The 72089-nt window shown below is 38.7% G+C and overlaps 4 protein-coding genes and 1 pseudogene across 5 annotated transcripts in view; 3 read left to right on the top strand and 2 right to left on the bottom strand.

Annotated features, from left to right (window-relative positions):
- Positions 1-12385: 12385 nt before the first annotated feature.
- On the bottom strand, positions 12386-13696 carry LOC144660630 (uncharacterized; annotated as a pseudogene).
- Positions 13697-14355: 659 nt separating this feature from the next.
- Positions 14356-34511, bottom strand: LOC144660606 (limb region 1 protein homolog). The gene is made up of 16 exons (XM_078521273.1): positions 34027-34511; positions 31191-31278; positions 29569-29599; positions 29324-29463; positions 28702-28805; positions 28433-28550; positions 27796-27864; positions 27531-27595; positions 26917-26989; positions 26445-26531; positions 25553-25629; positions 23620-23697; positions 23084-23157; positions 22197-22287; positions 18308-18374; positions 14356-16758 (listed from the first exon to the last, which is right to left on the bottom strand). The coding sequence occupies exons 1-16, from the start codon at positions 34090-34092 to the stop codon at positions 16538-16540; spliced, it is 1449 nt and encodes a 482-aa protein (XP_078377399.1). The 5' UTR covers positions 34093-34511; the 3' UTR covers positions 14356-16537.
- Positions 34512-37618: 3107 nt separating this feature from the next.
- LOC144661624 (all trans-polyprenyl-diphosphate synthase PDSS1-like) lies at positions 37619-47941 on the top strand. 2 transcript variants are annotated; one of them, XM_078522429.1, is made up of 9 exons: positions 37619-38131; positions 38870-38966; positions 39875-40005; positions 40535-40788; positions 41624-41733; positions 42924-43004; positions 43582-43695; positions 43910-43990; positions 47386-47941. In XM_078522429.1, the coding sequence occupies exons 1-9, from the start codon at positions 37854-37856 to the stop codon at positions 47524-47526; spliced, it is 1287 nt and encodes a 428-aa protein (XP_078378555.1). In that variant the 5' UTR covers positions 37619-37853; the 3' UTR covers positions 47527-47941. The 2 variants fall into 2 exon arrangements, with proteins under 2 accessions (XP_078378555.1, XP_078378554.1); XM_078522428.1 differs by having other exon boundaries at positions 38867-38966.
- A 3719-nt stretch (positions 47942-51660) lies between these two features.
- On the top strand, positions 51661-54789 carry LOC144659337 (uncharacterized). The gene is made up of 4 exons (XM_078519750.1): positions 51661-51732; positions 52484-52589; positions 53130-53366; positions 54647-54789. The coding sequence occupies exons 2-4, from the start codon at positions 52505-52507 to the stop codon at positions 54787-54789; spliced, it is 465 nt and encodes a 154-aa protein (XP_078375876.1). The 5' UTR covers positions 51661-51732; positions 52484-52504.
- Positions 54790-66887: 12098 nt separating this feature from the next.
- Positions 66888-72089, top strand: part of LOC144660438 (uncharacterized) — a 21441-nt gene continuing 16239 nt past the window's right edge. Inside the window, exons 1-6 of the mRNA XM_078521055.1 lie at positions 66888-66953; positions 67557-67628; positions 67743-67814; positions 71289-71360; positions 71542-71613; positions 71805-71900. Of these exons, the coding sequence (XP_078377181.1) occupies positions 67795-67814; positions 71289-71360; positions 71542-71613; positions 71805-71900 (260 nt within the window). The 5' untranslated portion in view covers positions 66888-66953; positions 67557-67628; positions 67743-67794. The remainder of the gene's footprint in view (positions 66954-67556; positions 67629-67742; positions 67815-71288; positions 71361-71541; positions 71614-71804; positions 71901-72089) is intronic.

Here is a 72089-nt window from a genome sequence, read left to right as displayed (position 1 = left end):
TTGCAGAATAATTTACATATATCAGAACATATAGCCATATAGACTGATTCAAGTACAAATGTATTAAATTGTGCTGTTTCTGCGGCTTTCAATATTGGCTTGCGTAAGCGTAAAAGCTCCTCTTAAATTGATGTGCAACCTGCACAGACTTCCAGCCAAACGAAATGTTGGCTAGTATGACTTCGCGAGCTGCTGTAATGACGAGCAACTACAAGAACAGCTCAGTGAAATCAAAGAAACCACACGAAACGTACAACACGCCAAAATCCAATATCTGCCTCGTCCCCAGGCGCCGATTGGCCGGACGTTGAGGCGGTAAGGCGGGAAAACAGGGAGCGCGGGGATTGATGGTTAGGGAGCGAGCCGCGGAGCGCCTGGCAGATCTTGCATTCAATATGGCGGACCAAAATGTCATCAACCCTGAAAAGTGTATTAAAAACAGCAAAAGAGCCGTCTATTTAGCATTTTTACAGCACAGAGCGCCTTGGACACATCTTTTATGAAAAATATTCTTATTAAGACGACGGACTTCACCACCATTTTCGCACGCTTCATGTCCCAGCTCAGCTTGAGAAGAGCCAGGAGGAGCATACGAGGCACTCTGTGAAGTTAAAAAAGCTTTAAATCCTTTACGGCAAAGAGACGTTGAAATGTCTAATGACATTTTCCGAACTCCAAGAGAGACAGGTACTCATTTCCGTTTATCGAAGTTGTCTTGTAAATCCGAGTGTAAATGACAAGAAAATTAGTTATCCTTTCCATTATTGTTTTGTGTAGAATTTTTTTCGTAGAGCCCGAGAGTTAGTTGCCTTTTAGTTATTCCATGGACGCTCATTTAAGCCAAACGCGACAAAGATAATGCAACAACAGCATGAATCCATCGATACAAATAACAATTCATCTGTCTTTGGGATGTCATTTCTACTATCTCTGGTTTACTTCAATAAAATGTTAATTATCTGCTTATCAGTAATCAAGCACAACCTTTGATAGTTGTTTTATTAATTGAAAATAAAAATTACATTAAAAATGTTTGATATCATAACTGTGATTTTTTTCAATGCAATTTTTTTTTATTGATTGCCAGTAGGTGACTTTTTTCCCATTAAACCACAATTTATTAAGGATAAATACACATTTTTTTTGTTAAGCATTGTGGCAGTGAGTCTGCCATTTATGCTGTGAATGCAACTGAGGCAACTAAATTGTTTGAAATGTACCCTATGCCATGCCATGCCATGCAGGCTTTTAATTTGGGGGCAGGTGCAGAGAGCATTTCTGATGAATGTGACACTGTTTTCATGAAGTTTTTAGAATGGTTCATGTGCGGTATATGATTTAAGATCATCTTGAAATCTTGCTTTGTAAAAATGGAAAGATAATTTTTCTCATAAATATTTATGTATTAATATGCAAGGCTAGCATCTTTGGACATCCAAGGCCCACCATCATTCTATTTTAAATAACTCTAGTAACAAACCCCTCTAATTTTTATCACTCTCCTGTAATTCTTTACAAATTTAAAATAGTACATGTATTTGTAAAATTCTTTACTTTTTTAGCCACTGAAAAGAAATGTTTACTTTGTGCTTGCAAATTTGGTGTCTAAAGGCCTTTGTTATGCTCCCACTGACTTGATATTAACTAATTACAAAAGGAGCTGGGGTGAACTGTACATGGAGGGTTGAAGAGGGTAGTAAATCACTTTAGAAAATCAATCAAGTTAATTTTCAGGAGAAAGCTAACTATTATGTCTAGATCATAATCAGATGAAGGGCACCACCAAGGAAATTGTCGTACAAACAGTAATCCTCAGATTATCTCATGCACAACTTATTTAAATTCACAGTAGGTTAAGGCCATGCAGGTAAAACCCTCCTGGCTAGATAACTTTTGCAAATTGAAGGGAAATGTCTGAATGGTTTTGCAAAATCAGTACTACTAAAAATATTTTTAAAAATGTAAAAAGGTATCTTTTTCTCTTACAACAGCTGTTGTCATGGGTATAAAGCAGCAGGGTAGGCAAAGCATACATTCAACATTTAAAGTGTTTTAATTGTTTTCCAAGACTGCTAGAGGCAGTGGGCTATTAGCAGACTGGGGAAAAAGTGGCAACTCCAGGTTTGCCGGTTTATTTATTTTAATCAAATTGAATATGGTTAGCCAGGAGTTGCCATGTTCACATGAAATGCATTTAAGAGTCAGTAACAAACCCTTTGATGTAAAATTGCCTGGCATCTCAATTTATTTTCCTACACTATCTCAGCCATAAACTCTTGGGCCGGCAAAAATGATTTAAGTTTTGCTGTCTGTCATAGTCCAGTGTTTTGTTACCCTTAGGAATAAAGTTTTGCCACACATTCTCTAAAAACACCTACTAAAAAACACTCCTTGTGACACTACAACTAGAAAAAACTATATTTTTTTTTTTGTTACAAGTTTGTCAAAGTCTTATCCTGCTTAAATCCTCCAAAAGAGTGACCAAAACCTTATTTCTCCTTACAGTATCAATGCATTATCAAGCAGTACAGTGACGAGAAACACACAAATTAATCAGCGGAGAGTAATTTCGATATTAACACTTGAATCAGTAAAAAGAAATTTTGAGTAGGGTCTGCCTCCTCTGGTCACTAACACATTAAGTGCTGAAATAAACAGAACTACGCAAAGTTGAAATTTCAATAATTGTACTTTCTGTCAAGAAAGGTAAATTATGAGGTTAACCTAGCTAGAATAAAATATCAGCACACATTATAATTGTTTATGTGTCATGTTCTCATAAGATCTCCTACGTTGGACAACATTAATTTGATAAAACACTTGTTAGCACTTGAACGGCTCTCTCTGGAGCGCTGCTTATAGACTTTATAGCTGAAGTTTAACGGCAAAGAGGTACAAATAAAAGTATACCGAAATGTAAGGAAGCTAAGCACTGCTCAGAAACGAAACAAACCAGCTCTGGCATCGATTGAAGCGAAACTTACCCTCAGTTCGAAGCTTATAAAGAAATTTAATATTCTAACGACGGCAGAGATTCTTTACCCTCCGCCATTGACGATCTTCTCGCAATCAAAGTGGGATTTTCTCTGTTTAATCTTCTGCTCAGATTTCATACCAGTTCTCCGGATAAATCGCTGATTTTGAGCTAGATTTCCCGCCAACATTAGATTAAAGCAAGGGGACCCCCGCTTTGCTGAAACCAGCCTCAGTGAACGCTGAAAAGAATCGGCTCGATAGAGCAACGAAAACGATCCGAAAGGCCGTCAAAATCCCCATGTTGACAGTACTAACTTCCACGTAGCTCCCAGTGTTGATTTCTTGTCCGTTAAACTTGTTAATTGTCATAGTCTATAAGATTCGAACTTTGGTCGGACACCGTACCTCACCGATTTCGCTGAAATTTGGCATGCAGTCTTGTTTTAGTGTCCTAACTACCAAATGTATATTAAAAAGTTTAAATTCTTTTTATTTTGGGAAATATCGAGAAGGCCGATTTGAAGCGTCCGTGACGGCTCGCCAACATGGCGGATCGAAGGTGTTCTTGTTACTTCGACACTGAACCTGCCGTCACAGTTTCTCGATCATACTTGGCATAGTTATAAAGAACTATCTTTCTTCTTTCTATATATTAAAATAGATTCGGCAAATGTTGAGTTTGGATGATCAACGGCCAAGAAGTTCGAAGGTATGTTAACGATGTTTTGAACAGTCTCAAATTTACTACAAAATGAAAGGCTAATAACTCCACTGTTATCTCGATTTAGAACAAGCCATTTACCATGAACAAAGCTTGTTCATTGGTGAATTGATTCCATTAATAAAAAAATTGGGGAAATGTAACCGTTAAGAATAAAAAATTATGGAACCTCTAGTAAATTGGCCATTTCAGCGCCATTTCAGCGGTTTAGCTCATTTAACAGCAAATAATCGGGAGAAACATGAAAGGGTTACAGTCGTTTATAATAAGCAGTTTCCATGTATTCTTTGCTTATCTTAAACAAATACATGATCTTTGCCAAAGATATGGCGATTTTTGAGCGTACGATCGTTTCTCCAAATTTTTATGTCGGCAACTTTATTTTATTTGTTGTCGAGATTATACGCTGTTGTTATTCAATATTCGTTTCACAAGAACTTCTGTTGCTCGCATTTCCCAAATCACTGTTTAAGAAATTGCCCATTCCGTTACAGGGTCATTCTTACTTTTTCTTTAAAAATTACTAGGAAAGCAAGAATGTCATAGAACGGTTTATACTAGTGAAAACACCTGTCAGACATAACTTAAACTGTTTGTGTTATCTGGCTGTTTTCCCAAATATGCAAATTAAGGAATTCTTAAAGTGCCTATCTTTAACTATTTCACGCTTAAAGATTCCTCTAAATCTTTTCGCTTACCTTTTTGCCAAACGAAGTTTTGTGTCTCCAGGCAGAATGCTCGTTATCAGCAATGAAAGTCGAAGAGATACAGAAGCTCGAGTAAAATTCTAACTGCTGTGAAATGAACATCGTTTGAGCTTGACGTGTATTTATAGATTGCGCTCGAGCTCCGTTAATTAAGTTTATTCATTTGGCGATCAGATAAAAATCAATGAATGATCAGAGTTATTTCTAAGTCCATTTCTAAGCACGAGAAACACGGAAGTTTGTTTCAGAAGCATTTATGCATAGAAATACCGGTTTATTTTTGAGCGGTAAATCTGCATTTATAATAGCTGGGAGTTTGGGGTGTTTTTTGGTGTTGTATTTTTTTTGAGGGGGCTCGGGGGGGGAGGGGGGGGGCTCGGGGGGTGTGGAAGTGGTGCCTTCGTATCCTCTTTTGTTGTTTTACACAGTGGCCTGAATTTGGAACAGTTCGGGAAATGGATTATCAATTACTCTTCGTTATGCCATGTCACCCCTTAATGTGGGAGCACCGCGCCTCAATTCACGATAAAAAATTTATGGCCGCCCGGTCCATTTATGTAGTTCTCCGCCAGGTCTCTCAATAGGCAGGTTACGAGCCTAGTTGCCCATCAGGCCGGAGCTCATACCGATTTCCGCAACGTGAAGCGACAACGAGTATTTTTACTCCACCCGGATGGGATGCTATTCCATCGCAGGGTTACCTCCCTTCCCGAAAAGCTAAAGATTGACTGGTAATCATTTTTACACCTGGGCTAGGAAAGGGACTCTGGGAGTTGAGAGGCTTTCCAAAGAACTTTTAAACGCATTGTCTCCCAAAAGCTCTATCCAGGACTGTTTGGTCCAGAGTCCAGCGCAGTGACCATTATTAGGCCATCACGCTCCCCAACCGTGTAAGAAAGTGCAAAAATCTGCTTGGGGTAAGCCCTGGGGTTGTACAGTTTGGTACGAAATGTGGGCTTTTAAATGTGGTAGGTCTTATATCCGTGGTTGGGGTGCGGTGGCTTAAAGCGACATTAAAAAACTTCTTGTTTTCTGAAAAACGTTTTCATAAACTGATTTGAATTACATTAATGAATTAAAGGGACAGTGTCACCAAGATTTAATAAAATTTAAAACTCTCAAGACGGTAACCTGGTAGGAAAAAAGTGGCCTTAAACTTTGACAGTTGACTTGGAAGAGATATATGGGCCTTGAATTGGGAGGGCTTATGAGAGAAAAGGATAAAAAGGGGAATTTCACAGAATCTGCTCAACAGCGTACTCTCGAATTTATCTGCCCACTGTCTTTCTCTCTCCAGGTTTTGGTAAGGCCAGACCGCTATGAGTGGATTTACAATTCATATTAACACTTTTTTGAGATTTTTAAATCCCGGTTCGGGCTTTGAATTGTGGGGATATTGCGTTGAGTTCTTCGGAAAGCCTCTGTAATATCATACCGTATTTACTCGAATAAGCGCCGCCCCCGAATATGCGCCGCCCTCGAATAAGCGCCGCATTTCGGACAAAAAAGTTAATAAGCGCCGCCCCCGGCGCCGCAGTCCCGATGCGGCGCTTATTCAAGGAAATCAGTTGAACTAGAAACAGAACTACAAAGCAACTCTTAAACAAACTTGGATATTTCTTTCCATCAAAAGCGACGTTCTGCAGTTCAAAGTGCTTGTTTTACCGCTCAGCTTTTCTATTGAACATTCTTCAGTACAATCTTCAGCAAGAGACGACTTTTGGCAATCAGGGGACCCTATTTTAATAAATGTAAAGGATTAGATTCTTTGTGGCGTCAAACTTTTTAATAAGCGCCGCCCTCAAATAAGCGCCGCCCTCGAATAAGCGCCGCACTGGAGGCGTAAAAAATTTAATAAGCGCCGCGGCGCTTATTCGAGTATTTACGGTAGTCCCTTTCTACACCTAGGTCGGCGATAAGGACATACGTGATGTAAGTCATGACGCATCACGAGAGATGTCCTTATGGAGAGGTTCGACTTTAATAAAAAAAAAAAAAGTCCGAGATAACAAAAACAGCTAAGTTCTCACCTGCTTTTTTTTTGTAAAAATCTGGACGAAAAACATTTGTATCTTTTAACTTGCCCTAAAAATAATTGATTCGAAATTCATTTCAAATCAATGAGGAAAATGTGTTAGCTTCACTGTTATTATGTTGTTCTTGCCGCGAGTAAGCCACGCCTTCTTCGAACACGATAATTACTGATGACACAAACGTAAAGTCATGTTCATTTCAAAATCAGCTCGCATTATGCTTATTAACAGATGAGCTCTTTTGTTCAACATTCAGACCACTGTGTCAGAGATCTAAAGAGGATTCGGAGGCACCACTTCGAATTCCGCCCCCCTCCCCCCGCCTTCCTACAACAACACCAAAAAAAAACCCCAAACTCCCAGCTATTATAAATGCAGTTTTACCGCTAGAAGCCGAGTATTTTTTAACCGCGTCAGTCAATAATAAACCGGTATTTCTATGCATAAATGCTTCTGAAACAAACTTCCGTGTCCCTCGTGCTTAGAAATGGACTTTAATAACTCTGATCATTCATTGATTTTTATCTGATCGCCAAATGAATAAACTTAATTAACACATTTAAAAGCCCACATTTCGTACCAAACTGTACAACCCCAGGGCTTACCCCAAGCAGATTTTTGCACTTTCTTACACGGTTGGAGAGCGTGATGGCCTAATAATGGTCACTGCGCTGGACTCTGGACCAAACAGTCCTGGATAGAGCTTTTGGGGGACAATGCGTTTAAAAGTTCTTTGGAAAGCCTCTCAACTCCCAGAGTCCCTTTCCTTACCCAGGTGTAAAAATGATTACCAGTCAATCTTTAGCTTTTCGGGAAGGGAGGTAACCCTGCGATGGAATAGCATCCCATCCGGCTGGAGTAAAAAATACTCGTTGTCGCTTCACGTTGCGGAAATCGGTATGAGCTCCGGCCTGATGGGCCACTAGGCTCGTAACCTGCCTATTGAGAGACCTGGCAGAGAACTACATAAATGGAAAGGGGCCATAAATTTTTTATCGTGAATTGAGGCGCGGCGCTCCCACATAAAGGGGTGACATGGCATAACGAAGAGTAATTGATAATCCATTCCCCGAACTGTTCCAAATTCAGGCCACTGTGTAAAAGAACAAAAGAGGATACGAAGGCACCACTTCCACACCCCCCGAGCCCCCCCCCCCCCCCCCGAGCCTCCTCAAAAAAAAAAAAAAAACACCAAAAAACACCCCAAACTCCCAGCTATTATAAATGCAGATTTACCGCTCAAAAATAAACCGGTATTTCTATGCATAAATGCTTCTGAAGCAAACTTCCGTGTCTCCCGTGCTTAGAAATGGACTTAGAAATAACTCTGATCATTCATTGATTTTTATCTGATCGCCAAATGAATAAACTTAATTAACGGAGCTCGAGCGCAATCTATAAATACACGTCAAGCTCAAACGATGTTCATTTCACAGCAGTTAGAATTTTACTCGAGCTTCTGTATCTCTTCGACTTTCATTGCTGATAACGAGCATTCTGCCTGGAGACACAAAACTTCGTTTGGCCAAAAGGTAGGCGAAAAGATTTAGAGGAATCTTTAAGCGTGAAATAGTTAAAGATAGGCACTTTAAGAATTCCTTAATTTGCATATTTGTGAAAACAGCCAGATAACACAAACAGTTTAAGTTATGTCTGACAGGTATTTTCACTAGTATAAAACCGTTCTATGACATTCTTGCTTTCCTAGTAATTTTTAAAGAAAAAGGAAGAATGACCCTGTTACGGAATGGGCAATTTCTTAAACAGTGATTTGGGAAATGCGAGCAACAGAAGTTCTTGTGAAACGAATATTGAATAACAACAGCGTATAATCTCGACAACAAATAAAATAAAGTTGCCGACATAAAAATTTGGAGAAACGATCGTACGCTCAAAAATCGCCATATCTTTGGCAAAGATTATGTATTTGTTTAAGATAAGCAAAGAATACCTGAAAACTGCTTATTATAAACGACTGTAACCCTTTCACGTTTCTCCCGATTATTTGCTGTTAAATGAGCTAAGCTGCTGAAATGGCGCTGAAATGGCCAATTTACTAGAGGTTCCATAATTTTTTATTCTTAACGGTTACATTTCCCCAATTTTTTTATTAATGGAATCAATTCACCAATGAACAAGCTTTGTTCATGGTAAATGGCTTGTTCTAAATCGAGATAACAGTGGAGTTATAAGCCTTTCATTTTGTAGTAAATTTGAGAGTGTTCAAAACATCGTTAACATACCTTCGAACTTCTTGGCCGTTGATCATCCAAACTCAACATTTGCCGAATCTATTTTGATATATAGAAAGAAGAAAGATAGTTCTTTATAACTATACCAAGTATGATCGAGAAACTGTGACGGCAGGTTCAGTGTCGAAGTAACAAGAACACCTTTGATCCGCCATGTTGGCGGGCCGTCACGGACGCTTCAAATCGGCCTTCTCGATATTTTCCAAAATAAAAAGAATTGAAACTTTTTAATATCCATTTGGTAGTTAGGACCCTAAAACAAGACTGCATGCCAAATTTCAGCGAAATCGGTGAGGTACGGTGTCCGCGAACTTTTAAAAAAGCTCGAAAATTATGGAGTATTACACTTAAAAGCGCTAAAACGCCTTTTGACGAGAAACCGAACATTTTTGCCAAGAAACTGAACAGGATCTGCCAGGCGTCCGCTTCCCCGTCCGCATCAGGCCCAGAACGCCAAGCGAACCGTGCACGTCAGTCCCACAACACCAAGCGAACCGTGCACGACCAAGGACGAGGACGCCTGGGGACGAGGCAGATCCAATATGGCCTACTCGACAACTCGACACGCACCGCCGACTCATCCCCAGGCTCTCTCGCAGAAGACCACGTGACACAAGCAAACCCACACACAAATAAATAAATAAATCCCGCAGTCGATAACAATGTGGAGGCTTTGCCCCCACAAAAACAAGGACTACTAAAAACGAAACCTTATGTTAAATGTGAACCCGGCCAGTGTCTAGTCTAGAAATAGTCTTCTGATTTGGGGAGTCCCGGCGTATCCAATCGAACAAAATCGAACCAAAAATCAATCGAACCCAATCGAACACTAATCGTTCGATTGGGTTCGGTAATCGAACAAAATCCAACATCTATTTTGCTGTGAGTTCGATTTTCGAACCAATCGAACCAATCGAACCAATCGAACACAATCGAACACAATCGAACTCAATCCGATTCGATTTTGTTCGGAATCCGTCTTTTGATAAGTAAATCACGCAAGACTAATCAGGGGGATGGTGCACCGTACAAAATGTCCGCAATATAAACAAACAGGAGTTCGGTCATCTAACGTTCGATTGAGTTCGATTGTCGACTGTTCGGCAATCGAACGTTCGATTTTGTTCGATTATCGACTGTTCGATAATCGAACGTTCGATTTTGTTCAATTGGCCAAATTTTATTGTGAGTTCGATTATGTTCGATTACCGAACCCAATCGAACGATTGGTGTTCGATTGGGTTCGATTACCGAACGTTCGATTGCATACGCCGGGGGGAGTGTGCTGACGTGGCTGAAATGGAAAACAAATTTTGTTCTCTGCAGTCGACTGATCTATAATTAGGAGGCTTGTTGATTATAAAGCATGATTTCAAGTTCTAGTGAGTTATTTCCATATCGTTTGTTGTGATGTAGCAGCATATAAGTAAAGAATTGCGGGATTGACCGGCAAAAACAGTACTACTGAATCACACGTGGTTTAGAAAAAAACACAAATCAGTAATATGAGGACTGGATGAAACAAGAGATTTCGGCCACACAAGCTTGAAATTCCAAACGTCATTGAATTTTCCATCATTGTGCTGAATTCGTTGTTAAACACAGCATGCGCCTTGCAATTACGCCCTTCTTTGTAACTAGAAACAATAACGTGCGCTCTCTAGCCTGGAAGGCAAATACATAATGTCTGATTCCGGATATGCAATTCTCGATGCGTTCCCATGGTTACACCTTACGTCAAACCACCAGAATTCCGTGTAAATATGTCGGTGATTGGGTCAGCGAGGCTCAAAATGCCTCAAACAAGAAAGAAAGGGCTGTACCACTTAAGATTTTCCACTTTCATACATGCTTAGCCAGATTTTTGGACTTGTATGTAACACTGGCGTCTAAGTTTAAAAGAGTTTTTTTTGTGTGAAAACACATTTTATGGGAGGTGTCCATGGTTATTAGTGGATGTTCAATCCACCGTTAATTAAAAAAAAGATGGAGATGGCGGCTGAACATTTTTACCACAATACATTGCTAACCTAACACATCCGATAAAAAACATAGAAACTCTAAAAATATTTTTCTGAAATTTGTCCCTGTACCAACATAGCCTGCGAGCAGGCTCCCGATCTGATCGGCGAGCGAAGCGAGCCGAGAAGGGACTGGGGGAGAAATAATCTCCTTTTCTTCCCTCCCCCTCCTTTTTAAGCGATGACGTGAACTGATGACGTCATCGCTTTAATGCAGGCACCCGATCGACCGGATCCGTTTAGCGCAATTGAACAGAAATCAAGTTTAACCAGGTTTAACTTAATAACAAGAAATCGCCGCGTAGAACACAAAAGCAAAATACTCCCGTGCAGTTAGAATGGAACACTACAATGTATAAACGAAAGAGACTAAATTTTATATGATGTGATTTATTGGATTTAGTAGACAGGATTTTTTTAATTCTTAGAAGATACAGGGCCGCTGTGAGCAAGAGACCGTTTGACCTTTCTCGCAGCTTAAAAGCTAGCTCCCGCGTATCGTATGTCGTTTATCGCAAGTCACTCTATAATATAACGTAATCTTTGTTGAGTCAACATAGGGAAATCTAAAAATATATACATAAAATAAAATGTTACTGTTGTACAATTGAGCAACTGTGATCTACGGAGAAAATGTATTTTTAACTTTGCATCCTTGAGCTGTGAATTCATAACTACTGTATTTATTTGAATTCCATCAGATCCTAACTATGCTATTTATACAACCACTAACATTGCTTCTTAGGTTCAAAAAAAGGTAAGCTGCAGTTGGATAACAGTCTTAATCACGAACAAGGCGTCAGCTACTTTCATTTACGTTAAGTTTTTGACAAATTTCCTCAGAAAATTATGTAAGACCCCTTGTGAAACGTCATCGCTTCTGCATGTATTACATGCCGTTTATTCTTCCTGCTTTCTTTTCACCCCATCCTCGACCGGAGAGCCTGTTCACAGCCTAACTTTTACGTGCGTTTCTATTTTTGTTTTTAGGTATTTCGTGGGCTAAGAATTATGGGTAAATGTACCAGTCGCCATCTTTTTGCGTAGCTCCTTACAATGGCAACTTCGCCCTTCCCAGCCTGCCCCGCACGCAACCTCCATATCATTTCTCCCCAGTCTTTCATCACCTTTGAGAACGAATAAGTAGGGGCTGGGAACGAATCTGCTCACAGTACAGAAATTCTTCTAAATAAAACGACGAATTCTTCAATTCAAGAAGCTCATGACTATTCTATATTGAGTTATCATAAGCTAAAGGTCATGGATTACAATCACACGCGTATAATATTATGGACCAAGCTCTGTAAAAAAAGAGGAACACGGAAAGACAAAAAGAAGGAAAGGAGGAGAATCGGGAAGGGGTGGTTGGATTTTTGATATGAGCCCGCCCTCAGAAAGAGGGTAGAATTTAGCCATGAAAATTAGTTACCAGGCTCCAGCTGTTAGAAAACTGAGTACTGCGAAGCAGGATAAGACCAAGTTTCTGTTTCTTTTCGTAGAACTTTATTTTGTTTACACTACTAATTTTTAGGTGCTATAGTTTGAGATGAAATGCAAAACTAAAAGAGAAAAACCCTTCATGAAATCTATTTATAAAACGTAACTATTCGTTATCTTGAACGTATAAGCTTCATTCAAGTGGATATGGCCAGTCCCACTTTACAAGTGCTGGGTCTTACAGTTGAACGGAGTTGTCCGCAGGCTGAGCCCTCTTCAGCTCGGATGCATAATCACTGTGAGTCATTCGAAGTAAGAAACTGTAATGAAGAATTCTCAATACCGCGCCGAGAATACTCAGCGAGCACACGCAGACTGTGACTGGTAACGAGTACCACGTGTTGGAGTGTTGGCTAAAATAGAACAGAAGAATCATCGCGACGTTTTCTAAAACAAACAGAACATTGGAAAGCCAAAGTATCCTTTTACTTTGGTTCTTGGGGTCTGCGTTGTTGTCCACTGAAAAAAGCGCTACAGTAAATTCATCTCTTAGCCAGTGGAGGAAAACGAATATTGGCAAGACTAGCATTGCTTCCAGTCCGTCCTTCCGGACGCCCCAAATGAGGTCAACGGTGAATATTGCACCAGAGTGAAACATCAAAATAGCAAGAATCCACCACTTGTAGCTGACCATGAAAAAGCAAATGGCAAACAGTCGACTGCTGAGTTGAAGTAAGTGACAAATAAAAAGAATGACTTTGTGCTTAACATTCATTTCGATGCCATCAGTCGTGACATCAATTATCTGATCAGCGACTGTGAACGTCCAAGCCAGGCTCAGAAACGAGACAGGCTAAGAAATCATTTGAATGATCTTCACCTGTTCCTCTTGAACGCTCATGGCGTACAGCTGGATTATAAATTGAGGAATGGACTCCAGGACTGCTTCAAAGAAAGCGAGTATTTTGCTTGAACGCAGTATTACCAAAGTTTGGGTTTTATCAACTGACTTGCCTTTCCAAAGTTTCTTCAAGTTTTTCAGACAGAACATAAACGCTTTAAGCCTGGCAAAGGCAACTGTGAATGGATTGAAACCGAGAAGAAAGTCTTTAACACAGTAACTGCATCTGCGGCCTTCAGCATACGCGTTATTTGTGAAGGAGTTAAGGCACGCAAAAGGCAAGCATGGCAAAATGACACACGTAAGCCCCACGCCAAACCATGTTTTGTGATCCGCGCGGTAAAATTCTGCCAGCGTGAGTATGTCGGTGATCGGATCAGCAAAGCTTAAAATGGCTCCAAAGAGAAACATGAAAGTGCTATACCATTTGAGGTCTTGTTCCGCCATAGCGAGTAAAAATCTTTGAAGTAAATAAGAGAACTACTATGTGATATATACCCAGTTATAATATAGGTCAGTTCCGTTTTAAGCCGGTGGACGTCACGTCTGTGAAACGATTTCAAAACGAAAGTCACGCACGAATGATGTTAGGCCCGTCTAGTCTTTAGTGAGATAATCTTTAAACAAGCTGCCATGCACTGGAACACGATTCTTTATTCTAGGAAGCAACGGATATGTTTGCATTGTTTTGAAGGAGAAAGGCCGGATCCGGCATTGACGAGAATTTGGCAATTTATGAACGACGAACAATTTATACAATCACGGCAAAACTGTTCAGGGATTGTGTGAGCAGGAACTCCTCTATGAGAGGCCCTCTTTCTTCCTTGCTTTGCGTGAAAAGCGAATGCTTGTATCTGCTATTGTTATCAAATGTGGTGAATATGTATATCTGCTACTTTGATTCCGTGCAGATCAACACGAACCTATTACGATTTGATTTCATTTGATGAAACCCTTGACCCGCGACCCGCGTAGCCTCATACGCAAAACGCTCTTTGAAACTGTCGCGCAATTTGAAAGGGGCAGTGACTAATTTCGTTTCGCAAGTTCTGGGTACAAAATTGAACTGCCTCGTACGTTTCGTATAACAAATTTAATATTTCCCAGTTTTTATAATTTATGTTCCTCAAGAAGAATTCTTCATTGTCAGTTGGAGCTGTTGTTTACAGAAGAAAACAATACCTTTGTTGTTTCCTTCTTTTTATATAAAAAAAATGGTACGCTAAAGCACAACGAGTTGTGGTTTCATGGGTAGTAGAGTTTGTACAGATTATTTACGACGTAATTAAGAAACTTATTTCAAATACTCCTGTAGAAATTTTAATTTTATTAAAATTTTCAGTGTAATCCGTGCACAAAAGCAATAAATTTATAAATGACCTTGAAGACAACTACTTTACGATTTTGCGAGTACGATTATTTACAATAATTGTAACGGTGCACTGGTCTCAGATGTCTTCTTTTTTCTTTCTCCTACTTTAGTGCCGCCACTTCGCCATACAAATTTAATGGAGAAAAGAGAAGAAATAATATCTCTGTAAAGAACCTCGCGCGGTTGTTTGAAAATCAAGGATTAAAAATAGACCTTTTTTTCGTTCCAAAGCGTATTTCACAGGTAATTTTAAGTAACCGTTTGGCATTAGGCACCAAAATTAAAGATGTCCAACAGAAATGTTAGAAAAATAATTATTAATAACGTACATTAAATTCGACATTTGTAAATAACCAATTTGAACAGATCACTGGCGGTTATCGGAGGTCAATCTGGAGCGCTCGCTTGCTCGCCATTTTAATCAGGCTTTTTCTATGATAGAAAAATTAAAAAAAATGTTATTGACCAAGCTTATTCGGTCCAGATGCAGATTTTTTGGTTCATTAGTGGGCTCGACTTTGTCTTGATCCATATGAACAAGCATACAAACGAGCGAACGAACGAACGACACACAAACGGGAAATCGGTAAATATTTCTGCATATCTGGACCTTACCCTTGAGCAATAACAACTACATCTCTTAATAAATATCCCTGCTAATAATTTTGATGCTGTGGCAAGCCAGTTATTTTCTCATTAAAAGACGTTCGAACAGTATTACCAGGAAGAAGTGACCTTGCAAGATAATGTTTTCGTCTAAGCTCGTGCAAGAGGGCCTATCTAACATTTAAACCGCCTTCTCTTTCTCTTTAAATTATTATTACTCGGGCACCGCGTGACTGGGAATTGTAGTTCCATGAATTAAAGAGATATCCTAACTTTTAAGAGAAGCCAAATTTTGTTAATATCTCACGAAAGCGCGTATCCATTTCTGTTAAGACTTTTTGATAAAAATGTTTATTAACAAAATACGGTCACTATTAAACTTTAAAGTGGCCAAGTGGAACTATAAATAAGTTAACCTACAAACTTGTTGTGTATTGTTAAGTTAAAGATGCACGTGAAATGCCTATATCATGATATTTGTTTCTAGGCTGAAAACTTTCAGCCCTTAAACACCGTGACCAATATCTAGTTTCTCATCACAATATGAATACTGTTAAACAAACAGGCGATGAGAATTTACAAAATCATCAACTGGAAACGTAGGGTATGCAAACATAAGGTCCCTGTCCCTGTGCAAATCTGGCATTCTATGTCGCTTACTTTTTGCATATCGACGAAGTTTTTTTTGCTTGTATGAAACGTACAAAGATCTCCCGCTTCGTCGCACAGGGGATCAATTCATCTTTGTACATTTTATCATCTTTTGTCTTTTATAGCGAGGTCTCGGCACTGCCTTTGTGTCAGTTATTAAAATAGCTCTACGTCTCACCTTCCTGCAGATTCTTGATTTTAGGCAAAATATTTGTTTTAAAACAAATGTAGAGCTTTGGTTACGCTGTACTTTGCGTATCAGAAAGTCATCAATTTATGTTGCAGGGTGGTCAACATCGTTTCAGTTTTATCAGTTTCAAACAAAAAGCTAAGGAGTCAATAATCTTCGTATTGACTCGACATCGTAAATAAATCCGAGCATACTCTACATCCTTTCGTAACTTTTTTAGAACAAAGCCTTGGTTATTGTACTGTTTGAATTGTCTCTGTTCCACTATAATACCAAGAATCGATTAATCTTCGTTTAGACGCGATATCCCTCGTAGTAGATCCAAACATACTCGACATCTTTTTGTAACTTTATATTAGAAGTTGCCTTGGTTACCACAGTTGGAATCCTTTCTGTTCCACTATAATATCAACTGAAGAATCGATTCTTCTTCGTGTAGACTCGACATCCTTCGTAACAGATCCGAGCATTGTCGACAACCTCTCGTATCTTTTTCGAACAAAGCCTCGTTAAGTCACAGTGTGCATTGTTTCTGTTTCACTGTAATGCCAAGACTTCCTTCACCTTCGTGTAGACTCGATATCCTCGGTAACATTTGCTTCAGTTTATGCACTAATGCCTTGGTCTTCGCTTAAGCTGTCTAAAGAGTTATACCTTAAGCAAAGTTTCTTCAAACCGAGGCCTTAGCCTTCGGTCTCAATCGTCGAAAGAACTGTACAGTCGGTACATGAACTTGCTCGTACAAAGCATTTCTGACAGAAGCCGTGAACTTGTTTACCAAGCAGAAGGCGGTAGATACTTCAAACACCAAGTTATAAAGGATCACCACGCGAAAATTTCCAAGCCAATCCAGCCGGCTGAACTCGCCCATCAGATCAAACTTGGTTATACCTGAAATGAAAAACAATTTAAACTGATTAATACCCGAATTGGAGCAGTTTTTATCACACGACACAATCAACCAAAGAGAACTCCAAGAAAAGTTACGTAACCAAGGGAACCAAGTCGTGATTTAATTGGTTTAGGACGGTGCCTCCTATTGTAACTGCGCACTTGTTCTGCGCATCACGCAATGCATCGATCACACTGGGCGCGCGCGCTTTTGATTAATTTGCTCCCTCAAAATGACGAATTCAACTACGCGACCAAGCGCGCGACTTAAATCAAGAAAGATTTCTGTTGCGACGAAATCCAGTTTATGGACATATACTAAGCCAGGTGCAGCGGAAAAGCAACATTTTAGTTATCACTGACCTCTAAAAATGGCTCACATTAACAGTTAAAAACAAATGGCTAAGCGCTCAAACGAAACTCGCAAACTGCTAACTATAACTAAACTGCTAACTATATTTGGCGTGCGCGCGCGAGATGCAAATATTTTACTCGCTAGGGAGGGGAAAGGAAAAATGTAACAGACCCAAAAAACGATTCGATAGAGCTAGAAAAAAACTCGTATACCGTATTTTCTCGATTAAACGCCCCCGGCGTTTATTTCAAACTTGGCCCGATAGGGCCGGCGTTTATTTGAAATCAGGAGTTTTTTCAAGCCCTATGTTTCTAAGAAACGATTTTTATTCATTTTTTTTGACAGCTATATAATTAGACGTTATTTTTAAAGCATATTAAACCTTTAATAATTGTTTAAGGGGTTTATTTTCAAATACAACTTGGAGACCCGGCGTTTATTCGGGGCCCGGCGTTTAATCGAGAAAATACGGTAACTTTTAAAAACTCGTGGTGACCCCTGCTTTTTATTTTATAAAATGAAAGTGGCAAGTCTATAGAGCACATGTTTAATTTGTGATTAAGTGAAAAAAATTAGGCTGATTTTCTGGCCGTGCAAGTGAGAGCTGTTAGAGTCAAAAATTGTTCAAACGCAATTATTTTGTTAATAAAATCGTGGATCACGCAGTTTCAAAGATATTATTTGTTACTTATTTTAAAGATTGCTTTATTTAATATTGATTTTGTTCATGTAAAATCAATTTCAAATGAAATTTGCAAGAAAATTTTAGTTTAGTTTAAGTTTTTTAAAAATGCCACGTCAGCACTTTTTTCCAGTTTTCAAACCTAATTATCTCGAAAATTTGCGTGGCTACCCCTAATTTTCTTTTTGGATTTTAATAGCCCTTTGTAACATCTACATTCCTTGCATGGTCTTCGGCCAGAAAAAAATAACTTCGTTATTAGTAGGCACCGTCCTTAAGTAGTTCGGTCTAGTGGCACGAGTCTTTTTAAACCAATCAGAACGTTGTCACGCAAAATGACAGCAATTTAGGATTATTTTCGACACTCAGAGGTGTGTAATCAAGTCGAACTAAAATAGCCCTTGTCAAGCAGGTTTCAAGTAAGCGGCCCTTGTCAAAGAAACGCAGCTTTCCGATCATTTATTTGCTATATTAAGACGACAATAATCATGTCAATGTGTTTACTGACTTACCAAGCGTTCTGGACAGAACTGGCAAAGCTGAACTAAGAATCAATAGAACGATACAGTTGGCAATCACCTGTAGTTAAAACCACAACGAGATGGTTAAAAAAAATATAAACTCTGAAAACAAGACCGTTAGGTCAGCAGAAAGGGAAGCAGCAACGGTTATCTCCCAGCCTCGTCCCCAGTCCATACCGCGCTCTGCGAGTGAGCGGAGGAGGACTGGAACTGACAAGCTTGGCGGGTGACGTCACATCCAAATTCGCCGGGGACGACTGGGGACGAGGCTGGTTATCTCCGGTTTCCGTGGTATGAAGCGACTAAGAGCATTGCTGGGTGAGATGAACAAAGTATTGCTCTGGGTGGCATGCTAGTCCTTCGCATAGTGCGGTACGGTATGTAATCCCGTGGGACTTTCGTGCCGAAATTGATTTTTTCGCTGTTTTGCACTAATTTTGGGCCGAATAATAAGAATCTGATGGGGTTCAAATTTTTCGACCGCGTTTTCTCATGTTTCTGGCTACTTGAGGATTTAATTTATGCTAATTAGATGCTAATTATATGCAGGAATAAGTCTTGCGAATATTTTTGCTCTGATTTAAGATTAACGTACCAAACGTTATAAGAAGCTTCCTTTTGACTACTTAAGTCATTTGACTTAAATTGGTTACCACGGCAACCGACGATGACGTCAGGATTAACTACCTGCTATTTTGGAGGCGGCCATCTTGGATCCGCCATCTTGGATTTTCGAACTCTCATTTTCAAAAGCAAAACATAGCCTTTTTTGATTAACTTTAACTAACGAATAATTTCCATTAGGAGTGATGTCCAAATAAGGGCAGAACTTTCTTTATTTTTCTTCTTTTATTGAGCACGTGTACTTTTTTAGTTTAAAGCGCATGTACTTTGTTAGTACAAAGTACATCATCCTCTTCCTCATCATCAACCTGTGTGTCACCTTTGAATGGATTTGAAACGTTTTTTTTTTCAAAACATGGGCAAAGAGGAGTGCATGGAAGCCTGTTCTTGAAACAACTACAGCGTCCCTTGCAGTCCGAATTACAGCTGCATTTATTAAGCTCCAGAACAGCTTAGAGTGCAGGGAGAGACAGGCACATAACAGGAACGTATGCTCCTTGGTGTTCGCTAAAGCAATTCTTTTTAAGGGGTGGAAGATCCGGGCAGCTGGTGGTAAATGATATGTCGCGCATGGCCTTGACGTTTGCGCGGATGACGTAAGGGAGTAAAGAAGCATGCATTGGAGGCAGCATCTCAGCTTCCAAGTTCCTGGATCGAAAGAGTTCCCATCGAAGTTCAGCAAGGGTGGTAGGTCCCGAGTTGCAGTACACTTGGCAGACAATTTCCTCTAGGTCTTTAACTTGAGTAGGCAGTTCTCAGTTGGCTAACTGGTTGAATAGCGAGGGGCAGACCGACTGAGAGAGGTGTTTGCACGGTGTGTTTCAATCCCTTGTTTGCCTTAGGTTGATCCTTGACTTGACTTCTTGTGTTTTGGACATCGAACTGACCTGCTAAGTTAACAATTTTGTTGATTTCTTTATCACGCATTCCCGAAACATCGAGTGCGTGCGAGCCAAACGGCATATGTGTGAGAAAAAACTGGAGTAAGGACGGATTCGGAAAATCTTCAAAGCTTCCAATGAATGACCAATTCCGGTGCTACATAATTTCTCGCCGCAACACCAATGTCATAGTTTCTAAACCCTCAATGGTATCCTTACTTGCTATCCATTTGAGCTGACAGTACATCAATAGCCTTGCTGATGGCTGCTAACTATACAACTATGTTAGGCTCATTTTTACGCAGCGACTTACAAACTGCAGATTTGGAAGCTGCTCACTTTAAAGTTGTTTCAATCACTTTTAGTAATTTCTTGTTTCGCTTATTTCCATTGAACTCTGTTTAATATCGCCACGTAGATGTCATTTACTTCAGCCATATTCAAGCTGGCGCTATAGTCCGCTAGCGTGTTTTGAACTGCCAGAACTAATTCTACATCACACGCCGAATGAACAACTTATTTTACAGAACCACATTCACAATCAGCGCCGTGAAGGTGCGCTGAGCGTAACGCAAACAGCTCCTGTGGTTATCGATTAAGTGCTGAGGCGTATTCCCTGCGTATTTTTCTTTATTTCTAATAGCGTTGTTCCCACTTGATCTGAAAATAAAACGGGGTAAATCTTTTACAGTTTCACCGGGCTGCGACTTAGGGAGTGTTCTTAGGGAGTGTTCTTGCCCTTTACAATAAAACTAGTGGTAGCCATGCTCAATCATTGCAGGGTTGCTTGTTAGAGTCTTATTCAATGCAAAACCCTCGTTGCAGATAATACACCCCAAATGAGACATGACTTCATCGCTACTACTTGACTCTTATTTAACAAAACAACAACGACAAATTAAAATAAATAATTTGTGTTTTGTGTCTATACGCTTAAATGTGCAGCTCTAGCTGACGAGTTTCTTTTAAGGACTCGAAATTGCGAAAATACGCCTTAAGTTGTGAGTTTTAGAGCTTTGTTTTTTTCGGTGTGAAAGTGTGCTAATAAATGATAGATTTTTGAACTCCAAAGAACACCCCTAAATGTTTCCTGATTGGCGTACAATAACGCTTCTCAAATTAATCTTACTTTATTGTTTAAGCTTTACTTTCAGCTTTCCCTTCTGATAAAACTTAAAATACGCTTACCTTGATCGGTCACTCTCCTTCTTTTATGTAAGAAAAGAGAAACCCAGGACAGAACGAATAGGAACGAAACATCATTGTGCTTTTCTACCTGACGAACCGAACTTTAATTGACTTAAATAGGTTTTCTACCCACAAGAAGAACAACTTTAATTTAGTCATACGACGCACGTCAAAAGGTCAAACTACGTTGTAAGTTTTTTTCGGTGTAAAATGGAGTCAGAGCAAAGATATTACCACAAAACCGTTTAAACACACAAACACTTTAAACGGAACTCTTCAATAGTATAAAACATCAGTAACAGAAAGAAGACAAATAGCGTTTGCGGTGTTACTATGAGACTAACAAAAGTCAATGTTATTTTTGTAGAAAACTGTATAAAGAACGTTTTGCACTTAACTGGACATTGTTCGTACTAGAAATCATTCGTTAGTTAAAGTTTATTTAAAATGCTTTGTTTTGCTACTGAAAAGTAAGAGTTTATAAATCCAAGATGGCGGATCCAAGATGGCCACCGCCAAAATAGCAGGTAGTTAATTCTGACGTCATCGCCGTTTGCCATGGAAACCAATTTAAGTCAAATGACTTAACTAATCAAAAGCAAGCTTCGTGTAACATTTGGTACGTTAATCTTAAATCGGAGCAAAGATATTCGCAAAACTTATTCATCATATAATTAGCATCTAATTAGCATAAATTAAATCCTCAAGTAGCCAGAAACATGGGAAGATGTGGTCGAAAAATTTGAACCCCATCGGATTCTTATTATTCGGCCCAAAATTAGTGCAAAACAGCGAAAAAATCAATTTCGGCACGAAAATCCCACGGGAGCGATTTTTCGGACATACCGGACCGCACTAGCAGGTTTGATACACCCCGCATGGTAACCTTAACAATTCGCTAGAGTTCATTTATCTGCCTGGGTGGAGAATGACATTGAGAGAGTAAAGTGTCTTTCCCCAGAACAAATCATGACGATCCTGGACCGTTCAATTCGGAGTCCAGCACACTAACTATCAGGCCACGCCCCTCCGGTTACAAGACCAGAATTCAAACCTGAAACAGCTCTTTAATCTACAGGGGAATCTTTAGTTTGCAGGATTCAACCAGTCAAACTAAGCAGCTTTTTTCACTTCTAGCAGTGACCGTCGGGCGACTACATGAAGCGATAGCCGTATGGCACACAAACCTTTGTCGTGGTAGTCTCTCGAACTGAAGGACGCAGGCGCGCAAAGTATGGAACGCTGTACAGTCCTACCAAGGACGCAATCATTAAATAACTAAAGGAGGTTAAGGAATGAACTCCGGATAACATGAATTTTATTGCAGTACTTTTAGTAAGAGTAAATAAAATAGGCCACACTGCTGTTGTTGGCCTCACAAAAAGGAGATTCAGTTTTTGAACACAAGGCGGCGCATTGACGACAGCTTATGCGCAGGATCTAGATCACGAAACTTGAGAAACGTCGTATCGTGGTCCTGTCCCAAAGACCGGATCGCCCTTCACGCAGGCAATGTCTACCATATTATGGTTTATAACGTTTCGTTTTCTTTGTTAAATCTTCCTATACAGTCAACTCTCTTTAAGACGGACACCGGGACCGGCCGCAGCTGTCCGTCTTAGAGAGGTGTCCGCCCTGTAGAGAGCCGAGGCAACATGAAACCAGTAATTCTGAGGAGTTCCGAAGTTTGGAAGTATTTTCACTAATAAAACATGATAAAAAACAATACTCAAGTGTCCGTTAATGATTTCAAAGTGTCCGTTGTCCGTCTTAGAGCGGTGTCCGCTCTGTAGAGAGCCGAGGCAACATGAAACCAGTAATTCTGAGAAGTTCCGAAGTTTGGAAGTATTATCACTAATAAAACATGATAAAAAACACTTCTCAAGTGTCCGTTAATAATTTCAAAGTGTTTGTTGTCCGTTTTAGAGAGGTGTCCGTTTTATAGGGAGTTTAGTTACAGTAAAATGACTAAAAAACGGCAGGGTCCGTCTTATAGCGGTGTCCGTTAAGAGAGAGTTGACTGTACAACTGGGGAAAACGTTGTCTTATTTCGACTCTGCGGAGGAAAGGATACAATATCCAGATGATTTCCAGAAGAGCGCCAAATGTTCCCATCATCGAGGAAGATACTTTTCCCAACACAAGTACCTGAAAATTGCACAAAAATTGCAAATGAACAGAACAACCTGTATTGCACTTTACCCTCCACTACACTTAGCTCTACTATAAAGTACGATCAAGGAACAGATTTTAAAACTATTTTCAATATTGAATCATATCAAATGTTTTCTGCGGGAAAGAAATAAACACTGAATGTAGTGGGTTGACGAAGTAACACCACTCATGTGCTTAACGTAAAGTAACCACGAATGTCTAGTAGCCAGAGGTCGGTTCTCGTTGTTCATGTGGCCATGCCAACTTTCGATCCACCCGATATCCTTCTCATGGAAACCGTCACAAAGTTGTGAAAAAGACGCCACACCATGGCAACGGCGGGACACACGTCACTCTAGTAGCGGGGTGAGTGACAATCACGTACTAACTCTTCGTAAATGTTGCATTAAACAAGATAGAGTACACTGTAACTAAATTTAACCTATCATGACATACCGTGGATTTTTTGGGCAGGGCTCCATGAACAAACAGTAGGCTGAGGACATTCAAGGCCACCATGGCCATGCAGCTGGTCTGATTTACAAACAACAAACAGAGTTATTTAAAACTAAAGTGGAGCCCTTTAGCCCAACTGGCTCATAGCTCTCGGCTCCAGATTCTATAGCATGTAGAGGCTAGGAGTACAGTAAAAACCCGCGTATAAGAACAAGTGGATTAAGAACACCCAGGCTGGCCTGATTTTAGTAAATGAAGTACCATTTATATAAGAACACATTCAGCCTGAAAAATGAAAGTTGTTCTTATATGGAAAAATATCAAAGATCAACACTACTTTTCATTGCACACATAATAGTTCCACCCCAATTACAGTACAGTATTGCCTTGATTTATCAATTTTATTAAAATTAAAATACAATTGTGTGCATATATATTGATTTCATCTATTGGTAGCCTAGTATGTTCCTTATTTTAAGAAACTTTTTCTAAGAACACTTAAGAACACTTACAGGCTGATTTTGCAGATTATAACCCTTTATATAAGAACCAAATCAGCCTGAACCGCCAAAATAGGTGTTCTTATACGCGGGTTTTTACTGTATTGCTACTCCCCAGGATGGGATGCTAGTCAAGGTTACACCCCAGCATTCTGTCAGGTTGCCCTAACATTATTCATTTATACTCCTGGGTGGCTAGATGTACTGTGTTAAAGTGTAGTGTCTTGCTCATGAACACGTAACAATGACTCCAGGCAAGGACTTCAGACAATTTCAGACATCCCTCTGTGCTCGCCTGCTTGCCAGAAGGGACGTCTGAACACATTTGAGCCTAATGCCGTCCGGTGACGTCACTACCCGAAAACCGGGTAGTGATTTTGATTGGTTGATTTAATAATTATTTGCATAATTATGTGAAATTATGACTGAATTTTACCGCGCGAGGCCGGATTGTAATTTGAAAACGTTTGAAAAGAGTTCGAAAGAGTTCACCTTCCCAGAAATGAATTTATTAGTCATTTACCTGGAGTTTATTACTTTATTAGTTTACCTACGGATGAAGAATAGTAATGGCAATCGGTAGGTTTTAAGTTGGCGGCATTCGTCGCTTCGACATGCAGTGTTTTGCCAAAATCTTGTTTTGTCAACAAAGCCGCTCGACGCTTATGTCCTGCAGCCTCGATCGATGAGCCAGTGATTTCTGACCTCAGTGCCCACAGTCAGGTACTAGTAGGATATTTTTGTATTGAATTCCGTTTCTTGATGCCTCTGTAACTGTCTAAATTGATTCATTTAAGTACTCACGAGTGTGTTGTATTTGTCCGTTGCGTAACATATTGTATTTTGATCTCTAGATTAAAGCAAATCAGTTCAGATTAAATCGGTTCCGTAAAAGAATATAGCCTGCAGTCGATTAAAATCTCATTCATTTGTCTCAAGTTTTCCAATAGTTAACTATTAAAACAATTTTATACCCTGTAATCCTTTATTGAAGCGATTTTTCTTTCACAATTTCATGGCCTCGACAGAAACTTTTCCGCATGAATTAAAACCAAAGTGTAGTGACGTCACCGGACGGCATTAGGCCCAAATGTGTTCAGACGTTCCTTCTGGCAAGCAGGCGAGCACAGAGGGATGTCTGAAATTCAGGCTAGGCAAGGACTGGCTTGATCTGAATTCAAGCACACTAACGATTTGGCGACTGTGCCTCCAACAATGTTTCAAAATATAAAATGCTCATTTAAATCAGCTATGGAAGCAGTGACCGTTATTGGTAAAATGGGAGCATTAATACAAATGCTTATCTGCCATTTGACTGTGCATATTTAAAAGGTTTGTTCACGAAATCACTGAGTGTTACTCTGAATCCTAAACAAGTGGCCAGTTCCAAAATTACTACAATTATGTCAAGTTGCAGTTTGTAATTTACTCACAGTTAAAAGCAACAGAGCTAGAAGCAGGATTGGATAAACACAGTTTCTTTGTAATGATGATGCCCTTATGCTCCTTTCTAAAAAAAAACAAACAAACAAACAGCATTAGAGAATGACGATACAGGAACTGAGATATGGCCTACTTTGAGCCTACTAGTGGCCCATCGCGACAGTGAGTTTCACTACCATGAAGTGATTGAGAGCATTTTTCTAATCAAGTGCCCCACTGGATGGGTGGCTAGTCTATCACAGGGTTACTTCCCGGCATTTAATTCAACCAGGACCTATTTATACACCTGGGTCAGTGGTGAGAGGCCCTGTGAGGGTAAAGTGTCTAATGACCATGGCTGGGGCTTGAAGCTTGCCACTCGAACCTGAATTCAGCACACTTACCATTAGGAAGCCATGCCTCTCACCATCTTTTGATACCCTTAGTACAGAAACCTCATCTGATGAGAACTCATTCGGACATGTTTTATTACAGGGTTCGTACACTTTTTCAGGCCAAAAATTCAAGGACTTTTCAAGGACTTTCCAGGACCTTTCGTGGAAATTTCAAGGAATTTTTTTAATGAAATTTACTCCAAATCAATGGTTGATGTGCTTGCTGAAGAACTAAAAAAATCGCTTATTTTGGCGGTCTTCTCATGATCATTGCCTTGAAGCCTTTTGACGTTCAATAAAAAAATCAAGGACTCAAGGACCGAAAACCAATTTCAAGGACTTTCAAGGCCTTGAATTTTTATTTTGAGATTCAAGAACTTTCAAGGCGCGTGCGAACCCTGTTGTTAATTTTTGTGTGATCTACCTAGACTGCAACGACTAACACAGATAACAAATGGCCCAAAATGAAAATAAAAATTAACCAATAATTAAAGCGAATGATACAAACCAAGCTCTAGTCTTTCAACCTCTAGTTGTTTTAGTTTATCTGGATCATGATGAACACCATTGTGCATGGTCACTCCATTGTTATAACCTAAAACAAAAACACCATACGGGATCACAAATTAATGTGACTTAATTCAAGGAAGCACTGTCTCATTTTCAACCCATGTGGGAATTTCAAGTGCTATAATTTTTTTATTCTGGTGTAAAGAGAGAAGAGAGCCTTCAATTTACTTAAACTAACTAAATCATTTCATCATGACCCTTCTTGGCCATTCTATTTGCTGCTACAGCTAAATTACAAAAATTCTTTTAAAATTGTAGTTAATTAGCAGCTTTTTACATAGGTAATTTAGTTAACTGATGAAGGGCCATGTAAAATAAATACAGTGTTAATTAATCATAATATAAGAATAATAATTATTACAATTTCTTTATTTGGTAAAAAATTATACTTAATGCGACAACAAACTTACCATTCATTTTTCTCTTTAAACTCTCTTCTTCCAATTTTATTGCAGTTATTTCATCATCAAGGTCCCGGAGAAACTAAAATTATTAAAAAAGTTAAGGAAAACAAAATAAGATAATAAAAGAAAAAGAAAATATTCATTCTCCTCACACAGAAGATTTTTTGTTGTGTGTTCCACACCCCTCTGAAAATTCCAGTTAGGCGCCATACTTTCCTTTAAAAATTTTAGCTTTTGAGACCCAAAGCCCTATAGAATTTCCAATGACCTTCCATGGGGTGGGTATGGACATTTGCTAGAACTGCACCATGAGAATGGAAAATAATGGCTACTGGGCCCAACATAAATGTTCACAGAGTGCAAGTTCCACAGACGGAGTTTTCTCCCCAGACGGAAAAGTCAAGACCATTTCTCAAGTTTTTTTTTTTTTTTAATTTGCCTAGCAATGCATTATAGGTTATGACATTCCCATGGTCTATAATCTTAAGAACCACCATTCTCTGAATCAGTGAGCGCACAATCTTTACCGTTAGTTCTCAGTTACAGCAAAAATACATGTACTACATGTATCATGTAAACATGTGACAATAAAAACTAAATTCACATATCAACAAGTTTACCTGGGGTTTGACCACATATTGTCCCAAGACAGTAAACATCCGTGCAAATCCAACAGGGGTGCAAACTATAGAGAGGATAAAAAATAGGGAAGTTTATTTTAGATCCCCTTGAAGAGAAAATTACTCAACGGTCATTCTTCCATTATTAATGGGCAATGGAATTACCTTACCAAGTTATCAGGTTTTGTACAACAAAACTGCCAGATTAAGCATATATAATTAAAGAGGGTCGAATTATTTTAATAACAAGTCTTAATGTACTCACGTAGAAGCATCAGACATCCAAGTAGTGATATACAGGAATAGATAAAAGGCAGACCAGGAACCCAAACCTCTGAGTTAAAGAAGAAGGAAAAAAAAGTTGAATTGAGCAAGCTGGAAAAAATATCTCATTTGTACAACTGACAATCAAGTGAGGGAGGAGAGGGGAGGGGGGGGGGGGGGCAACACTCGGACTAGCTGATTCACGCAACATCTTCAGGCTCTAATTTTTACCACAGAACTGCCCAGGATGAATTTTTACAGTCATGTAACTAAGACTATACAGTTATTACTGTACTGCTTTAACTAGGAACTTTAATAAGCTACTTAGTGAATGACATAATATTAAACTGTTTACATTTTACATTTACATTTTGCATCCATTGAGCAGTCCATTTTTCCAATGTATTTCTCAAGAAGATCAGTCAAGCAACAAGCTCATTTAGTTTTTTTATGCTGGAAACTTGAAATTCTTGACTCAAGATTTGAGTTTTGAAATTTTTGAGAATCGAGTTTTTAGACGTGACGACCGAGCTGTGATGGACTGTGACAAGTTACTTTTGAGCAGTACTGTAGTACTGTAGATGTATTTGGCATCTTACACGTATATTTTGAGCACCAAACTGTTCATCACTGCCTACCTTCATCAGTTGTCCGTCCCCGGTCAATCAGGGCTAAACCCACCCACACGATACTGGTGACCAGAATGGCAAGAAGGATAAGAACCACTGATGTCTCATATACTCGTGCCATAATACCCTGTAAGAAAACAGCACATTATTAACAAAAGGATGGCATGATTGTTAAGTCGGGATGTTGAATTGTACTGATTATAAGAAAAAAATAGCTGCCTAGTAGCTAGTGTAGCCTGCTGTCTGTTCTGTAGGCTAAGTACGTGAAGAAATGATACCTTTCTTGAACCAGCAAATCCTTCTGACTCAGTGAAAAAGTAGGCAAAAGGAATAGCAACAAATAGCGACATGTAAGAGCCTAGAAAGATCTGATTCCACATTCCTGTCAGAGAGAAAATCAAATCAAAAGAAAATGAAAAAAAAAACCAACAGTTTGATGTTTATATTTTTAATTGTCATAATTTGAAACAAAGGAGAATAAAAATCAAACTGCTTTGAAAAATTTTGAATAAAAAATAACATCACATGAAAGCAAAAAAAATAAAACAAAATTTATAGTCAGATGTTTTATGTTGTTGCATATTTGCATTGTTCTTCATCAAGGTTTTTTTTAACAGTTACTGAAAGTTGCTAAAGGCCTATATCATGGTACCCTCAGAACAGTAATTCGTGATCAGAAGCTAGTACCCAATTATACACCTGGGAAGAGAGAGGCACTATGAGAGAATTAAAGTGTTTGCCGAAAAACACAAGGCAGTCCCCTAGCGAGGGCTTGAAGCTGGACTGCTGGATTCTAAGTCCAGAAAACGAACCATTAGGCCAACGTGCCTCCCATTTATTTTATTTAATAAGATTATTATCAAACTATTAAGTTTTTAAAATATATTTGAAGTCCCTTACCATGGATAAGCGAGCCATTGAGCCATTTGATGTAGTAACTGTTAGGATACATGATCATGATCTCATTACTAAAGATGGACATCGGCAACAGGAGGACTGCACCAAGAGATACTGTCAGGGTAAATGTACACAGCCAAAACCTGGGCCATGAAAAATATGTTACTAACACAATAATTTATTACATGATTTAAAAATTTAAAAATGACAAGTAAAGTGCAACATGTATACAATACATGTATACTTACGAAATCCGATAGACAAAGGCATCTTCTTCATCTTTAAATAAAGCAGAAAGAATATGTCATTAAATTTAAATAAATTTTACTTTGAAATTTTTGTAGTTTTATTGAAAAAATATATTTAATATGGAGATAACTCAACATGGGCCAAATTGAAAACAGTGAATTGTAATCACAAAAATAATAACATGTAAATGAAGTGGATACCTAGCTGTTAACACAGTCAGTTAATATAACGTGGTCTGTTCTGACTACATGTACAAGATGTGTACAGTAATCAGGGTGTCAATTACACTACATTTGCAAGAATTTATTAATACAAAATCATTTTTATTGGGGGTCTCTATAAATCTTAATTACATACTTATAACTGGTCAACACATTAATCCATGAAAATAGTACAATGAAACCCCGGGGGGGGGGGGGTACTTGGGTAAATTTTTGTTGGGTATGTGCCGCTGGCCTTTCAGAACCCCTACCCCATTATTGTCTTATTCTATGGCCAATTATAGACCCCATCTTAGTCACTTTTGGGTAAATTTAATTTTTACGACCCCAACTTAGTCACTTTCTGGGAGCTGTTTGTCAAATATTGAACAACAGCAATAAATACGGTAACATTTTTTTCAGCCAATATTTCCATTCATAAATCAAAACTTGCCAGATTTTCGTACTCTTAAAATCCCAGAAAAGTGTGACCCCATTCTAGTCACCATATAAAAAATGCTTGAAATGGCGACCCCACTATAGTCAGTCCAGTCGTAAAAATGCGACCCCATCCAGCGGCACATCCCCATTAGCCCATTTATAGGAAGTGCCCCCCCCCCCGGGAATGACACTGATTTGAAAAAAAAATGAACCAAGATAAAAATTAAACCATACCACATACATGATACATGTAAGTTAGGTTTGGCTGGCAAAACTTCCAGGTGTGTTGCATATTGGTAATTTTATTATGATAAACAAGTCCATCCTGCAATACAATGTATGAGCAGGGTACAAACTACAATCAGGGTGGTAAAGGGGTTATGCGTGACGCGTGATTTGGGCCAAAATTAGCAATGACACATGAAAAAAGCTCAAATTTGGCCGTGATCCAAGAACCGCCAACCTAGCGGGAACCATGATCTGCCTTTTTTAAGGACTGTGATTTGTGCTTCTGGCCGAACACATTCGTGAAAACCAAACATCTTTAAATAACGTACTGATAAATGACAATATAAGGTAGTGAAGCAAAATTGACAGAAAAAAAGGAAAATTAGGTCAAAAACTTATTTTTTGTCCCGGTGGATGCATTTTATTGGCTCGATTTATGTGCTTCTGGACTTGTTTCACCCTGAGAACTGGCCTGAAAGATCAAGTCTTGCTACAAGGCTACTGGTAAATTTCTGGCAAATGAGCGATTTCATTTAGCCGTGCGAAATGAGCTAATAAGTTCAAGCTCATTTTCTTTAATAATGTACCGGTATGCTAGATACGCAATTCATGAAATGGTCTAAAAAATGTGCGTGATTCGTGATTTGAAGGAAAATAGGTTTGTGATTCATGATTGGACCCCCGCCCCCCCCCCCCACCCCTTTTACCACCCTGTACAATGTTGGATTAACCTCCTTTTTATTAAATCTTACCTGAATCAAGTTCATCTCTCCTTCTCTTGTAAGTGCTGATTACAGCGTGACAAATTCCATACAAAATAATGAACACAAGCAAGGATATCTAAATTAAACAAATTGCACTCATTAGCAGAGTGTTTTATAGTGTAATGGTACTGTACATGTATGTAATTATAAATTTTGCTTTAATCATGTTGCAGTTTATTTTTGATCTCAGTTAATTTATTATTTTAACTAGTTAGTTTTTACTAACTAGTTGATATTTTGTAACTAGGTAAATAAAAGGGTAAGAGTTAGGATATGGGTTTTTCCGAAAATCTTCCCTCAAAATCGAGGGTGCGGCATAAATCTGTGGTAACATTTGGATTAAGACTGCACTGGATGTAAAGTTGAGAAACGAGCAAGCTGGCTTTAGATCTGAGAGGTCTTGTGTAGACCAGATAGCAACCCTGAGGATAATTGTGGAGCAATCGATCGAATGGCAAAGCACGTTGTATCTTAATTTTGTGGACTTTGCTAAGGCTTTTGATAGTGTTGATAGGGAGGGGCTTTGGAGACTTCTGCGGCATTATGGAGTACCAACCAAGGTTGTAAATGTTATCAAAGGGACATACAACAACTTTCGAGCACAAGTTGTACACAAAAACAAGCTGTCTGATCCTTTTGAAATTCGAACTGGAGTACGGCAAGGATGTTTATTATCTCCACTTCTTTTTTTGGTGGTAATTGATTGGGTAACACGAGAAGCTGTGAGGAATGAAAGAACTGGGATTCAGTGGACCCTTACTGAACAACTCGAGGATTTAGATTTTGCCGATGATGTGTGTTTAATATCTGCAACGCACAGCCAAATGCAAAGAAAAACAGAAAAGCTCAGTGTAAAGGCGGGTAAATTAGGAATGAATGTCAACATCCCAAAGACCAAAGTATTAAAGGTTAATGGTAAAGTGAACAGTCCAATCTCGCTCGGAGGTGAAGATATTGAATCAGTAGAGGAGTTTTGTTATCTGGGCAGTGTCATCAGCACAGATGGTGAAACGGATAAGGATATTAGTGTTAGGATCGGCAAGGCCAGGTATGCATTTAGGGCCTTACAACCAGTTTGGCTCTCAAGGCAGCTCTCTCTAAACACCAAGCTCAGAATATTTTCCTCCAATGTCAAGTCCGTTCTTCTTTATGGTTGTGAGACCTGGCGTTCAACTAAGGCCCTTCACAATAAACTGCAAGTTTTTGTCAACAAATGTCTCAGATACATCTTGGGAGTCCGGTGGCCGAACGTAATTAGCAATGAAGAGCTGCTAAGAAGGACCCACATGGAATCCATTGTAACATCAGTTAAGCGAAGGAAATGGCGCCGGATTGGCCACACTCTCAGAAGAGAATGTAACAATGTGACAAGACAAGCCTTGCACTACCACCCACAAGGAAAGAGGAAAGTTGGACGACCAAGGAACAATTGGAAGCGATCCATGCTGCAGGAGTTGGAAGGAGTAGGCTTCTCCTGGGAAAGAGCCAAAGCACTAGCAAAGAACCGTGTACGCTGGAGGAAACTGGTGGACGCCCTATGCTCCCAAGGGGGTGAAAAGGAACAATGATAATGAACATTTGGAAAACTGAGGTGCCAAAAATTTTCGTAAATTGACACTTCTATGGAAAAGTAATTATTATAATTATATCAATATAACATAACACTACAAGGGGGTACTGGCCATTGCTTTTGCAAGTTTGACAGCTCCAATATTGATACACCAGAAGCGAGCCATGATTTACCATGAGTATTCGCATGGTAGATGGCCCCCAGGGTCTTCTATTCCGGTTTAGCAGTTTAATGGCAAATATGCCGAACTGATTACGAAACTCTCTCCAGCAGCAACAACAACAAAAACATTGGGGGGAAATCACAGGCAATAATGGAAATCATGGGCAATCGGCCAATAACAGAATTCGAAGTGAGGAAGTCTTTGAGAACCTTTTTTGTGTAAACAAAAATGAAAAGTAAAAGTATGTGAGTGACGTCACGACTCAGACAAGACTCAGACGAAACCATCCTCGGAGACCCAGGGGATGTAAGTCGGGGTGACGGGCAGCTCATTGGGACAAATCATGAGATTTACAACAAAAATTTACAACAATCTTGGAAGAGCCCCTGGGCACTCTCTTTTACCAAACCAGTTCCAGAACTCCTTCCTTCTGATGATTGGCCAGAAAAACACTTTTTTCTGGCCATCAGCGAGGATGACAAGCAGAGTCAGACTCAAGCATCTTCTTACACGAAGATGTTTTCGTTCTAGACACATTCAATCAAAAGTAGTTCTCAAAGACTTCCCAACTTCAAAATTTGTTAATTGATACGATAAATTAGTAATTGGACCTCATGTCGTAAAGTTCAGAGGGTAATCATGTTCATTATTTCAAATTACTCACATGAAAACTCCCTGAATTGTACTCCACTCAGCCTAATTACTATTACTAATAAGCTTATTACCGACTTATTATAAGGTTATCGACTTTTATAAACTACTGTATGTGCAAAGATTAAGACTACCTTAATAATATTATTTCTTACCCTCAAGTGCTCTTAAGTTATGATACCTATTTCCCATGAAAAGAAAGAAAATATGCATTGAAGTCTCCTTTAGGAATCTGCACGCAAAAAGTTTGATAAACAAATGTTGACACATTAATTAACTGTTTTTCATTCGATTAGCTCTATTAATTAAGTTGAGTTATTCATCTCATAGCGATGTTCTTTTTTTAAGCTGAATAATAAGCTTGCCTCTTTGTTGCTAACCATGTTCCTGCCATTTCCTTACACAATAGTTTAACAAAGTGAGAAACTGTTACCACTTACCACATATTCTCTGACTGTATCATAAAATATCTGCTCTGCATCGTTTCCATCGCTGTTCGCCTCCATTGCTCAACCAGTCGACAAAAAGCTTGGAAATCTTGACATATTCTTCCCTGTCATCTTCGCTCGCAGTCTTTTTCCAACCACCTTCCTTGAGAAAGACTAAATATTCTCTGCTTCAAAGTATCATAAAGTCAAAAAAAAAACTTGTTCTGTGATCAGAGCATGAATAATTCGATAAGAAATGCGCGGTCGAAGTTAGAAGCTCGTAGATGGCACGTAACTCAACAAAAGAAAAACCTCACGTGGAGAGCATACGGTTCAGATTTCCGCTGCAGTCGACTTTGACCAATGTTTAACCATTTGACAACCCAGAGGTATTAGAAAACAGATATATTATGGATTTGTGGTTATTTTTATCACGGTAAAGTTCAAAGACCAACAACGCGTGCTGTGAATCCTTGACGATTTTGCAATGATCACCCGATCAGTTTGTTTTTCTCGTTCCATGTCCCAGTCGATAGGGGAGGAGTAAGGTCTGGGTCGAGCAGGTATGAAGCTGGTCGAGCTGAACGGAGCTGTCAGGGGTACGGGTAGGGGGGGGGGGGGGTAGGAGGGTAGAGGAATTACCAGGGATAATGAAAACAAAATATACTAGTTTGACAAATAATATTATTTAAAACTAGCAATGGTATGTATTGCAATTCCTGCGTTTTAATTGGTTAATTAACAGGCAATGGCATATGAGCTCATATACCATTGAGCACAAATATGGTAGCCAAAATTGCGTCAACGAAAACTGCTGGGGAGCTCAAACATTGCAATTCTTTGGGTGCTTTTCATAAAACAATTATTCCACTCGCGCTTGTTGGATATGAGATCGTTATAGCCAACTCGGCGCTACGCGCCTCGTTGGCTCTAGGCTGTCCATCCCATATCCAACGCGTGCTTGTAGAATAATTGTTAAGTAGACAGCCAATGAGCAACCAATCAAAACTCAGGAATTGAAACATACCAAGGCTAGTTTTTACGGTACTTTGCAATACACACTTACAAATTTATGGAGGAGTCTAGATATCATACCGGTGACCCCATTCAGTAGAATGACATCAATTTAATTTGTTCATATAAAAATTCAATTTACAAGTTTTTCCTTCATCTAATTTAATGCCTTGATTTTAATGCACAGCTTTAATTTGCTTTAACCGACAAATAAAAGCATACCACAATCTTGGAGTGAAGTTGGTGTCATTCTGTCATTTTGCCAAAATATAGTGTTACTTATCTGTCACTGGTTTCATTTTGGAAGGACAAGAGATTAGTGCACCTGGCCTATAAATATGGTTAATCTATGACAAAATTCAATACTCACTATAACTGAAATAAAATCACCAAATCATGAAATTATGCATCAATCCAAAGCTCAATGGCAACAAGACAGTTCTGCAAATGGGACAGAATAGACGTCAATGCAAATAGACGTCATTCAAATTTATAGGCATGCACACTTGGGTGGTCAGTGGATTGCTCCAATTTTTTTCTCACCTTTTGAACAAAATACAATGACTTCAGTTCAGATACAAAATTAATTTTGAAGGAAAAAAAAGACTAGATTCCAAATTGAAAGTTCTGGGTATTGGCATTGAACAGGGTGTTTTGTTCTTGGGTAAGATGGGATCAGTCTAAGTGCCTCTTAGAAATAAGGTTGTGTTTTTTTCCCAAAAATTCATGCAATTAGCTGTGTGAAAAATAAACTGACATAATTTCTTGCAGCCTCTCTCTGGCACAACACAAGTTTCACCCTTGCCTGGTACAATTTTGCAAGAAATGCAACACTTCAAGTGAATTTTGTAAAATAAAAATAATACAAGCAAAACTAAACCTTCTGTTCTACCCCCCACAAGGCTATTGGCACAACAGTGAATGTAAGCTAAGGATGCAACACAACCAAATGTTGGGGTAACATGTTATGGCAGGGATATGTAAATATGCTCCCGAGACCCACCTCTGTTCTTAATAGCAAAGGGCGTCATGACTCAGACAAATTAACAAACCGAAATGGTGAACGATTTTACTTAAACACTTTCTTGAACAGCCAGTGTTTCTAAAACACTTTCATAACACAAAAACTTCGCCAAGATTCCTTTTATTTCCCTAAGAGCATGCTGATGTTTTTTGAGCCTTGTGGGGGTTATATTCATTTGCATCCTTTTTTTTCTCTTCTTTTTGAAAAAAATTGACAAAAAACTACCTAAAATAAAAGTTTGCTAAATTACCATTTTGAAATGAAATAACATAAAATATAATAGATACAAGTGTTATTCCTCCAAATATAGAATGCTCATGTAAGAATCTAAACAAGTTTTATTACAAAGAAAACCAATGTATACAAGTAACAAAGACACAGTATACTGTAGTTTTTAAAGAGTCAATAGTTGTTGACGCTCTTGAAATATCAAGTTTTCCAATAAAGTATAAAATAGTACAGACAAGACTTGTGTAATATTAAAAACAAGAATAGCATGCTACTTTTATACTAGAACTTTGTAGAGGCTTATTTATATTGTATCTGTTCTGTCGAGCATATAAATGAACAGTAAAAACAAAACATTAAAAGAATGACTGCAATGCAAAATGGTGTTAAAACCTCTTAAAATACTCCAATGCCAGGCTATCATTCACTACGCTTTGAAATAAATACAAAAACCAGTTATAATTAAGAGTTTGTTTAACAGCTCAATGAATTAGAATAAAAACACGCACTATTGCAGTTATGTATACTGTCGAAAAGCTGATATAATCTTCTTACCGAACGCTAGCTAAACGTTTCGAGTTACACAAGCACGTTGGAGAGTAAAATAGGTACGTATGAATCCAGCACAGAAAATACCATATATGCAAAGCTGGTGTATATAGATATATCAAGAAACAGTTTTCATGTCTTTGTGGTGCAACGTCTGTAAACGTTCAGAGTAGGCAAGAAGTTTTTTGTCATCACTCGCTTGCTTTCTTTGGACTCTTCTTCGGAGTGGCCGGTTTGTCGCTCGCTTCTGCTGCAGGCTTCTTCTTCACCGAACCCTTTGGACGTCCTCGAGGTCGCTTTGGGCCTGTGGGTTTTGGCGCTGCTTCCTTCTTTTTCGCCGATTTTGAGCCCTTGGGTCGACCCCTGCCTCTTTTAACGACTGATTCGTCAGATTCTCCGCCAGCGGCTGCCGGAGCGGGCGATTTTGCAGGACGACCGCGCTTTTTTGCAGAGCTCGCTGCTGCTTCGACGTCTGGCATTCTGATCAATCGTTCTTTTTCTACAGTCTACCAGAGAATCCTAAAACGAGTAAAAAAAATTTAGAAGCTTTGATTTAGGAGGAAAATTGAATGAAAATCTGCGCGTATATAAGTTATTTTTTTAAACGAGCAATTTCAATCAGGTCAATTCACAGCAGAGCTTGACAAGCGAGAACTCCCCGGAGGGGCTTTTGTGGCGCGAAAACATCACGCAAGCAGATTAGAACGTGTTTTGTTCGCAGATGAAGCAATCTTGGAGATCATTAGCCGTCTTAGAAGCAAACTAACGACCAGGGATTAAAAACTTACCCAATATATTGCTGCGCACACCTGAAAACTACAAAACAAGCGACCGTTGGGAAAACACACCACAAACAATCAAAAACAATCGATCGACGCGACGCCAAGGCACGGACGCTGTCAAACAAATCCCATGATGCAACGCATAAAAGACTGCAATCCGATTGGCCAGCGGGGAAATCGTTTCCAGGTCTCCCATGCGTCGATAAGTAAAGGCCCTGGGAACGAGAATATGTGAATTCAAGATGGCGGGAGCTGCAGCCCTCACATGCTCTTTTGCACGTTTATCATCTTGCAAACATTTCGCTTCTCGGAATCTCATCCGTGATGTGAAGAAATGTGAAATAGTTTGCAGGCGTAATTTTTCTAAGAGCTATTCGTTTAGAGTTACTTCAATTTCGCAAAACCATTTGCCGGCATCTCTTTGCGGTCGCTCCCACAAGCCCTCATCTTGCTTAGCGCCGAGGAACGCTCACAATTCAGCACGACTGTGGAATAGAAGTTTATTTCGGTACTGCTGTAGGTATGTGGGTTTTTTTGAATGTGTGAGTGCTTTTTATTCAAGCCGTTTCTATGGTATTAGGTATATGAAAATGGTCACCCCGTACCCCAGGTCCATGTAAACAGCATCAGGGTGTTACATCATACCCTGAAAATTAGTAAAATACAAAACTGCAGGAGAAATGTTTCAAAGCAGGTGGTTGACATTCGGTGTAGGCATCATGGAGCAGTGCTAAGTAGAATGTTATAAAATAAAGGTATATTATTATAAGGGACCATTTTAATAGTGTGCAGTGAGGGGAGGGGGGGGGGATGTAATTATTAAATGACCTCATATACCATGAACAACAAATTTGGTATGGTACACGTGGGCCTGAACAGCAAGGGAGCTCAAATATTGCAATTCTTTGGGTGTTTTTAATAAAACAATAATTTATTATTCCACTTGCACTTGTTGGATATGAGATACAGTGGAACCCTCGACGGACACCCGCTTAATACGGACACCCCCTGTCAGACTAAAAAGTTAGATTGTATACATGATCTCAGCCCCAAGATTGAAGACACCATGTTTTTATTTTTTTAATTTTCTCTACTACAGCTTCCCACCCAAACATTTCCAAGTACCCCCCTGGGAGTTACCCCATTCTCTACCCCAGGGGAGCTGTAGGAGGAGGAGGCTGCAGGCTTCCTCTGTAAATTACATGTTTTAGTTGCAAAAAGCTTTAACAGGTTGTCTGTCTCTCCTTTTTTTTAGCAGATACTGTTCAACTAGTTCACACGTTGAGAAAAAAGTAAATGATCCACAGGCATTAACAAAGGCACATCTTTCACATCTGTGTGAAGCAATAAAGAAGGTAAAACAATGCATATTTTATCAAAGAAAAGAAAAGTGACATTTCTTTTATTCTATATTGCCATAAATATTTATTTATCTTGAGTTCACCAGAGCTGTCATTACTACAAATATATAACGTAATAGAATTAAATCTACATGTAACATTGTGTCATAGTGAGTGGTTGCCCATTCCCCCAAGCCTGTGGCTTATGATAAAAGTGCTCAACAATAACAAGAGGAAAATAATGCTTGCAACAATCCAAGATAATGAAGTTAAAGGGACATGGTCAGCATTGTCACGATATTTTAAGTCATTTTTTTCTGATTACACTTCCAAATTAAAGGAACCTCAAAATAATAGTTGTGTAATGTACAAAAACAACAAAGGAGTAATCAAAACCCGAGAATAACCATGGATGGTTTCGTCTGACGAAGATTAAGATGGATTACGACTGACAAACTTGAAAAAACTTGCCAGTTTTTTTTAAAATGAGTTGTCTGTGACTGAGTTCCTTTAATATCAAAACCAAAAATCCAAAAATAAAACAAGAAAATGAGAAATGCCAGTACTGATTGCACTAAATTAAGCTGGCAACTTGCTACATGACCAGGAAGTGCAGTGAAGCAATTCAGCCAGTTCTGCAAAGATCAGTAGAGAGTCTTTAGTAAAATGTCATTGGATTATAATTATAGCAAATCTTTATCTTGGTTTCAGAGGTCAGGCCATTTAAAGACTGTTATTCAATCAAAAAACCCATCAATCAATCAATTTTATTAATGTCATGCAGCAGGCTGAGGTTGCCCTCTCTATTTGAGCCAGAGGCTCGTGTAAAAAGTGCATGACAAAATAGATTAAAATAGATTTTTTCACTCTATTTTAATTATTGTCATAATACTTAAAAGTATTATTTTAATAACATCTTGTAGGAACTGAACTCATCCATAACACCTCTTAGAGAAGTAAGCCACTACTATTTTGATGGTCAAGGAAAGTACATCAGACCAATGATTGTATTGCTTGCTGCAGGGGCATGTAACTCACATACTTCTGATACAAGGTCAGTATAACTTAATTTAAAGGCCTGAGGGACACTCAATTCTAGTTGAGCTACCATTTTGCAATATTTAATAATAAAAGTAGGATGACCAGCCGGAATAAGCACAAGTTTTGAAACAGGTTGAAATGGTTTGTCATTACTTCTTTTTCCAGAAACATAATGTATAATAAAACAATTATTAGATTCGGTTTTTTGTGATATCTGGAATAATCAAGGTCTTGGTACATGTAAGTGTTATCAGCCTCGGCCTTCGGCTTCGGCTGATAATACTTACATCGACCTTGATTATTCCGGATATCACAAAAACCTCATCCAATAATTGGTTACAGTGATTACGGTGAAAAGATTTGTCCTGTTTAAGCGGCGTCTCGCTCCCCCCGTTGTTTTGCTCGCGCTCGCGATTCTTGCTCTCCCTTACTGACTAGAATGCCTAGCTACGCTGGCTACCTCCCACCCTGCTTCTTGTGCTTGTGAGCCTGCTCACAGGCTAGGGTGCACTGCCTAATTCTCTCTTCCCTCCTTTGCACAGAACAATCCTTCCATCTCAAGAAACTGTAGTTATGGTATCAGAAATGATTCACACAGCTAGCTTGGTCCATGATGATGTTATTGATGGTGCAGATACAAGAAGAGGAAAAATCTCTGTTAATAAAATGTTTGGTGAAAAGATGTCAGTTTTGGCTGGAGACTACATCCTTTCTTGTGCTTCCCAGGCTTTGGCAAAGCTTGGAAACAGTGAGGTTGTGGAGTTGCTAGCCAAGGTTGTAGATGATTTAGTAAAAGGTACAAATGTAATTAAGTAACAAATTGTCAATTAAAGTTAGTTTTTAAAACCCTTCATGGATTGCCACTAAACTAAGAGGTGTGAGAAACTGTACATGTATGTAAGACAAAGCCAAATGCATAGTCCATGTAAGTAGTAAAACTACTTGATACATCACCAAATTCGGAATTCAGTTCATAACCTTACACCACACAAAGTGTTATACCTATATAGCACATAAAAAAATAATAATCATTCTTAGTGTACACAAACATAGGAGGTGAAAATTCCAAGAAAATTGACATTACATTTGATCACGTTTAAGCTCGAAGAAGTTTCTAAAACGTGTATAGCATAATCATTCAATAAATTTAATTGTATATATTTGTGACCTCTCACGCGTAAACGTTCCTGACTTGCCGTTCTTACACGGAAAGACGTGCGTTCGCCGTTCAGTAGCCGTTCGAACTGGATAGGATGCCATTCGAGCTGTGCAAGCTATCCGTGTCGAAAAATTTGTCAGCTATTCGAGCCATGCTAGCATTATGTCTAAAAGGATTTGGCAGCCGTCGCAACTGTTCTGTGCAGAAAAAATAATTTGTGAGCCGTTCAAGCCGTGCTAGCGTTCCATGCAAAAAAATTGGGCAGCCGTTCGAGCAGCTCAAGCTATTCTTTGCTGTCAGTAGTAGCCTGAATTCCAGATGTCTACCTCATGTAGCATGCATGCTCCTGGGAAAAAAAGTCTGTTTTTCGGAGTACTGTAAGTGGCCAGTGCAAGACGTTTGAAATCCAGGCTACATGTATGTCAGTATTGACTTTTTTTTATTTTCATTTGTTACTTGACTGAATGTGCAGGTGAATTGATGCAACTTGGTTCTAAAGAGCATCCAGATGAGAGGTTTAATCATTACTTAGAAAAAACGTACAAAAAGACTGCAAGTTTGATAGCCTGCTGCTGTAAGGCGGTGAGTTTTCAGAAACACTTTAACTAGAATAAACCTCACTTTTGGTATTAAATTGACAATCATTTACCATTACCTCCAGGGCTGTCATTAAGGGCCACAACCCATAAAACCTTTTACAGCTGAGCTCACTCAGTATTACAGGTGAAGATGTTGATTGATGTCATGTTACAAAAAGTGTGCAGGCCATAAGATTTCAAATTGAATTTACTAGCATTAAATTTACTTTCCCCCAATTGGTAATTGGTACACAAACTGTATTAAGTTAACTCTATCCAGTTAATAGGGAAATGGCTGGTTTCACAACAGTCGATGTTAGTTTTATGATGTAAAGTATACAGCTATTTCGAGGAAGATTATTGAAAAAAAAAAAAAACATCAAAGTGCACGTGACAAGACCGAAAGGTGGTCTGGGTATTCACTGGAATTTTGCATATAAGCCTAGAGGAAATTTACAAGTTTGTATTTTTGCACGTGGAGAATTTGTTTTTCTTCTCAGAAGGCATATATCTGTAGCTTTACATTTACTGTCGCATGTCTTTGAGTGAGGAAAAATTCTTCTGAACTTCAGAGGGTCTAAACGTACTTTGTTTCTACATGTCTGAAAAGAAGACAACCTGAAAATTGCGCTTATTTTGTTGTTATATCTCATTAGTATTCAACACGTGCAGTAGCTCAATACGTCTACCCATACTACCTTTAGGAATTGGTTGTGCAGTTTTGTGCTTTTTTCCGACAACGTTTCTCGAAATAGCTGTATACATATACATGTATATGAACTGCGGATAAGATGTGTGGGTTCAAATCCTTATATGAAGCCAGATTTTTTTCTGGATTCTTTTTTTGCAATTTCTGTAATTGCACTGTGAGGATCATTTCTTCACTTTACAATGTTAGTATTGTTCTTCACAGATTACAACCGACCTCCAGCTCCTTCATTAACAACATGTATATGTTACATGTATGGTTTAAATTTGATTCTAGTTTGAAATTTTACAAATCAATCAATCAACAAACCAACCAGCCTGCCAGCTAGCCAACCAACCATTGAATCAATAGATCATATAATTTGAATGATTATCAATCAAAGCTTTTTGATTCACATTTATTTCCCATCATTCTAAGTAATATAATCATACAATGTATTTATCATCTATACCAAGGAATTTAATGCCATACTGTTTTTTTTTTAGGTTTCTGTGTTTGGTAACTGTAGCCCGGCAGTGCAGGAGATAGCCTTTCAATATGGCAGAAATATTGGAATGGCATTTCAGGTACCAGTGTTTACTTTTCATTAACAATAATTTTAACTTCAACACTACATGTAGCACTCTGAATTTGAGCATGCTTTGTTAGAACAAGGCTGAATAGAGAAGAACAAATATGATGCCATACTGCATGCATTAACAAATTGGAAGTGAACTATTCATTCAACAAAGTTTTATCATTGTAGCATAGAAATAAGAATTTTTTTGTGTGTGCTCCCTTCCATTGAATTTTTAATATCCAGTGGTAAAATTATTATAAGGCACAAAAGGCAAAAAACAAAACAAAAATCACTTGTCCACTATAATAATAATTGAGGCATAAAACAGACTGCTAAGGCCGATTTACACGGTACGATTTTGTCGCATGCGACATGCTTGTGATAGGCCTTTGACACAACTTAGGGGTTGTAGGTTTGGTTTACACGAAACAATTTGTGTCGTAATCCTGTCGTAAGCATGTCACAGGCAAGTCGCATGTGACAAAATCGTACCGTGTAAATCGGCCTTTACATGTATTTCACATGATAATCATCTGAGCCCATAAAAAAGGAAAGGTATAATTTTATCTTTGCTGGTTTTGTAGGTAGTAGATGATATCTTGGACTTCATAGCCAGTGATGGAGAGATGGGCAAACCAACAGCCACAGATTTAAAACTTGGACTGGCAACAGCACCTGTTTTGTTTGCTTGTGAACAGGTAAAGATAAATTGGTAATAAGTATTAAATTTTACTGTAAGAACAAATATCACTTAATACAACAACTACAACAACAATCTTAATTTTCTCTTACTTCTAGTGCTAGTCTTGGCAGGGCAGTCCATTTAAGTTTAATTACAATTAATTATTTTTTACAGATTGTTGTAACATGCTGGCACACCATTGATATTTATCTTGTTCCTTTTTTAAACAGTTTCCTGATCTAAATGCGCTTATCATGCGTAGATTTAAAGGACCTAATGACGTAGAGGAAGCACGTCAAGCTGTTCATAAGGTAAAGCGCTCCTTTTTCAGTTTTTTTTTTGTTGCCTCCTCCTGTGTTGTAGTTTAAGGTGAATTTCAAGTCAAAGTGATTTCAAACTAGTTTTGGTAATTTGTATTCTCCTTTGTTCCAGAATTATTTAATACCGTAATTGTTAAACAAAGAAAAATACTCATCAAACTAGTTTGGAATCATTTTAAACTACAGCATATACATGTACATTCATGTATAATTTATACTAGTTATGCAACGCTTTCGAGTGGTATACTATGGAATATCCCACGAGTCACTTGTATTTCCTCGGTATACACACGAGCCTTTATGCGAGTTTGTATACCAAGAAAATACAAGTGACAAGTGGGATATTCCATAGTATACCACGAGAAAGTGTTGTGTAAGTATTTTATACCATGCCATATAAAATACTCGTACTAAATTTCATTGAGAATAAGATTGCAGCGCACGATGGGAAGGTTGGGTTGAATACCGTCGAATATACAACTGCTTTCCTGTATTCTGATTGGCTGTATTTTCTATCACTCACACTCATCCTCATCGAGCCCATGAGGACTCTTGAGGCCGGCCAGAAAACTGCGCCACCCATCCCGGTCCGCCGCCGATGCAACAGCAGCCCCCCACGAACGCCAACCCAGCCGGTTTCTTTCTGTCTCTACGGTTCTTCTCCACGTTTCTCTTGGCCGGCCTCGCCTCCTTTTACCTTCAGGTGCCCACGTAAGTGCAGTCCTCGAGATGTTGGCTGGACTTGTCTGCAGTACATGCCCTATCCATCTCCATCTTCCCACTCGTATGAGGACTGATACCGGTGTACTCCCTGTTGCTTCATATAGCTCTTCGTTGCTCAGATGGTTAGGCCAGAATCTCCTCAGTACCCTTCTCAGGCATGTGCGGTGAAACACGTCCAGTTTGTTGAGATCAGTTGTTGTCACTCTCCACATTTCGGCTCCATATGGTAGCACGGACAGCACGTTTGAGTTCAGGATGCGCAGCTTGGTTTTCCGGCTGAATCTGCCTGACCTCCAGATGTTCTGAAGTCTGGTGAATGTAAATCTGGCTAGTGCTAGTCGCCTCTTGATGTCTGCCTCTGTACCGCCAAATTTGTCAAGTACTGAGCCTAGGTACACAAAGGAATCCACATCTTGAACCTCCTGTCCTTCTATCCTGATGTAGTCTGTGCATCTGTGGTTCATCCTAAGTGTCTTTGTTTTGCATGGGTTGATATTGAGCCCAACAACGCCGGCAGTGGCTACTAGTCTATCAGTCTTCTCCTGGAGATTGGCAAATCTGCTTGAGATCAGAGCAACATCATCACAACCCTCCAAGTTAAGATCATTTTAGTCGCCATGGCGACTAAAATTTTGGAGCTGGCGACTAAATTTGAACCAAGGTCGCCAGCCTGGCGACTTAAATTGAGAGGAATGATTGAAGGCATCAGCTTAATTTGGTGACTAAAATTTTTCACTGGCGACCAAAACTTGAGTAGTTGGTGGCCAAATGGCCACTTAGGAAAAAAGTAAACTTGGAGGGTTGCATCAGCATAGTCCAGGTCTTCTAGAACTGATGTAAGCTTCCATCTCAAGCCGCGTTTCCTGTTGTTTGTATGCCGCATGACCCAGTCCATGACCAAGACAAAGATGAAGCCAGACATCACACATCCTTGCCGCACGCCGCTCTTCACTTCAAACCAGCTATAATACCTTCCACCTTCTGTAACACAGCTTGAACTCTGATGGTATAGTGCCTTAAAAGTTCTGATAAAGATATCAGGAATGCCATACTGCCCCATAATGTCCCAAAGCCGCTCTCTGATGATACAGTCAAAGGCCTTTGAAAAGTCCACAAAGTTAACGTACACCGGTGCTTGCCATTCCTGGCATTGCTCAAGGATGTTCCGTAGAGCAAAGATTTGCTCAGAGGTTCCCCTTCCGGATCGAAATCCTGCCTGCTCCTGCCTAATCATCTCGTCCACACCCATCTTTACTCTGTCAATGAGGATCCTGCAGAAGATTTTGGTTGGTACGGAGAGTAGCGATATACCGCGGTAGTTATCACTCTGAGTGAGGTCCCCTTTCTTCGGCACTTTCACTATGAGTGACTTCTTCCAGTCCTCTGGTACACATTGTACTTTCCAGATGGAGTTGAAAAGTAAGTGTAGCTGCTTCACAGCATCATTCTCAGAGCACTTGAGCATCTCAGCACTGATGGCATCCATCCCCGGACTCTTGCCATTCTTCAGACGATGTATAGCTCCCTTGATTTCAGCAATTGAGATGTCACCAGTGGCAATGTTTGTGATGACTTCAGGTGCTTGATCTATTCCTGGAAGGGGTATGTCAGGTCGTGGTACATTCAAAACTCCCTCAAAGTGTTCCCTCCACCTCTCTAAGACTTCGTCTTCATTTACAAGTCTCTTGCCCTCTTTATCTTTGATGGTAGTCATGTTCCTTCCTTGTCCAGCTATCTTTCTAGTGAGTCAGTACACTGCTACAGTTGTTTCTGGCTGCCGTTTCAGCTTCTTCTGCTAGGTTGTTTAGCCTTCTCCGCTTGTCTGCCCGGGCACTGGCTTTCACCTCCTTGTTCTTCTCTGCGTATGCAACAGTGGCACTCTCCTTCAAGCGGACAGACCGTGTACTTCCTATCTTCTTCTTTAACCTTCATCGCTCGTCAATCTTCTTGTAGGTCTCCCCACTGATCCAGTCATTCTTCACTCTCCTCTTCCCTCCCAGCACCACCTTGGCACTCTCATTGTAGACCTCCTTTAATTGTCCCCATCTCTCTTCAATGTCCTCTACGTCATCTGTATTTTCTATGGCATGGTATAAATGCCTATACATGGAGGGTGTTTCACTTAAAAGCATTAATTTATCAAAAAGTAAATTAAGTGTGGGAAAATGTCTGTTCAATAAATTAGTAAGTGTCTATATCATACTCTGTACACACTGTTTTACCCATCACTTGAAGCAGATATTGAGCATTTTTTTGTGCCAATTGGCATTACCTTTATTTGTACTCAAGTTTGCATTTATTTCAACAAAAAATGGCAACTGAATAAAAATGGTCACGTTTCTAAGTTGTTGTTGTTTTTGTTGTTTTTAGCTAAAATGTACAGGGTGCAAAGAAAATAAATGTTCATGGTTGCCCTTCAGGCAAGTAATTGACACACTGTGCGCTTAGGGTTAGGGTTATGGTTAGGGTTAGGTGGCCTCATTTAATCTTCAAACAAAAAAGTCCAAAAGTGAAACTTGCCCATCAGGCAATATTATTGTACTATCCAGACAGGAAAATCCACTAACCCGGGCTATCAGACGGGGCTTTCTTTGCACACTGATGTAATAAATGTTTTCACAAGCAAGAAGACATGTAGCCTAATTCTATATCGTTGTTTTCAGAGTGATGGCATAGCCCGTTCCTACACATTGGCAAGTCAGTATGCTAAGGAGGCAGTCAAACAAATAAACAAATTGTCTCCGTCACCTGAGAGAGATGCCCTTGTCAGTATCACACATCAAGTCCTGCAAAGAAGAAAATAATGACTGGACGACTAGTTGATCTCTCTCTCTCTTTTTTTTATAATATAGACTCGTTTTATCAGACACTTATTTCACTTCTTGACCATCAAGCTGCCATCTTGAATATCATGTTGAACAAAATGTGGGAAGAGAACAAATTGATTTACTTAACTCCACTCCCCTCCCCTCTCATCACACACATACGCACCCACCTTCCCCTAAAACACTTGTTGCAATGTTTAAGAGACAACCCATTGATTTGAAAAGAAAGATAAAAAATTAAAGGACTGAACATTCAGTCTGTTTTTAAATTATTTTAAGAAAATAAAATAAATGTAGAGCTTAATTGTTCAGGTCATTACTATTTTAGTAATTTATAGCCTCTACACAGACGTTCTTTGGTCTTGTCGCACAATCTTTCCTCTGCACTTGGCTTGTGTGACGAACCACAAAGAGCATCAGCAAAAAGGGTTTGCTCTTTAAAGTAAGGCTGTGTAAGCTCATCTCCTTTCCTCAAAATGACTCAGGGAGACAAAGAAAGTGTCTCTGATCTACATGTGTTACCTTAAGAGGAAGGGGACTTACACTAGCCTGAGAGGCGGCTGTATTCGCAGGCTAGACTTACACAGGGTGTTTTGAAGTTTACAGAGTGGGTGACCTTTTTTACAACACCCTTCATTTACACAGTGGCTCTTACAGAAAAAAAATAATTATAGTAATAAATATATGGATAATACCTAGTAAGTGTTTCTTATTTGTTGTTGTGGGCTCCTGCAGCTCGTTCTTATTTTCAGTCTTCTCGTTCATAGTTTCTTACGCATTTGATTTCAGTCGCCCTCATACTGTAGGCCAGGAAAAGTACAGTTAAGGGACTGGTCAATAAGTACAGGGGGGTGGGCCAGAGCAGAAAGGGGGTGGGTCATCAGTTTTTGAGCCCTCGAAAAGGGGTGGGTTATGTAATTTTGATCTACACATAGGGGGTGGGTCATCTTATTTATTCACTAACTTTCAACTGTTATAGTTCCAAGAAAAGTTGTATTCATTAGTTTAAAAAATTGATAAATTTCTCCATGTGTCAGCAGTTTTAAATGAACTTCTAGTGATTTTTAAAGGCCCAAATATAAAAATTTCCCGGGGGAGCATGCCCCCTGACCCCCCAAGAGGGCGCGTGATCATAACATCACTTCTGCCTGTCTCTCTTCAACCTGCATACATTCACGCTTGGCTTTAGGCCTTTTAATACCAGTAAACTCTTTAGTAAAATACTTTGCAAATATTATGAATGATGGACAGTGGTTGTAATTTCTATCATTTATTTCTGTATAAAAATATGAACTCTTCAATAATTGATTATGAATTAATATTACAAACAGATTCAGTTTTTTGCATATGTTTGTGTCTAAATTTCCCCATGGACTTTACACACAAATTTTTGGGAAACTTAAAAAAGGCTAGTATAAGAAGTGATAAATTCATCCTTCTTTGGTGTGTTGAGGACAGCAGGGTCCATCAGAGAAAATGTCTATGTAGGGAATTTCACTTTAAAAGCTGAAGTCAAATCAAAAACCTTCAACCCCTAACTGATGATTAAATAAATGATTGGTCACTTGATTTTTTTTTGCAAAGGGGGTGGGTCATGTTATTTTCAACCGCCTATCAGGGGTGGGTCAGTCAGTTTTGAGCCAGAAAGAAGGGGTGGGTCACAAATTTTCGAGCCACCACTTTTCCAATTGCTCCGGCCCACCCCCCCCCCCCCCCCCCCCCGCCCCGCCTGGTACTTATTGACCAGTCCCTAATGTAAGTGGAAATCCTAATTAAGGACGGTGCCTACTATTGTTACTGCGCACTTGTTCTGCGCAAATGCACCGAACACACTGGACGCGCGCGCTTTTGATTAATTTGATCGCTCAAAACGACGAATTCAACTACGCGACCAAGCGCGCGACTAAAAGTCAAGAAAGATTTCTGCTTGACCAAATCCAGTTTATGGACACTAAGCCAGGTACAGCGGAAAAGCAACATTTTAGTTACCATTGACCTCTAAAAATGGCTCACATTAACAGTTAAAAACAAATCGCTAAGCGCTCAAACGTAACTCGCAAACTGCTAACTTCATATGGCGTGCGCGCGCGAGATGCAAATATTTTACTCGCTAGGAAGGAGAGAGGAAAAATGTAACAGACCCCAAAAACGATTCGATAGAGCTTTAAAAGAACTCGTATAACTTTTGAAAACGCACGGTGAGTCACGGTGCGTTTTCAAAAGTTATACGAGTTCTTTTCAAGCTCTATCGAATCGTTTTTGGGGTCTGTTACATAAGGCTCAGCTTTAATTTTTTGCAACCAGATAGTTAGTGGGATCGACTTGATGCGGCTTGATACATAACAAAGTAGGGGGTCCAAAGGCATGCCCCTCCTCCCCGGGAGGGGTGGGGGGGGGGGGGTTTAGACAACATTTGAACCCCAGAAACGCTATTATAGGCATTCTGTTAGAAGTTTTGCACTATTTTAGATGCCCATCATACAACACTTAAAGGTAATTACAGTGGAACCCCGATATAACGATATGCCAAGGGGGCAGTAAAATTATATCGTTATATCGAGGAATCGTTATATCGGGGTTCCGTCCCATACATTTTACTATTGCCGGGACATAACATATTCATCGTTATATCGGGAATATCGTTATATCGAAGATCGTTATATCGGGGTTCCACTGTATTTTGAGTGTCCCACCCTCTCTTTGGCCTGAAGGTAAGAAGAAAATGTTTATGTGAATAACCACTATTTCATTATTCCTTTACTGGAAATGACTTATCCATTATTCCAAGCATTGGACCTTATCTATTCATTTTCTGTTTTCGCCCGTAATTAATTATTCATTATTCCCCTTCCACCTCCGAATTTATAGGCACGAGCGATATTATTTTCGCTTGTTTTTGATTTTGCTTTTTGTAATACTAATTGACAACATTTTGCAGGGAACAGAGCGAATATATGCATTTTTGTTTGCACGCTCATTTCATCAAATAAATCCACCGAAAGCCAAAAAATCTCCAAATCAAGCAACCTCGTTCCCAGGGCTTTTCCTTTGGCGATTTGGCAGCCAAGAGAAAAGCCCTGGGAACGAGGTTGCAAATCAAGGCTCCATATTTTTTTCATGAAAGCTAAAATCTATTTAATTTTTTTTATTAATCATATCAAGTGATTTCTTTCACTCTGAGAATCATTTTAATTTGAACTTTATGGTCTCCAATCAGAATCAAGCAGTTTTGTTGCGAATAATACAATTTATGCAATTCTAGCTATTCAGGGAAGGAGAACCACTTCAACTCGTGCTGTTTTGAGACTAAAAGAATATGTCTTAGAACCACCGTGAAGTTCAATGCAATAGGTATATAATTACAGCCTAAACTATTTGGCAGTTCGATGGAAACAAATACAGTGAGTCAAGTCCGCCATATTACAAACATTGAATCGACTCAGGGCCATTTGTAAAATTGTTCAGCGACAAGGCATGCGTGAACATTTTCCTAGTTTACGAGTCATTCGATAAGTATAGAAAATCATTCGAATGCGAGCGAGAGCAATCCATGATTTATAAGTACAAGCGATTTTTCGAAAGTTTTGATTTGGTTTTGTAATTATACTTGACAGCATTTGGCAGTGAACAGAACGAACAGATGCAGATTTCGTTGTGAAAGCTTAATTCATCAAATCAATACACAATCTTCCAATAAATAGGGCAAATAAAAGCTTTATATTTTTTTAATAAACCAAAACATCTGTTTAGAAATCATACCAAGTTATTTCTTGTATAATGAAAGTCAGTGTAATTTGAACTTTATAACCTCCAATGCGTTCATCAGTGACCAATCAGAATCCATCATTTTTTGAACACGTAACAATTAACTTTATTCTAGCTATCCAGGAGAGGAGAATCGCTATAGTTTGCGAGTTTTTGAGTCTGATAGAAAAATATGCTTTTGAACCACCGCCAAGGTCAAAGCAAAAAGTAAATAATTACCGACCTAATTACTTTTTGCATTGTCACTCAAAAACATTTATCAGTCTCGATCTATTGGAAAAAATCTAATGAGTCCGATCCGCCACATTGCAAACATTGAATCGATCGACGGTCTTTTAGACAGTGACTCTGATATATGAGTAGAAAGGTGTCTTTTTTTTCTGGCATCCTTTGACTGAGGTTATTCGCCACTCTGCCACAGTAAGTAGACAGCTGACTATTTCTATAACCGACTTTGCGTCCCTTGGAGAAGTTCAGATCAAATTAATAAGTTCATCTTTTTTACACCATGAAAATATTTTTGAGCCTCAATTCACGTTCGTTACGTACTTATTTGTTTGCCTTCGTTTGTTTCTAACCATACTACAAAAAACACTTCGCATCAATGAAATTGTCTCTTTGAAGTTTGTGACTAACAGGCTGAACAGTTTACCCTTGTTATACAGGATAGCTCCGTCAGTGTTTAAAAGTAATCTAAAAAAGGATATTTAAGTTAGGGAATACACCAAGTCAGTAATAGTAAACCAGTTGCATATTCACTCAACACAACTCGCAACGCGCAACTCGGATATTACTTATTATCAAAATAAACAGATTACAACATGAATGGAAGAAGCTCAGTACGATTTCCATTCACTTGTTTATTCTGGACACCAGAGGGAAAGCGAGCACGGGGAAGGCCTAGAACAACTTGGCGAAGTTTGGCCGAGAAAGAACTTAAGTCCCTGCACCTGACCTGGAATGAGATCTGGAAGGCGGCACAAGACCCCTCCCGCTGGATAGAGACTGTAGAGGCCTTATGCGTCCAATAGCGCGAAAAGGATCGATGATGATGAGAAAACTAACTCGTTGGCAGCGCGTTCTCTCTCTCTTTTCCACCAGACTTTACTTCAATTAAAGAAGTATTGGTCAAATTGAGTTATTTTTCTTCATAAACTATTTTCATTTGCAGGAATAGTGTTTCACTACCACTATGAAAGCGAAAATAATCTGCATCATAAAAATTATTTCCTTCCTATTAACGTGGAATGTGGATAGCGCCCTCGCTTCATGGAAAGGTAAGCATTTATCTATCCTTTAAACGTCTAACTACAACTAGAGAACAAACGGCGCCCTGATCGTCACCCTTAGTACCTGTCATGTTCGATTGCCACTATATCCGACAAAAGAAGTGACTGGCAACGTACCAATCGAACTTACGATCAATGTTATTCTGGACGTCATTGAGAGTGAAAGGGGGAATGATCTTGTAGTACCAGTTTAAAATGCAGTTATATATATTAAGAAATCGGTGACTATTCTTCCATTATAAATTAACGCACTAACCAGTACAGTTTATATCATGTGTTTGCCCCTGAAAGTGCAAGTGAGGTGGGGACAAGAATTCCTCACAATTCTGAAAATGAATTTTACAGTGCGTCTTTTTCTAGCAGAGTTATCAATACAATATATAAAAAAATCACAATGTAAAGTGGACACGGCAATCGTTGTACAAAATGGTTAAAATAAAAAATCTAACGTCATATATTATACTTGATAGAACCGCGTCCTTTTTGTCTGATGGATGCAAAAACTAACAAATCTTAATTCACAAATAGTTCCACCCAGCGTAACATTACCAGCTCACGTTCTGCGAGTGTTACCAGGATTCAAACTGCACTTGAAAGTCCTTGGAACTACCCCCGTATACACAGCAATGATAAAAAACTCAACAATACTGTTTAACACGACAAACAGGACACCACACGTAGTCTTACGTGAGGAAGGAAACTACACCTGTGTGGCCACAAACAAACATGGAACTTTCGTGGGAATGGTCTCAGTCATCTTTAAAGGTATAAAAACCTATACCCATACAATAACGAGTGACTCTTATACCGTATTTATTCGATTAAGCGCCCAACCTCGAATAAGCGCCGCCTCGAATAAGCACCCACCCTGAAAGTAGGAAAAACTAATAAACGCCCAGCCTCGAATAAGCGCCCAGCCCACCCCACAAAAAAAGTGAAGTGCAGAAGAAGAGTAAAAAATGACTAAGTACTACTGAGAGACTTCCCCAAAGACCGATGTTTTGTTAGTATTTTACAGAAACTTTCAATAAAAAGTTAAAATTCTGCTTTGTTACATCTTCACGTTTTGCTATTATTTATTGTTTCGTTACACAATAAACTTACTTACAATAAACTTACTTACGTCCAACCTCGAATAAACTTACTTACAATAAACTAACTTACGCCCACCTCGAATAAACGCCCACTCTCCAGGTAAAAAAATTTAATAAGCACCCAGGGCGCTTAATCGAATAAATACGGTAGTTGCCTCAACCCAGCTAGAAGTATGTCTTGAAACATCGTCTACAGCGGTTCGTTTCAAAATGGCAGCAGTCAAAGGAAACCATAACCAATGCCCGCTCGTTATTATTTAGGTACCTATAAATTTATTTCGACAATTAAACCGTACGACTCACTCTGCGCAAAATCATTCCTTTGCATCAGGTCTTTCTTTCTTTATTCTTTTTATCGTTATTGTAGTTTTTAACTTCATAAATATTTTTCACTTATCTTTGTGGCCAATTTATAAAGTTACTGCTTGCTTCTTTTCTTTCCAGTCTTACCCCTTTTCAGATGTCAAAATTTAAACAACAATTTTTATTTTCATCACATCAACAATGTACCAAATTAAGCGAAACATTTCGGGTGAAAAGTCCGAAAAATCACTAATCAAAGCCATTTTTAAGCCAAAGGTGTTACTTTTTGGAAAATCCCGAACATCTTTGTTAAAATTAAACTCAAAGCAAAAAATAGAGCAGTTTTCAATTGAGTGTCGTAAAACCAAAACCAAAGTAATTACTCTGGCCAATCACAAAGGACACAGACAATCCAGTGAACCAATCAAAACTCGAAGCAAATACATGTAGCCGGCACGAAGCGCGGGAAAACGTGCGAGAGCGAGCCAATCACTAAGCGTAGCAATGCAAAACCAAAGCAAACGCATTAACTTTCGACACTTAAGTGAAAACCGCTCTAACCTTTGTAAAGTCATGTACATTGACTTTGAGTCGTATTCACTGCCCATTCCTTCTTTCCATGACTGACTTAGTTTTCTTCACGTTTAGATTGTGAACACGCCTGTGCTTGGGAAGACAGCTTCAACTGGAAGAGCATCAAATGGAAAAGGGTTGATACTCTATCTTGCCGGAATGTAACATCACTTGGATACATCACAAAATGCACTTCTATTATCCTTAAATTTGTGTAAGGAAGTCTCTAGATAGGTTTTCCTAAAGAAAAGGTTTTTAAAGACTGTTCTGAATTTGTGGAATTTGTGCGTCATCATTATATTTTTAAAATTAGGGGGAAAAGGTTATGTTGTAATGGTTGAAATGATCGTCATTCCAAAAATTATGAAATGCTCTTACAATTGTAAAGTGGTGTACATTGTTTTTGGACGTGACGTCCTCGAAAATGATCCACTTTGACATTTCAATGTATTTTATAGGAAATTTCACTATGAAAGAAAAAGGAGTTTTATTTGGAGATTTATGTCTTTAGAAAGTTCTTTTTACTTGCAGTAGAGTGTCAGTAAGCTACTTGTCACATATTCGTGCTGGAATGTTTCCTAAACTATCAGAACTTCTGGGACTGTAAGTTTGACTTTGAAGAATCAAAATTCGAGTGGAGAATGGAACAGAATCAAAAAGTCGAAAAGAGAAATGTGCTTTAAAACGTTTTTTTTTCCATAATTTTAACATTTATTTACACAGAAATTTATCGTCAAACAAAATCAAATATCTACATCGCGGAGCGTTTGCCAATCTGAATGGTCTTCATTTACTGTTAGTACATCTTCACTTAGCACATTAGATATGTTTATTTGCCCTTTGAATTTGTATAGGTAATTACATGATTTCGAGTGCAATTTGGGATAAATCAGCACGAGTAAATTTTTTAAAGGCTAACCAAATTGCACGAGTCCGTAGGGCGAGTGCAATTTGTAGTCTTTGAAAAATTTACGAGTGCTGATTTATCCCAAACAGTACGAGAAAAATCATGTGATTACTTGTTAATAATACACATACAAAAATTTCACTTGAAGTGGATGACAAACAAAACGTGTTCAGTGGCTTACCTTTCCGATTCGTTCTTAAACATAACGGAGTTGCCGGGATTTGTAAAAACCAGATACCGCTAGGGAATTTTAAAGCTCTCTGTTATGCATTATCAGGTGCTTTTATCCTTATCCTTATTCATCCTTAACTTCAATTCACGCTTGTAATCTTTCTTCTTTACGAGCCGTCAAGTAAGAATATCCACGATTGGTAGCTTTCAGTAGTTTCGTAAAGCCTCTCCTGTGCTGTACAAACGTCCAATTCCTATTACTTTGGTTTATATACTTATAACTTTCGTTAAATCGGTCAAACTTTTCATGAATCATTATGTTTTTGCTCAATTTTTGCTCTCTTAAACACTCCGACATCGGCCGCCATTTTGTTTTGGCGCGCTTTTTGACGTTCCTGTCAATCAATTTAATTTCAACTTCCTGTACTTAATTTCAACTTTTTGCACTCAATTTCAACTTTCTGTACTGTTTGGGATTAATTGAGGTGCTCTCAGCCAATCAGCATGCAGAAGTTTTTGTATGTATGTTATTATTTGCAAAACGAACAAATGTTTAAGTAATTGTTTTACTGCACATCAGGGGGAAGGAAACATCCGTAATTTAATAAATTTGCAATGTGAAAATTCAATAAAAAGGCAATGTTTCTCACATTGCATTGTACTTTTTCACAGATATTTGTCTTCAAACGCTATTACTTATATATCCGGCAGGGTGTTTAGTCATCTACCAAAGTTGAAAGTTCTGTAAGCAAATCGAGGCACACGGCCGGACTGTAAACCTTGTATGGGTTTATAGTTATGTAAAACTTAACATTATGTAATAATCTAATCAAAACATCCTTGCCGTTTTCAATGACAGCCTTATTATGATAACGCATAAAATAAGTTTTCCTAAGCTTACTGATAAAAAATACAAACATCTTATAAGATGTTCTTGCGGACGATAATTAACAATTATCCTGCGACATCGCGCGGAAGGCCGCCAAGTTGGCTAAAATCAGTCAATATTCCGCATGATTGAGCAGGGTAATTGTTTTGTTTTGGTTTGCAGCGCTTTACAAGAATTCGGACGAATCTTCGCAACCTACGTTTATCGCTGGATATCTGTTATGTACGGATGACAGATGACGTAAACATTTTGACCATATATGGGCAGCGCATGCATGTGTTGCATAGACAATTGCAAATATTTTGAAAGTTTTGCAGTAGTTTTTGAACTCCGCAAATGCGAAGGAAAATCGAAGATTGAGTTAAGTGTCTCCTTTTTTTAAATTGGGCATCTAACTAGGTGGATTAATAATAAAAATAAAACATTACTCTGGTTAAAAAGTTTATTTTTTTTATAATTTAATATTTTATACTTTTTTAATAGAAAGCCTTATTTGTAATTATGTTATTTGTTATTTTTCCTACATTGGCAATATTTCCTTTAATATCACTGAAATATTTTTCTGGTCTTTTAACTCCAAAAACTGGGCACTACAGTGTAGCACAGAAACATACTGTTATGATAGTGCAAGAATTGGTATGTCAATGGTTGAGGTCACACTAGTGCTTTTTTTACTATAGTAAAGTCAAGTTTACTATAGTTAAGCCAATTTGTAGTGCGACCGGCTTTTTTCAGTTTACTATGGTAAATGTAATCGTAGTCTGTCGCGATAGCAACGGCGGCAGGATGAAAGCAAAGTTTACTATAGTAAAACGACCTGAAAAGGCATGGTTTATCGCGCGTTTATCTAAACTTTGTCTATTTAAGTAATGGATTGTCTAAGTTTTGACATGAAATGTCTTAAAGCTCCGGAACCGTGAAATGGTTGCGCCATTTTCATTTACGTGCTTTATTCTTGTGTTCGGATCAACACAGAAGCAACGCTAGACCTTTTATTTCAGTTGTCCTAGAAAATTCGCTGAAAATATGTCTGACAAATGTCCGCTCTTCTTCGCCGCGCAGAAGCTTGTCTTCTCAGCATTCGCCTTGCGAGGAGAGCAGTGGTAAGCAGTGGGTAAGTCGTGCCGTCGTCTGCTCAGATTAATAGCAGCGATTAATAGAAGAAGAGCAATAATCGTAAGGACCACGCGTTCTGAATCCATGGCTCACTGCAGGCGACATGCAAGCGAGTGAAAGTGGAATGTCTGAGCACAGGTGGTCTGAGCATATTTGTTTTAGTCATCAAATTGCAGTTTGATTGACAACATTTGGACAAGAAGCCATCTGGAAAATGTAAAAGTCAACAAGCACAGTTTACCATAGTTAACTTTTGTTTACTTTTTTTTACTATAGTAAAAGCCCTTAACCACAGGAAAAGTCTAAGTGTGACCTCAACCAATGTTTTTCCGTTCACGCAACTTAGATTGCTATGTAAAAACTCCTCGTAATCTTTGCTCGGCGCCAGTAAAGTCGTCGATGGTAACAAATACAGTGTCAATGTCATTAAAGATATGAATATTGTTCATCGTGGTGTAAGATAGGAATGAACGTTTATTATTCGTTTGTCTCACGATAGAATCGCTTTGAGATGTTGATCGCGACGTTTCGACTGCAATACTGCTAGTCCTCATAAGACGATGAGGTCGATTGTTTACGCGTCAGCCTAAACTCACTGAGAAGCTTCTTAGCTTAAAACGAAGTGGACATCTATCAGAAACCATCTACAACAAGATCAGGCCCATGCACAAACAGCCACTTATGATCAAATGTGTATAAAGACATTTCCTTATGATTTGTCGGCTCATTCAGCTGACATCCTGTCCCCACTGACAGGCAAATCAGAGTACGCAGTTACCAACTCTACTCATTTCGTGAATACCGATAACCATAAAAGAATACAAAAAAGGAAATCATGGTATCATTTGACGTAGAACCTCAGTATTCACGAACTTGGCAATCGATGACAATGACGTAATTGCCTCACTTTGCAAACTAGGAAAGGATCCCGGTCTTGCCGACTGCACAAACCTAGCACCTACACAAATTACCGACTTTTAAATTTTGTTTTACGATCCACGTATTTCCAGTACAATGGATCAATTTACAAACAAAAGAACGAAGCCGGTATGGGGTGCCATAACAAAACCATCAGTTATCTCTAAAGAAAAGAAACATTCATCGTTGGTACTTGTTTCTAACGGTTATCCTTCTTCGTTTATACGAAAACTTTACTAAGACGACTAGACCAAGAGCCAACAATGAACCCACGCACGAATAAAAATCTACTGCGGTTTTACCCTACATTAAAGGTGTATCAGAGGTTCTTCGCCTCTGCCTACAACAACAAGGCGTTCGCACCGTCTTTAAATCTGACACAACTCTTCGGTCTTACTGAGTACGACCGAACGACGCCCTGGAACCGGGCAAACAATATGGTGTTGTATACAAAATTCCATGTGAATGAAGCAAAGTATAAATAGGGGAAACAGGGAGAGCGACGCAAGACAGGATAAAAGAACACGACAGAGACATATGGCTTACTCATACACAAACCTCCGCAGTTTCGGAGCACGCAAACGAAACGGGGCATCTTCCTTATGGAATCAATTCAAGATTATCGATCGTGAAACTCACCAATACACACGCAGGATAAAGAGGCTATCCAAATAAGACTCACTGATTCAAATAATATCAATAAAGACAGCGGAATAGAAATCCCTGAAGCATGGATATAGTGCGGTCCGGTATGTCCGAAAAATCGCTCCCGTGGGATTTTCGTGCCGAAATTGATTTTTTCGCTGTTTTGCACTAATTTTGGGCCGAATAATAAGAATCCGATGGGGTTCAAATTTTTCGACCACATCTTCCCATGTTTCTGGCTACTTGAGGATTTAATTTATGCTAATTAGATGCTAATTATATGATGAATAAGTTTTGCGAATATCTTTGCTCCGATTTAAGATTAACGTACCAAATGTTACACGAAGCTTGCTTTTGATTAGTTAAGTCATTTGACTTAAATTGGTTTCCATGGCAAACGGCGATGACGTCAGAATTAACTACCTGCTATTTTGGCGGTGGCCATCTTGGATCCGCCATCTTGGATTTATAAACTCTTACTTTTCAGTAGCAAAACAAAGCATTTTAAATAAACTTTAACTAACGAATGATTTCTAGTACGAACAATGTCCAGTTAAGTGCAAAACGTTCTTTATACAGTTTTCTACAAAAATAACATTGACTTTTGTTAGTCTCATAGTAACACCGCAAACGCTATTTGTCTTCTTTCTGTTACTGATGTTTTATACTATTGAAGAGTTCCGTTTAAAGTGTTTGTGTGTTTAAACGGTTTTGTGGTAATATCTTTGCTCTGACTCCATTTTACACCGAAAAAAACTTACAACGTAGTTTGACCTTTTGACGTGCGTCGTATGACTAAATTAAAGTTGTTCTTCTTGTGGGTAGAAAACCTATTTAAGTCAATTAAAGTTCGGTTCGTCAGGTAGAAAAGCACAATGATGTTTCGTTCCTATTCGTTCTGTCCTGGGTTTCTCTTTTCTTACATAAAAGAAGGAGAGTGACCGATCAAGGTAAGCGTATTTTAAGTTTTATCAGAAGGGAAAGCTGAAAGTAAAGCTTAAACAATAAAGTAAGATTAATTTGAGAAGCGTTATTGTACGCCAATCAGGAAACATTTAGGGGTGTTCTTTGGAGTTCAAAAATCTATCATTTATTAGCACACTTTCACACCGAAAAAAACAAAGCTCTAAAACTCACAACTTAAGGCGTATTTTCGCAATTTCGAGTCCTTAAAAGAAACTCGTCAGCTAGAGCTGCACATTTAAGCGTATAGACACAAAACACAAATTATTTATTTCAATTTGTCGTTGTTGTTTTGTTAAATAAGAGTCAAGTAGTAGCGATGAAGTCATGTCTCATTTGGGGTGTATTATCTGCAACGAGGGTTTTGCATTGAATAAGACTCTAACAAGCAACCCTGCAATGATTGAGCATGGCTACCACTAGTTTTATTGTAAAGGGCAAGAACACTCCCTAAGAACACTCCCTAAGTCGCAGCCCGGTGAAACTGTAAAAGATTTACCCCGTTTTATTTTCAGATCAAGTGGGAACAACGCTATTAGAAATAAAGAAAAATACGCAGGGAATACGCCTCAGCACTTAATCGATAACCACAGGAGCTGTTTGCGTTACGCTCAGCGCACCTTCACGGCGCTGATTGTGAATGTGGTTCTGTAAAATAAGTTGTTCATTCGGCGTGTGATGTAGAATTAGTTCTGGCAGTTCAAAACACGCTAGCGGACTATAGCGCCAGCTTGAATATGGCTGAAGTAAATGACATCTACGTGGCGATATTAAACAGAGTTCAATGGAAATAAGCGAAACAAGAAATTACTAAAAGTGATTGAAACAACTTTAAAGTGAGCAGCTTCCAAATCTGCAGTTTGTAAGTCGCTGCGTAAAAATGAGCCTAACATAGTTGTATAGTTAGCAGCCATCAGCAAGGCTATTGATGTACTGTCAGCTCAAATGGATAGCAAGTAAGGATACCATTGAGGGTTTAGAAACTATGACATTGGTGTTGCGGCGAGAAATTATGTAGCACCGGAATTGGTCATTCATTGGAAGCTTTGAAGATTTTCCGAATCCGTCCTTACTCCAGTTTTTTCTCACACATATGCCGTTTGGCTCGCACGCACTCGATGTTTCGGGAATGCGTGATAAAGAAATCAACAAAATTGTTAACTTAGCAGGTCAGTTCGATGTCCAAAACACAAGAAGTCAAGTCAAGGATCAACCTAAGGCAAACAAGGGATTGAAACACACCGTGCAAACACCTCTCTCAGTCGGTCTGCCCCTCGCTATTCAACCAGTTAGCCAACTGAGAACTGCCTACTCAAGTTAAAGACCTAGAGGAAATTGTCTGCCAAGTGTACTGCAACTCGGGACCTACCACCCTTGCTGAACTTCGATGGGAACTCTTTCGATCCAGGAACTTGGAAGCTGAGATGCTGCCTCCAATGCATGCTTCTTTACTCCCTTACGTCATCCGCGCAAACGTCAAGGCCATGCGCGACATATCATTTACCACCAGCTGCCCGGATCTTCCACCCCTTAAAAAGAATTGCTTTAGCGAACACCAAGGAGCATACGTTCCTGTTATGTGCCTGTCTCTCCCTGCACTCTAAGCTGTTCTGGAGCTTAATAAATGCAGCTGTAATTCGGACTGCAAGGGACGCTGTAGTTGTTTCAAGAACAGGCTTCCATGCACTCCTCTTTGCCCATGTTTTGAAAAAAAAAACGTTTCAAATCCATTCAAAGGTGACACGCAGGTTGATGATGAGGAAGAGGATGATGTACTTTGTACTAACAAAGTACATGCGCTTTAAACTAAAAAAGTACACGTGCTCAATAAAAAGAAGAAAAATAAAGAAAGTTCTGCCCTTATTTGGACATCACTCCTAATGGAAATTATTCGTTAGTTAAAGTTAATCAAAAAAGGCTATGTTTTGCTTTTGAAAATGAGAGTTCGAAAATCCAAGATGGCGGATCCAAGATGGCCGCCTCCAAAATAGCAGGTAGTTAATCCTGACGTCATCGTCGGTTGCCGTGGTAACCAATTTAAGTCAAATGACTTAAGTAGTCAAAAGGAAGCTTCTTATAACGTTTGGTACGTTAATCTTAAATCAGAGCAAAAATATTCGCAAGACTTATTCCTGCATATAATTAGCATCTAATTAGCATAAATTAAATCCTCAAGTAGCCAGAAACATGGGAAAACGCGGTCGAAAAATTTGAACCCCATCAGATTCTTATTATTCGGCCCAAAATTAGTGCAAAACAGCGAAAAAATCAATTTCGGCACGAAAGTCCACGGGATTACATACCGTACCGCACTAATACCTACGATCAGAAAGCAGCTACAAAGCGGACCTCTGAGGAAACATCATCTGTTAATCGGAATAATAATGAGGATCGAAATGCACTAATCACAACGAACCAACGTGTATACATAGCGACGCGTAAACAATCGACCTCATCGCCTGATGAAGACTAACAGTATTGCAGTCGAAACGTAGCGATCAACATCTAAACATTATTCTATCATGAGACAAACGAATAAACGTTCATTCCTTTTGCCCGTTCTCATGGCTTGTCAGATGACGTCATAATAGAAAGTAGAAGTACAAAACATTTCCACACGACGTAATACTATGAAAATTGTAAACATTGGAAACGAGACAAATATAATTGTTCAGTATGTTAAAAAAGCTTTCGTTTCTATAATTTCAATTATCGCCTTGTGTATTTTCAACACCTTTTTAGTGTAGTGTTTGTACACTACACTAATGGAGTTAGCTTAGTAGGGAAGCGAATTCCGCTACGCCAGACGTAAACAGTTAATTGCGCGGTCAAGTGGAACAAGTACGTAGACATACATATGCAAATTAGACTGGAACTGGCTTGTTATTGTCCACGAATGTTCTAAGTCAATGGGTTAAAAAATTCGCGACTAGGCTCGAACGCGCTCCGGGCAATTAATTGAGGGGAAAAAGGTACTCGTAACATAAGATAAATGTACTTCACCAAAATAAACTGATAAAAAAAACTTACAGCCAGTGTACAACTCCGTGACATGAGATGGTAACAGATTCACGCGAGTAATAACGCAAACAAAATACTTGATGTAAGACTTCTAAGTGGATTCCGGAGATACCGGCAGTAAAATGAGAGGACATTTTAATTTGTAAAGGATACACGTCACGCAAGCTAGTAGTAAGAGATTAATATTTGAGCTGTGGGCAGTTAATAGGAAAAAAAGGTCATCGCAACATAAGATAAATGAAACTACACCAAAAAAAACTGATAAAAAACTTTAATATAGCCAGTGCCCAACTCTGTGAGATGGCAACAGATTCACGTGAGTAATGGCGCAAGCAGAATGGATTCCGGAGATACCGGAAGTAAATGAGAGGACATTTAAAACTTATAAAGGATAAACGTCACACTAGCTAGCAGTGAGTGATTAAAATTTGAGCTTGCTGAGACGTCAGCCAGGTAGCAAGTTCCGTACTGACATCATTATCGAAGAATGTCACAAGGCTGACTCTAATTATTTTCCGTACAAAAGCTACCTTCTTTAGTCACTGAGGTGATGTGCTTAAGGTTTTTTAAACAAAATTTATAGTTTGCTAAGTGATGCCATTTAACTAGCTACCTCCCTTAGTCACTGCAAGATCTGATAAACCGTTTTCAATGTGTTGGGGGAAATTCTTCTTTAGACAGATCACGTTATTAAAGAACGTGGCAGGATGACTCGAATTATTTTCAGTAAGTAAGCTACCTTCTTTAGTCACTGAGGTGTGTTTTTTTTTTAACAAAATCAATAGTTTGATAAGTGATTCCATTAACTACCTCCCTTATTTACTGCAAGATATGAAAAATAGGCGCCTACAGGCGCGTGTGACTACTGCTAAGATGATCGATGAAAATTACGAAAATAGAATAGGCATATATATGCGGCTATATTTATTGTAAAACTGTCGGTCAGAGTTTTATATGGTGTATAAGTCAGTGGTAATCAAGAAGATAATAGGAAGAGTCTGCATATGAGCTAAGAAGCCCATCAGGCTGAAGCTTATCTCGGTTTCCTTAGCATTTTACTAGAAGTGTTTCTATTCCCCCTGGATGGAATGCAAGTCTATTGCAGGGTTACCCCCTAGCAGTTAACTTGCCAGTTCCCATTTCATTAAACACCTGGGTGAAGTGAGACAGCATGGGAGTTACGTTTCCTGCCCAAGAACAAAACGCCGCAACAGAGCTCGAACCCCGACTGCTTGCAATTGAGGCTCCTTCTTCGTGTAGAAGCACAGAACACGTCACAATAGAATACTGCATCACAAACCTTTTGTTTTTATTATATTCCTCGTTCTTTTGTCCTTTTGTTCTCTATTGTTATAGGTGAACTGTGTCTTCTACACGAAGTAAGAGCCGCAATTGATCATTAGTTCAGCACACTAACCATTAGGCCACTGCGCCTCCCACAGAAGTAACCAGAAATCGGCTCCAAAATACAACCCAAAAATTATTGGATAATCAAAAACAGTTTAAATTGATTTAATAAACTTTAATATCAAACAAGAATGATACAACAACTTAGTGAGATCTATTTAACAGAAGTTGCTACATTGTTATTTTGTATATCTATAGGTAACAAGAACAGAACATAATTATTCAAAGCATTGCAGAACAATTCATATTTGCTTTTGGTTTGCCTTTGATAGAAGCACAATAGGTTTGAGTTTCTCATTTTCTGATCTTGAGAAGTCAAGTGGATAGTGTTCAGCTACATATCGTAGTATCTACAACTGTACCCATCAAGATATTATTGGTGTTCGAAAAGGTGTCCGCGTTGAACTTTTTAACTTATATACAAATGGGTTTTTATTTTTACTGTAATCAGTAAAAACTTCACACTTTCTTGGTGAGAGGCACACTGCTCTGCAGGTTATTTGTTTGTTCATTTCCTTGTAATTGGCAATCAAAGAACTTTTTTCATTGTTTACACAGGAGAAAAAACTGTGTTTGTAACCGGAAACTTTCATTCATCTTCTATGCTTGTAAATACTTTACTTAAATATTTTGCAATAAAGAAATAATAATTGCTGAATTTAGTAAATAAAGGATGCAATATTAGTAAAATATTACAATTAGAATTACAATTAAAAAGCGGACATTTAGACTAAAATCTCAAATAAAAGCGTACTGTGGAGTTGTATACATGTAAAAGTACTTGTATTAAAGCGATTGCGTGACTTGAACTTCAGGCTGCGAGGGCTTGAATGGTGAACACTGTAGTTTATATTATCGCTTATTTGATCGAACTACCACGGTTTACGATCATTATGTTTTAATTCATCTAACAAATCACAGTTTTGGAGTAATTATTTTTTTAAAAAGGAATTTTCGTAATGATTCACCACAGCTTTCACATCGATAGTTTCTCGATCACTAGAAGATTTAATTCGACAGTAGAGGTCAATAGCAGGCACTTGCTCAGATTTGTTTGCTACGTAAACGGACACAATATTATATTATTACCATAGTGGGAGAGAGGATCATGTATTTCCCTAAAACTTAAGCTCGAAATATTCATCCGCAGTGGCTGAACTCTCCTAAAGAGGGGTTCAATTTCTTCACACGAGGCTATAAATGTACTTTACAATTATGGAGTTGGAGTATCGGCAAGCGCACGTGTTGTTTATCACGCGTGGTCAAATCAGTTTAAAATACAATACATATTCGTCGCACACTAATAACTGGTCGAGCTAAAGGCATAAATGTACTCACCAAACCTTTTTATCTGATCGGTTGGAGGCAAATGTGAAATATGTGTGATGTTGTAAAATATAACAACACTTAACTCGCGATCGAACAATCCGTTCCAAAGCTGAGAGCGAAGCGAAGCCGAGAAATTTGTCGTATACATCTATACCAGCCTAAAAGCTGAAAAATACTCACGAACCCTTTCATCTGTTCGGTTAGAAACAAAATACGAAAGCTGTGAGATGTGAATGTTGTAAAATATAAAACACAGACCTCGCCATCGAACATGTAATCGATCACTACAAAGATGTTCGTTTGTCATCGTAGACCATCGGTAGACCATCGTTGTTACGAAGTGTTACCGAAGAGACTCACATATCTGTATTTCTTTGTGCTGATTGGCTCCGAAGTATACTCTATTAATACTTACTTACTTTCGGGACGGACATGACAGCAATAGTGACTACTGGCGCATGCGCAGTAGTCACAAAAACCGCTGTCAACGTGTTGGGTGGAATTCTTCTTTAGACAGGTCATGTTCTCAAATAATATGACAGACTGTGTCTCGTCTGACAATTGCCAGACATACAAGCTCGACTGGTGACGAGTCACGTGATAATTCTCTCAAACACTACACTGTCCGTACGGACCGCTCGTTCTTCAAATACTTTTACATCTTTACGTACCAGGTTGTATGCCAGTCGCATATATTTGCATGTAAGAGAAATGAGGTAAATCTCACTGCAAATTATCCAGGTTTTCATTGTCATAAAACACTAATCGTAACCTAATAGTAGTTATCACTACATAGCTATTATCATTTCAAAGATAACATTGTATATTAATCTTCTCTCAGGAATCTCGAAATGGGAGATGGTTTTTTCAATTATTGCGAAGCGTATTGGGTTGTTAGTTATTGTCATTTCGCGGCTGGCTAATTACACTGTCTTTTTCTACAGAGATTTGTCTTCAAATGCTATTAAATCTGTACATAAAAGAGCTTTTGTCGATTTGAAATATTTGGAAGATCTGTGAGTGATACTAAAAGCACAAGCACCACACTATAATTGTTTCAAGGGAAGCTAAATAATATATCAAATACGGGAGACTGTAAAAAAAATGTTAAAAATGCAGTCAGGGATAGGCATAACAAAGTTATCAAAAGGTTTGAAACTGACTTAAAAAGCTACACGTTGTATAGCAACGTTCCAAAAACTAAAACAAGGCGAACATCTTCGGTCTTCATCGCTTTTTTAAAGTCTCAAAAGCAGTAACGGCTTTATTTAACGGTTCACGTATTTGCGCGTGCTACGAGAAGAAACAACAACAAAAACAAAAAAAGAGACTGTGTTTCATCGGGATATCGAAACACCGAGAAGAGAGTTGGATTACGACGTGCAGTGGAGTATTTTGGAAATAATTCAAAGTGTTTGGATAGTCTATTAAACACTGTCTCGAGTGTTTGAGATATCTTCCCAATGGAACCAAAAACCAAGCTGTAAACTGAGAAAGAAAATCGTAAAAAAATTATTGTATGTTTCTTAAACTCGATAAATTTTTATTAAATAATTTGAGAAGTACTTATATATATAATTTTGTTTTTTAATCCATCCATTATTATTCATGCATTGCAGGTACTTGTCTTCAAACGCTATCAAATTTCTGCCTAAAAGAGTGTTTGCCGAACTTGGACATTTGAAAAATCTGTAAGTGAAAGACCACAGCACAACACTTGCAGGGGTCGATCTCCATGAAAAAAGAAACATAGTGAAATAGCTCACTTTAATAACATTTAAACATTTACTTTGTACTTGTTGCAGATCCTTATATTCAAATGCTATAACATCTTTAACTGACGGACAATTTGACAAAATGACGGATTTAAATTATCTGTAAGTTAAGTGAAGAGCTGTTATACCTATAATAAATACATGGCACGCCATACATGCAGAAGTGATAACGACACACGCTAGTTCAAACGGTGTTTTGCTCACAATGGCCCTGTATATTAAAAGAATTAATACATTTCTGTCTACTAATTAATCGGGCGTGGCCGATTCATAATTTACCTTTTGGGCGTCCTAGGAGATAGTCTCCTGCCGGCCAAAAACGACGGAGATAGCCTGGGCCAATCGGTTCCATTTCAGTTTTGACAGTAAATCGTTGTAGGCACACTGGGTCGACTTTTGGGCTAATCTGCAATCTGGTTCTCTTCTTTGCTTCGGCGGGAGGACAGAGAAAAAAGCTTAAGGGGTAAAGGGTAAAGTACTTGACAAGTTGAAGCTATTCTTGTAAATAAGAGGGGTAACGTCATTCATGTCACGCAATGTTTTTGTGGGAAACTTTGAAACTAGACGCTTTGCTTGTTTCTACAAATAGCAGTGTGATCTGGCGGTACATTTTTTTGAGGCGGACTCCACTTTAAAACATTTTTTTTTTATATATTTAGCAAGAAGTGTGTCGATTTTCATTTCCGCACAGTTGGCTGTCAAAGTCGCCTGTCACAAAGAGTAGAATGTTTGCACAACATGTTTTAGATATATTTTAGATTTGCCTAGTGACGTTAGTAAGGCACTTCTCAAGACGTCAGCAAAACATTGGCAATGTACAGTATTGGTGTGAACTTGAATGGATTTTTTTTTACGAGATCGGTAAAGCTATCGAATGAAAAGATGACTTCAAAATGAAAACTTCGAATAATTATAATTAAATACCAATTGAATTTTATTTTAATTAAATTTTATCACGGCCTGAATGCATGTCATGGCTTTGAAAGATTTCAAAAGGTTGCTTGGTCTCATTTTCGATAAAAAAATTAATCTGAAACATTTTGCCTGTCGTGTGACGCACGTTAATTTGGTTTTGAATAGTTTGAAATTGTGTTTTTAAGATTTTATTCTTGACTATTATGTATTTCTTGCGAAGAAAGATTTAATTGATGAGGAACTAGTACTGTTATTTTCCGGATATTCCGATCTTTTATTCGAGAAATGAATTACTTTTGGGCTCGTCATTGAAGCGTTTTGAGTTTAGTTTTGGAATCGGGGAAATTTATTTCTCGTTGAGGGGTGACCCGACATGGCAGAATATGAGCGGAACTTGAATAACACCCCTCTGTAACAGACCTGGTGACACCTGATTTTCCACCAGGTTTTCAACACAAAATCGACCAGGGAAGTAAAAAATCCCCCAGGTTGATTACTTACTTTTTGTATGCAATACACTTAGCGGGGTAATCGCGCACAATTTTGAGCCGCGCGCGCTGTTCAAATCGCTCTGAATCATTCACAAGCTCGTATTACATCCAGAAAAGGAAACAGATCTGTTTTGTCTCTTTAGTGACCTGCATGACAGCAGAACAAGCGACAAAAACAATAGAAAAAAGTTAACAATTACTTTTTGCTATATTTACATCAAGTTATAGTCAATTATTAAATTATCTTTTTGCCGCGCGTCGTTTTCTTCTGTTTATAAAGATTGTGGTTGATTTTTCCTGACCAGGTAAACAAAATTCTTCACCGGGGAGAAATAAAATTGACCAGGGATTTTTCAGATAATCACCAGGGACCAGGGAGGACAAATTTCCACCAGGGAGGGCAAAATAACCCACCAGGTCGGGTTTCACCAGGTCTGTTACAGAGGGGTGTTGAATAGGGCTGGTAGCCGGCCGAAACAACCGGCTACTTGCCAAACTTTGGCCGTCTACTTTCGTCTCTCTTACCCTAAGCTTTGACAAAATATAAATAAATAAAATAATGAAAAGATGCCACAAAAATACTGCACGGCCGTGTCTAATATCTGAGTCGAATTGTAAACGCATTGCAAGAGTTTTTAATATGTTCACCTTCAAAATAAAGCAGCGAAACGCAATGCGGTGAAATCTACATCTTTTGATGAGAAATTCTGGAAGTGACATCTGTGTTCAAAACAGGAATTTTTGCACAACTTAAAGTTCCGAAAAAAAGACCACATGTTTTGTAAAAATAACAGACAAACATGATCAAGAAAACAAAACAGGCCAATGGGTTTTATTCACGAAAATACAACTTTCTTAACCCTATCCAGACCGGGGGGGGGGGTGGGGGGCGGAAAGTGCCCGCGCCGACTTTGAACGCTTATAACTTTTTTAATATTCAACCAAACGCTGCCAAACTTTGCGACTTTACCTAAAATTTATCTGGGAATAATTTAGTAGGGTAGGTTGTTGTGTCAGGAACTTGACGTCACCATGGCAACGGCATTTTGACAGGCATGTTTTCCCAAATTTGTAATTTTCGTGTTTCTATTAATGAAAAATAACTTTAAAGCAATTATTTTCACCTGTTTACGGGTTTTAAGCACATTTTTATTGGTTTTGAGTATTTTCCAGTAATTTTGGGCGGTTTTCTGACGTTTTGAAAAAAATTCGAAATCCAAGATGGCGGATCCAAGATGGCGGCTGTTTTGACATTATAATATAATTGTCACGTGATGTGACGTCATCATCCCACGTGACATATACCAAAAGATAGATTTTGGGACATACTATATATCCTGTAAGTTTCATTGTGATTGCTTAAATATTCTGGAAGTTACGGAGGGGGGCGGAATCCGCCCCCCCCCCCCCCCGGTCTGAAAAGACCAAAAAAAGCCCGGTCTGAATAGGGTTAAGAAGGAGTTTGTAAACAAGACAGTGGAATCGAATTACATTTCACACGAAATGTGTATACATTTGAACTTGCAAAAAAGAAGTATCTCTGCCGAGACATAATAGCGAAACCTTGCATTAAAAATCATTGTATTCTGATCTGAAAGTGGTTCTCAATGATGAAAACAAAACGGTTTTTGTCTTGAAGACAGCCGTATAGAGCCGTAAACAAGTACAATGTAAACACTCGCTTCGTTCGACTTGCACAAGACGTGAAGTTTCCAGAAAAGCTTTTGCTTCGGATCATTTCGTAAATCGCAACTGTTGTCACAATTTCCAGGATATATAGACGACTTTGGAGGAGATTATTTGAGGAAAATGTTGGGAAAAAAACTCTCTCGCTCGCTTTAATCACGTGTTTCATTCAACTCAAGAAGTGAACATGGCGCCACAAAATGTCCCGCCTCCTCATACTATCACTTCGTTTACATCAAAATGAAATGTCCAGTCGATTTGAACTTAAAGAAGAATTTAATAACACAATTATTCCATTCGCCCATGTTGGATACGAGTCGTTATAGTCGTATCCAACGCGGGCTCGTAGAATAGTTGATAATTAACCGGGGTGTGAAATTTAACACCAAGTCAAGGGATGCAACAACAATCACTAAAATGTAACTGCGTTTTGTCAATGGTTGTTAGTCATACTCATTTCATTATTTTTTTTGTTATCTTGTAGAGATCTGTCTTCAAACAATATAACATTTCTACCCGAAAGAGTGTTTGACCAACTAACAAATTTACAATATCTGTAAGGAAAACGTATAACATAGCATAAGAAGGCTGTTTGTGTGCTTTTTTTTTACCATTTCCAGGGTAGACAGGGATGGACCCCTCTCTTTCCTAAGACCTTCTGTAGAACAAGATAGACAACTACAAGGAATACTAATGTTTTTTTTTTACTAATTGTTTTTATTATTGTTATTTTGCAGGTTGCTACAAAATAACAAGATAACCTCTATATCTAACAAGACGTTTGCAAAGACCACCAATCTTTTACTTCTGTACGTATATATCTGACCGCAAACGAGCATTGCGTTTTCAAGTTTACTAGTTAAGAGAATATTGGGTTGATGCTTTTCAGTTACTCCTTGATGTCAAAATATCCACGGCTTAATTGCCCAAGTAGAATACACCATTTTAAATAATTAAATTCGATAGAAGTATTACTCAGCAAGATATTTTCAATTCCTAGATTCCTGAGTGCCAACAAATTGGATAGACTTCCACGTCGATCCTTTATTAATATCAACCCACAAGTACTCAAAAGAGTTTATAAGCCTCATATACTGTAAGTATTGGATATTGTGGTTACGGCGCCTGCCCGGAAACCCACCGAAATGTGTTTTCCGCCCACAATTAAATTTTTAGACAGCGCTTAGTTAACTGTCAAAATAAATGAATGAGAACAGTATTCATTCTTGCTGGAGCGATATCTGGAACTAAAAAGTTAAAAATTAAAAATTAATTTCCATTATTG

Source organism: Oculina patagonica, chromosome 7 (genome assembly GCF_052425735.1).
Source record: "Oculina patagonica isolate OP01 chromosome 7, crgOcupat, whole genome shotgun sequence".
Classification (NCBI taxonomy): Eukaryota; Metazoa; Cnidaria; class Anthozoa; order Scleractinia; family Oculinidae; genus Oculina; species Oculina patagonica.
Note: the sequence above shows the minus strand (reverse complement) of the source record. Positions and strands in the feature narration are given on the sequence as shown.

Bases quoted from the DNA above. Each gene is read 5' to 3' on its own strand.
- LOC144660606 (XM_078521273.1), bottom strand. From the start codon at position 34,092: ATGGAGGCGAACAGCGATGGAAACGATGCAGAGCAGATATTTTATGAT. The intron at 28,806-29,323 runs GTAAGGGACTTC...TCTCTCTGACAG, and splicing joins CAATGGCTCGCTTATCCATG to GAATGTGGAATCAGATCTTT. The intron at 25,630-26,444 runs GTTTGTATCATT...GTTTTTTTTTAG, and splicing joins GGTTGAAAGACTAGAGCTTG to AAAGGAGCATAAGGGCATCA.
- LOC144661624 (XM_078522428.1), top strand. From the start codon at position 37,854: ATGGCGGGAGCTGCAGCCCTCACATGCTCTTTTGCACGTTTATCATCT. The intron at 38,967-39,874 runs GTAAAACAATGC...AACATCTTGTAG, and splicing joins TGTGTGAAGCAATAAAGAAG to GAACTGAACTCATCCATAAC. The intron at 43,696-43,909 runs GTAAAGATAAAT...TTTTTTAAACAG, and splicing joins TTTTGTTTGCTTGTGAACAG to TTTCCTGATCTAAATGCGCT.
- LOC144659337 (XM_078519750.1), top strand. From the start codon at position 52,505: ATGAAAGCGAAAATAATCTGCATCATAAAAATTATTTCCTTCCTATTA. The intron at 52,590-53,129 runs GTAAGCATTTAT...ATTCACAAATAG, and splicing joins CGCCCTCGCTTCATGGAAAG to TTCCACCCAGCGTAACATTA. The intron at 53,367-54,646 runs GTATAAAAACCT...CTTCACGTTTAG, and splicing joins GGTCTCAGTCATCTTTAAAG to ATTGTGAACACGCCTGTGCT.